This window comes from Rosa chinensis, chromosome 2 (assembly GCF_002994745.2).
Source record: "Rosa chinensis cultivar Old Blush chromosome 2, RchiOBHm-V2, whole genome shotgun sequence".
Taxonomy (NCBI): domain Eukaryota; kingdom Viridiplantae; phylum Streptophyta; class Magnoliopsida; order Rosales; family Rosaceae; genus Rosa; species Rosa chinensis.
This window is the reverse complement of record NC_037089.1, coordinates 59,958,846-60,029,596: the sequence shown is the minus strand read 5'-3', so window position 1 is coordinate 60,029,596 and position 70,751 is coordinate 59,958,846. Positions and strand designations below refer to the sequence as shown.

At 37.2% G+C, this 70,751-nt stretch overlaps 6 protein-coding genes and 2 long non-coding RNA genes across 10 annotated transcripts in view; 6 read left to right on the top strand and 2 right to left on the bottom strand.

Moving 5' to 3' along the window:
* The window catches only part of LOC112186122 (dentin sialophosphoprotein), a 9,968-nt gene extending 4,953 nt beyond the window's left edge, over positions 1-5,015 (top strand). For both annotated transcript variants that reach the window (XM_024324479.2, XM_024324478.2), the window contains exons 8-12: positions 811-2,973; positions 3,094-3,171; positions 3,307-3,412; positions 4,303-4,353; positions 4,457-5,015. In XM_024324479.2, the coding sequence (XP_024180247.1) occupies positions 811-2,973; positions 3,094-3,171; positions 3,307-3,412; positions 4,303-4,353; positions 4,457-4,507 (2,449 nt within the window). In that variant the 3' untranslated portion in view covers positions 4,508-5,015. The remainder of the gene's footprint in view (positions 1-810; positions 2,974-3,093; positions 3,172-3,306; positions 3,413-4,302; positions 4,354-4,456) is intronic.
* Positions 5,016-5,953: 938 nt separating this feature from the next.
* On the top strand, positions 5,954-14,267 carry LOC112186009 (NADP-specific glutamate dehydrogenase). Of its 2 annotated transcripts, none has more exons than XM_024324360.2 (16): positions 5,954-6,204; positions 6,994-7,589; positions 8,073-8,202; positions 8,313-8,514; positions 8,745-8,831; positions 8,917-8,976; positions 9,076-9,177; positions 10,188-10,259; positions 10,414-10,469; positions 10,824-10,909; positions 11,671-11,761; positions 11,864-12,021; positions 12,123-12,214; positions 12,828-12,908; positions 13,140-13,213; positions 13,744-14,267. In XM_024324360.2, the coding sequence occupies exons 2-16, from the start codon at positions 7,028-7,030 to the stop codon at positions 13,817-13,819; spliced, it is 1,929 nt and encodes a 642-aa protein (XP_024180128.1). In that variant the 5' UTR covers positions 5,954-6,204; positions 6,994-7,027; the 3' UTR covers positions 13,820-14,267. The 2 variants fall into 2 exon arrangements, with proteins under 2 accessions (XP_024180128.1, XP_024180129.1); XM_024324361.2 differs by having other exon boundaries at positions 5,955-6,204; positions 9,076-9,162.
* A 3,574-nt stretch (positions 14,268-17,841) lies between these two features.
* Positions 17,842-20,388, top strand: LOC112184661 (adenylate isopentenyltransferase-like). The gene is made up of 3 exons (XM_024322911.1): positions 17,842-18,033; positions 19,934-20,013; positions 20,148-20,388. The coding sequence occupies exons 1-3, from the start codon at positions 17,842-17,844 to the stop codon at positions 20,386-20,388; spliced, it is 513 nt and encodes a 170-aa protein (XP_024178679.1).
* Positions 20,389-22,972: 2,584 nt separating this feature from the next.
* LOC112186010 (transcription factor WER) lies at positions 22,973-24,492 on the top strand. The gene is made up of 3 exons (XM_024324362.2): positions 22,973-23,122; positions 23,299-23,428; positions 24,028-24,492. The coding sequence occupies exons 1-3, from the start codon at positions 22,984-22,986 to the stop codon at positions 24,452-24,454; spliced, it is 696 nt and encodes a 231-aa protein (XP_024180130.1). The 5' UTR covers positions 22,973-22,983; the 3' UTR covers positions 24,455-24,492.
* A 2,601-nt stretch (positions 24,493-27,093) lies between these two features.
* On the bottom strand, positions 27,094-28,129 carry LOC112186011. The gene is made up of 3 exons (XR_002930589.2): positions 27,915-28,129; positions 27,390-27,453; positions 27,094-27,212 (listed from the first exon to the last, which is right to left on the bottom strand). It is a non-coding gene; the product is annotated as an uncharacterized LOC112186011 (long non-coding RNA).
* A 17,744-nt stretch (positions 28,130-45,873) lies between these two features.
* LOC112184659 (NADP-specific glutamate dehydrogenase) lies at positions 45,874-52,438 on the top strand. The gene is made up of 14 exons (XM_024322909.2): positions 45,874-45,915; positions 46,026-46,227; positions 46,458-46,544; positions 46,631-46,690; positions 46,790-46,891; positions 47,889-47,960; positions 48,119-48,174; positions 48,529-48,614; positions 49,383-49,468; positions 49,953-50,217; positions 50,319-50,410; positions 51,024-51,104; positions 51,336-51,409; positions 51,940-52,438. The coding sequence occupies exons 2-14, from the start codon at positions 46,039-46,041 to the stop codon at positions 52,013-52,015; spliced, it is 1,326 nt and encodes a 441-aa protein (XP_024178677.2). The 5' UTR covers positions 45,874-45,915; positions 46,026-46,038; the 3' UTR covers positions 52,016-52,438.
* Positions 52,439-63,210: 10,772 nt separating this feature from the next.
* On the top strand, positions 63,211-64,501 carry LOC112190178 (transcription factor MYB114). Its single transcript, XM_024329598.2, has 3 exons — positions 63,211-63,358; positions 63,498-63,627; positions 64,025-64,501. Exons 1-3 carry the CDS (start codon positions 63,220-63,222, stop codon positions 64,440-64,442), a joined length of 687 nt encoding a protein of 228 aa, XP_024185366.1. The 5' UTR covers positions 63,211-63,219; the 3' UTR covers positions 64,443-64,501.
* Positions 64,502-67,187: 2,686 nt separating this feature from the next.
* On the bottom strand, positions 67,188-68,049 carry LOC112186320. Its single transcript, XR_002930736.2, has 3 exons — positions 67,981-68,049; positions 67,808-67,886; positions 67,188-67,366 (listed from the first exon to the last, which is right to left on the bottom strand). It is a non-coding gene; the product is annotated as an uncharacterized LOC112186320 (long non-coding RNA).
* Between the last annotated feature and the right edge of the window lie 2,702 nt (positions 68,050-70,751).

Here is a 70,751-nt window from a genome sequence, read left to right as displayed (position 1 = left end):
AGTTTTTCAAAGCAAAACTATTTTCAGTTTGCTAAACCAAAGCAACTGCATTTATGTAGTAACCCTTTGATATGTGTTTTCCACATGCCTGTTGGCATTTTCTACATTTAGAAAATAAACTGATACGAGGATACGAGGATATGGGCCAACTAAATAAAGTAGAAGAGAAGTGCCACTTGTCCATACAAGAAAAGCCATGTTGACAATCCAAAGTGAAAAGAGAACTCCAATTTCAAGAATCTAATAGTTACAACCCACATATTACCTCCCATTTATCCTTATCCCGTTCGATCAATACTCTATTTTTTGTTCATCTCTATTATTCTCCTGTGAGAGAATGACTGAGAACAATGTGACTTTGAGAAAAAAATCGTTCCACCACCAGCACTGGTATCTTAAACTGAAAGCCAATATAATTCCATCCTTGCATCATCTATTACCACAGCTTCAAAAACTTCTTGTATTTCTCAGAAAAGAAACTTCCTCTACTTTGTAGGTCTTAGTGGGTAAAACTGATGAGGAAGGTTATCATAAATGATGCTTTAGTTTGTATCTCATGTTCTTAGCTTTTAATTTGAACATTCCCGTAGGATTACCAGGTTATTCTCATTATATATGTTTATATATAATATATATTTTTTTTTGCAAAATGAATGCACAATATTAATAACCCTCTGCATGCACCAAGAGGATAGTTTGCTCACGCCCAATTATTTAGTAATAAAGGATCCAACTGGATTATTGTTTTTGCTTTATAGTTTATCATTGTGTCATGAATCAGTAATTGATGTATATGCTTGTATTGTCCAGTTCCCCAGAAGAGAACCTTCGCCAGACTCCTGCTAAGGATAACGTCTGTGATCAAAGGCCTGCTCAAATACCAGAGTTTAAGGAGAAGGTTTCTTCCAGTGAAATGGAGGAACAGGGCCAGGGACAATTGAATGCTACAGTTGGAGAAGAACCACAGGTATTCCAAAAAATTGATAACCAACAGCAGTCACCTGATCTTTTTGGTGAAAAAAGGGCCTCTGACAACAGTGAAGCCCAAATAGGTAGTTCTAGTTCTAGTGAAAGTGGAAGTGACAGTGACAGTGAAAGTGACAGCAGTGATTCCGGAAGTGACAGTGGAAGTCCTAGCAGAAGTAAAAGCCCAAAAGGAAGTGGGAGTGGGAGTAGCAGCGATAGTGAAAGTGATGTGTCTTCTAATAGCAAGGAGGTTTCTGATGAGGATGTGAACATTATGAGTGATGATGATAAAGAGCCCAAACATCAAACACAAGCCTCTGAAGCTGCTTTGCCCATTCCATGGGAGACTCCCGATGGCAGGCTTGTGCAGAGTGGGAATGATGACAAGCAAGATGATCTTGAATCTGATGCAATTGATATTGAAACTGTGGAACAGGATGCTGAATTGGCTGTTGTTAGTAGCTCCACTCCTAATAAATGTGATCAACCTGTTGATGAAAAAAAACCTTCTTCACCTGAGCATGTTGAGCATCATGACCGCCAGATTCTTGTAGACAGTTTGTTTGGAAAGACTGCAGACAAGGATGACTTCAGGTATGAGCAGTCTGATAGCTCTGAGAGGATGACTAAAGGTAAATCCAAAAGAGGTTTGGAGGTAAAGCACTCTGATGAAAAATCTGAACGCAGAAAAAGGTCAAAAACGGAAAACTCACCACAACCTCCTGCTTCTGTGGGTAAGGGTGTTCAATTTTCAGAGGATTATCATAATTTGTCTCCTGATAGACTCATTGAAGGCTCTTATAAGGGCCCTGTATCTCAAACGCTGAATAAAGCTGATAGGGATGGGAATACTGAGTTTGGCTCTCAAAAGGGCTACAATCAAGCAGTTTCTGGAAGATATAGCTCGGAGTCTAAACAATTAAGTCGGAAGTCTTATGATCATAGTGCACAAGCAAAGGCTCCTGATCAAGGTGAAAGACCTGATAGATATTCTGAGAGCTTGGGCCATGGTCTGCAGTACTCTGAAAAGAGCTCTCATGTGCACGAAGGCTTACCCCTGCGAAAAGATAATGTTCATAGTAGTAGTCAAAAGGATGGTTATGCTAATGAAAAGAAGGTTTCAAGAAATTCCAAGGAAGGTGGTGGCCGAGGCAAACAATCAGTGCCCTTGGACTCCCACTACCAGAAACATGGTGACGTGGCTGGCAAAATCAAGGAAGATAGACAGGTTTCAAGTATGTTCGTCAGTTCTTCGCCGAAGGAAAATAGGAATGGAGCTGACAGATCCCCAGTTGTTAATGGTAGAGGTAGTAAACTCCAAAGAGAGGTTTCAGAATTGGAGTTGGGCGAACTTCGTGAGGCCGTGCCCGAGGAAACAACAGTTAAGAAGCAATTTGAGAGAAAAAGTTCATTTAAGCAGTCAGAAAACAAACTGGGCACCAGGGATACCTGGGCTTCAGACTTCAGTAAATCAAAACCTGCAGGAAAGCCATCCTCACCAGATTTAAACTTGAAGTTTCCTAGTAATGCAGAAGGCTTAGTTAAAAAAAGGAACTACGAAGATCGTATTGAGGATTTAACGGGGTCTCAACAGAGAGCTCTGCAATCTCAGTCACTGCACCTTTCACGAGTAGATAATTCTGATGTGGGGCGCCCATTCAGCAGATCAGCAGATAACAGTAGTAAATCAACACAAAATGAAGTTGGGGGCAGACAAGGGATCAGTTTGGATGGCTATGGAGAAAGCAATAAGAAAGCACCTCCTAGGGCTTCTCAGCACCATGACTCTAAACGAGGGCCACTGTCCCACACCAATAAAGAAAGTAAAAGACTTGCATCTAGTACGATGATGGAACAGACTGATGTACGAAAGGATTCAATGTTGGCAGAGGGCACCGACAGTGATAGAAAAAGAAGGGATTCTTCTTCTGATGAAAATAGTTGTTCTTATACAAAGTATGAGAAGGATGAGCCTGAGCTCAAGGGACCAATAAAAGATTTCTCTCAGTAAGTCAACATATCAAAGCTTTTACACAGATTTCAATCAGTAGATCATTCTGGCGTTATATGTCTAACATAGTCTGACATCTGAATTACATTATATATTTTTTATTTTTCTTGTCTCAGGTACAAGGAGTATGTGCAAGAATATCATGATAAGTATGATAGCTACTGCTCGTTGAACAAGATCTTAGAGAGTTACAGGTATAGCTCAGATTCCTTTGAATTTATATAACAGAACATTGTTTTTATTTGGTGTTATTTATCTGATTAGTTGCTTCATGCAAATGTTGTTTAAGATCTGTGCATCTGAAAACAATTTATTTCTGCTCCATGTAGGAATGAGTTCCTAAAGCTAGGGAAGGACCTTGAATTTGCTTCGGGCACAGAGAGATATTATAACGTCTTGGACCAGCTGAAGGAGTCCTATCGTCAGTGTGGATCGGTATGCTTTGTTCTTAATTTTCTAAGTACCATTTGCTTTACTATGTTGAATTTTAATTCTTCAACTTTGAAGTAATTGAGCAAATCGTGTCACTGTTTTCTTGTCAGATGCATTGTTTCAATTGAACAACTAGTATTTTACTTATTAATGCTGTGACGTGTTTCTTGGCTCAATGTACCTTGCAGCCCGTACTGTTTGTTGACCATAATTCATGAACCCAGTAACCATAGAAAACATATCGTGAATTATTTTATGTTTGTTTATTTCTCCTGTTTGAGACAAATTGTGAATATAGAATATTCCTTTATAGCAAAGTTCTGTTTCAGTGCCTTCTATCTTGTTGGTTGTGGAAAATAAAAATGATGTCTACAGTATGAAAATGAAAAGTTTTACAGATCCATGGTCATATCTTATAACTTTTAACACCAGACATCTGTGAATTACAGACTGTAATCTATTTTGTAGATATCTCAAGGGTGCCAAGCCAATAATATATTATATTTCACATGGGTTTATCATGGGGTAATCCAATTACTTACACTGTACCTGTTTTAGCGATGACAACAATGCTAAAAAATGAACAATCTAGTCTTTGATTATGCATGAATTTTGATGACGTCCACACTTTATTTGATTTTCCTTTTTTTTATTTATTTATTTTAAATTCATAAATAAGTTGTTGTATTTGTGGGGTGTAGATATGTAGTGAGTTCTAGATGGTGTGCACTTAGCCACAGCCTATAGATATGACTTGCTAGTCAGGTGTTGTGGTGTATCTATAAATGTCTTCCAACTTAACATTTGTGATTGGGTATTCATCTTGTAATTAATAATTTAATACTATCTTGGTGCGCTTATCAGTCTGACTTAACTAATAATATTTCTTGCAGAGACATAAGAGGCTCAAAAAGATATTTGTGGTGCTTCATGAGGAACTGAAGGTGATTCATCTAAAATCTTTCAATCTCCATATTTGTGCATTCTTTTTTATTATTGTTATTTTGTTTGAACAACTCTCTTCATTTATATTCCGTCTCTCTGCAGCACCTTAAGCAAAGGATCAAAGAGTTTGCACTCCCATACACGAAGGACTGAAGAGAAGATCATACCAGAAGGGGAGATTTTCGGCCGCTGCAATACGATATATAAGCGCATTACCAAGTTGATTGCTAATAGAAATAAAGGCTTGCTTCCCAAGATTATTAGCCCCACCCAGTCTGCTTTTGTTGAAGGGAGGAAGATTAAAGATAAAATTGAAGCCTATTCTGTTGAGGAAATTAGATGGTGGACGCACCATCTTTTTCCTGAAGATAATACCCAGGTTGAGGTAGAGGTCATCCCCGTTATACCCCTAAATCTGTATACTTAACTTTGTGTATATCCCAATTTACTCAGATCAGGCTTTTTGTTTTTGATTTGCCTGACCTCCTTCGGCCTATCAGTGCTTTTAGGGCTCTCGATGTTTGCTTTTAAAATTTTGTGCATATTTGTATACCATACAGTGAGGAAGATGAAGAACTCAGATATATAATCAAACAAGATTGAAGTATTGGTAGGATGCAATTCAGATGTCTGCGTACGATGAAATCCATGGTGTTCCTGATGCCTTTTTGTTTTTTTCCAAACTTAATCGACATATAGCTGTAAATGAGATGTCAACGGTCTTTCCTTTTTTCTTGTTTTTTTTTTATTAGGGTGCCAATAAGAATATAGAAGAACTTGGTCCCTAATCCAATGTGAGAGAATTACCGATATAACAATTACATTCATGCCTCATGGCTTTCAAACTTACAATTCCAAGCGAAGAAGAAGAAGATAATAGAGGGGTGGTGGGGCATCTTCAGCGTTTTGGTGCAAATCGGCAATTAACACGCTCGTGGTTTGTCATTTTGATGAATCTTAAAGTCTTAAACTAGGTAGTAGGTTTTCCTAATCAATTGAGGTCTTAATTGTAAATCTTCTTTCGCCTCTAACGAGAATACATTGTGCTCCAAGAGTGAAAATTTTCATTTAATTATATATTACCCCGTTCCGCACATGTCAATTGGGTTTTATTTTATTATTTTTAAATTAAAAAAGTTACAGTAATTTTTCTCTTCATTTTGGGAAAAAGTTTTTCTTTTCATAGGAGGTATTGCAATGTTTTCATATTGACTATCTTATCCTTATATAAAAATAATTTTTTTTATTAATATCTATATTATGTGAGGGCATATATGGTAATTCAAAAATTTAACAATTCTCTCAAAAATTGACTTAATTATATAAGATTTTACCGCACAATTAACATTTTACTCTAGTGAATAAGAGGTTTAAGTATTATTTTCCTAGCTTTCTCGTCAAGAATAAGTTTTATACGATTCAGGTGGTTTTGTTGTCCTAAAAAGAACCAAGTGAAGTAGAGAAAATAGAAAGAAATAATTATCACATGGAGCGTGGTTTGAGAAAGTTTCACACTAAACTAAAATTAAGGCTTTCTTCTTTTTCTCTTGTTTTCATTTATTTATTACTGTTCCACCATTTATAATCTCACACACACACACACACACACCATTTCTCTTTTTTTCTCTGGCTCAACAATCTGATCGAACCCAACTCTCCACACGTTTGTTGATCTCACTCTCAGTCTCCTCACCAATAATTCCCACGACCCCTTTGGTTAAAACTTAAAAGTTTTGAGCTTGGAGAAGAACAAGAACCCAGTTTGGAACTGCAACTTGGACCCTTCAAGTTCGTGACTTTCTCTTCCACTCGCAAAGGAATTGAGGATCTTTTCCGTTTTTGACTTGTGGGTATGGTTCTTTATTGAGAATTAGCTTATGGGTGGTGTTGAATTTTGAGAAATGACTCCTGGGATGATGGAAATGAAATGTCCTGGCATTTCTGTATTGATTGTGTAGTGACTTGATTAATTGTGGCTGTGTGGTGTGTATTCTTGGTGTAATTTGATGATGAATTGTAGATGAGTGGGGTGTTTTTATCTTGGTTTAGAGAATTGTTGAGGATAATTGAGAAAACTGAGGTTGGTAATTGGATTTTGTTGTTCATGTCTTGGAGGTGGATAAGTGTTATCTTGGTTTTACTATCTTCTTGTGTTAGGCTTAGTGGAGTGTTTTGCTAGGTAGTGGAAATTGTAGGTTTTGAAATGCTTTAAAACTTATATTAGATGTTTTCAGCTAAGCTAACCACATGGGTTTTGCAATTTCATGTACACAGCCAGGCATGGTCTTCATATATGTGTTGCAAATTATCTTTGATTCTGGCTTGGTTTTGTTAGTGTCGAAGATTTGTATATACTTACACTCTCCTGTTGGTTCGGGACAATATAGGATAAGTGAAGAATATAAATACAAGACTTCCCTGTTATACATATCTTATGATATATAAAAGTAAACTGGGTGGCTACTTGTGTCATAAGGCTTGCTACTTAAAAGGTTTCACAATGATTGCAGTGTTCTAGATCCATAATTTTTTTTAGGTTTTCTCGCTCTCAGGAAATCAGTTTATCTTTCACTTTATTAATTTAATAAGATGTTTAATGAGTTAATAAGACTTGCCCTCTTGACAAATGTTTAATGCAGGGTTTAAGGTCTTGGTTAAGACCTGTCATGCTGAATGTTGCTTCCGGTCAGCGGATCAGTGATGAATACCATGATGGATGATATGAACTTGATCCAGCAAGCACAGAGACATCATTTAGTGGTTAGGGAGCTTGGAGAAGAAATTGATTTAGAAATTGGACCGGGGGATGATGATCCTTCATTTGCAAACACCCCCCTCATTGGTGGTCCAACACGAGAGCCTTCTGTTGAGGACAATGATGAGAGCAAAAATATGGTAATGATTTCTCAACTCCGCGGTCACGATCAAGATATGTCAAAGGCACAGCCGGCAAAAAGGAAGAAAAAGGTTGTGAAAAGATGGAGAGAGGAATGGGCTGATACCTACAAATGGGCTTATGTTGATGTCAAGGAAGGGACAGCTAGGATATTTTGCTCTATATGTAGAGAGTACGGTAGGAAGCATAGAAGAAATCCCTATGGAAATGAGGGTAGCCGAAATATGCAGATGAGTGCACTTGAGGAACACAATAATAGTTTGCTTCACAAAGAGGCACTGCGCCTTCAGTTGGCCTCCAAGGATAAGATTATTGTTGACAAACCCATTTATGTCAAAGGTTAGCAGATTCTGCTCTTTTTTTGGGCATCATTTGAAAGTTTTGAATATTCACTATATGCTCCAAAATTCTTCATTATTCTTTTTGCCGAGTGTTACTCTATTGTTACTTTTTCTTTTTTCTTTTTTTATATAGAGATTGTTTTCTCAAGGTTAAGTCTGTAGATGTCCTTTCGAAACTTCAAGCTAGTTGCTAACGATTGATTATTCTGATCTTTTATATTCTGCGAGTCTGTTAAGTTGTATGGGTGTGAAATTGTAAGAAAGCAGGACACTTAATAGTTCTAGTGAAATTATTAAAAGTTATGCATTATTTTCATGTTTGCTGCCTCAAAACTTGGATGAAAGACTCAAATTAGATGATTAACTTTAATATATTGTACTCTGCTCATGCTTTATGGCTTCCTCATCTTTCCAAGGTTGTTTAATTTTATTAATTGCTCAACCTTTTTTATTTATGTTTGGGATTACTCCTAAACTGTAGCTCTTATGTCAAAAACGGCTGGATCAATTGTTGAAGCTGCACTGAAAAGGGATCCTAATGAGGTTGAGTTCATACAATCGGTGCAGGAAGTAGTTCATGCTTTAGAAAGAGTGATCGCAAAAAATTCTCAGTGAGTTACCCTGGGGTGGAGTTTATGTTGACATCTAATTTAAAGAAAAAATAAACGTTTTCTTTTTAGGTTCATGTAAAATCTTATGAAGTACCTCTAAAATGTTTCAGTTATGTAAACATCATGGAGCGGTTGTTAGAGCCTGAGAGAATGATTGTATTCCGAGTTCCATGGGTGGATGATAGAGGTGAGACACATGTTAACCGAGGATTTCGGGTACAATTTAACCAGGCTTTGGGTCCGTGTAGGGGTGGTTTCAGATTTCATCCTTCTATGAGCTTGAGCGTTGCCAAGTTTCTTGCATTTGAACAGGTATTAGTTGTTTTTGGAATTGAACTTGTTTTCATAGTTTAGAGTCAAGTTTTGTCAAAATTTCTTTTCATTCCTCTCCTCTGTTGATTTGCATATATGAGTGATTGGTATTCATGACAATATCAAGCTAGATAATAAATACTACTGATGAGGTTAAGCACTTGACTTTGCATTGGAAGTGACCTGAGTCTTGCTACTGCTTTACAATGCTCTATTTCCCTTCTCTACAGACTTTAAGGAATGCTTTGTCACCGTACAAAATTGGAGGGGCAGCAGGTGGAAGTGATTTTGATCCAAAGGGAAAAAGTGATAATGAGGTTAGGTTTTCATTCTACTTTGTTATGGCCTTTATTTTTTTTTCACCTTACGGAGGTTCTGAATCATTTTCTTCTGAACTGGCAGGTGATGCGTTTTTGTCAAAGTTTTATGAATGAGATCTATCGCTATTTGGGTATTGACAAGGTAACTCGAGGAACATTCCATTCCAGTAAATATCCACTTCATTTTATATGGATTAATGCTTTATCCTACATGTCTGGTTTAATGCTGTACACACTTTAGGACCTTCCTTCAGAGGAGATGGGTGTTGGAACTCGGGAAATGGGATATCTTTTTGGACAATATAGACGTCTAGCTGGTCATTTTCAGGTACCAGAAACACTGGTAACAAGCTATCTCTAAATATATATTGTTTCTTGGCTTTATATGGAAATTAATTGATACCTGGATGCCATTTACAAAGTTGTTTTTCTGGTATTATGAAAAAAAAAAAAAAAAGAGGAGAGAAAGAGAAGAGAGGAGAGGAGGGAGAGAAAATTAGAAAAAGAGGAAAGAGACTAAGAGAGTGACAAAGAAGAAGAGGGGAGGAGTCGAAGGTTTGTTTTGTATTTGTAGTATTATTTCAAACTTCAAGTCAGCTAAACCAGTTAGGAACTTATGATGATATCTTCTTATGTAGGTAGTCCAAATACAATATTGAAAGTAAACTAGGTAAGAGAGGTTGCTTATTCATATGCATTTTCCTGTTCTAGGCTAGTATCAACTGCCAGCTGATGGCCGCCATCTTGTAAAATATATCTTTAGGTAAAGGCTTAAAGCAACCTAGGGTTTTGATTTGTTATATTATTTCAATCTAGGGTTTATGTAATTTTACTCTTACAACTCCCATATGAGTGCTGAGTGAGGATGCATTCTTGACATATCTCTGTTATAGGTAAATTCTTGGGGTTTGGAGGACCAGAGAGATGTTTTTTAATTTTTTTGGAAATGAGAAAGGATGTTCCTAGTTGTGAGGATTTGGCTCTCATTCCCCTTTTTTGAAAAGACTTTTCCTGGTAGTTTCAGCATCTAACTTTATGATAAGTCAATATTGGGATTTAAGTTGTCGAGTGTAGGGATTTAAAAAAAGAAAGAAACCGAAGAAGTTGAATCTGATTACTTTTGGTTGTACTTTTGATATCTGGGAACGTCTGAGAATATTCTAATATTCTTTTCTGTCCATATACCAAGTCTATTGTTCTTATCTATCCTCCATAGTAAAATTCTGCTTATATGTTTATCATGGGAAGAAAATTTATTTATTATTCTTTTATGCAAAAGTCAGATTTGTGCGTCTGTGTTTAACATATGAGCGATGTATGGAATGATGTCTCAATGTTTTCATATTTATGCAGGGAAGTTTTACGGGGCCAAGGATATTTTGGTCTGGCTCTAGCCTTCGCACTGAAGCTACTGGATATGGTCTGGTATAGCACAACTCTCCCTTGAACGTGTGTGGGTGTTGTTTCTTTTATCTTTTTTATTTTTGGGGGTAGGGATGAGGGCCTCTGTGGCAGAGTATGTTCCTTTCTGTGTGAGAATTTTATTTTTTCATCCTTGATGTCGTTCCATCCTCTGCAGGTTTTCTTTGCACAGCTCTTGCTTGCAGACCTGAATAAAGATTTTAAAGGAATAAGGTGCTTACTTGATTTTTTGAGCTTTTAAAATTATGATGGAACTCTAATTGTCAATAATATAGTATCACTAGGATAGCTTGGAACGCAACATGCAAGTTGCTTCCGTTTAGGTATCCTCATGGAGGCCCCAGTTCTTATTTTCAATATATCCCAAGTCTTCAAATGTTGCATACTCAATTTTGTGAAAAATTATAAAAGTATGCAGATCTGTGTATATTGTATATATATATACGGTCTATCTAGTGTACAAGAGGGACAAATAGAGAGCCTGTTGAAAATGTATAATCTGTTACCATTATGGTTGACTTTCAAATTTGTGATTTTGAACATAATTCTGTATGAGTTTTCTTTCAGATGTGTTGTAAGCGGCTGTGGAAAGATTGCATTGCATGTCCTGGAGAAGCTTATTGCGTATGGTGCTCTTCCTGTTACAGTTTCTGGTATGTTCTTAACTAGTAGTTGTTGGACCTCTTGAATTATGTCATAAGATGGAATAATTTAGTAAGATCCATACCAGATCACTTAATTGCCCACCAACAATTCTATTTTGATGATTATATATATAAAACATATATGATTATATATGTTATATTATGTTTATAGTATTTTTTTATAATTTTTTTAAAGAAAGATTTGAGAAAGTACAAGTAAAATGGATAAGCAGTCCCTGAAGCAGAAGACACAACAAAGCACCACAAAGCCCAGTAGGCCTTAAGGACAAGACACCCCACCCCCAATTAGGAATATATTATGCTCAGACGAATATTCGTACAATGTTTTGACAAAGAGAAGCAAGCAGTCTAACTCTATCTGCACTAAAATAGAAAGCCACAAAGTTTAACTTCTTACTTCAATATTCTTGATTATTGGTGGTTTTCAGCTTACACATGTTTGTGATAATTATTGTATCATCTCATTTTCTTTTCTCATTTTAATTTACGGGATATTTTTTCAATTTGAGCATCATCGATGAACCTTCACACTTGTAGTTTGTTTGTTTTTTGTTCCCCCCCCCCCCTTTCCTCTCACTTGCTTTCGTTCTTTCAAAGTTAGTACTTAGTATACAGGATAATATAGTACCTACTATTTCATTTTATATTCACTCTGTTCTGTTAGATTTCCTTGTATTTTGTGTCGAGGGTAAAAATTGCCGAATTATATTACACTCCGTAGCATTTAACAGTTCTTATGTCTTACACAGATTCAAAGGGTTATTTGGTGGATGAAGAAGGGTTTGATTATGACAAAATCGCACTTCTGAGAGAAATAAAAACTCAACAGAGAAGTTTGAGGTTTGTGCTTATGGACATCTGTTTTGAATCTGTTGACCAAATTGCTTTGTATAGGTGTGTAGTTACTTTCAGTTTGATTGTTTTTACATGTGGTATGTGCAGAGACTATTCGAAAACATATGCTCGAGCTAAGTATTATGATGAAGCGAAACCTTGGAATGAAAGGTGTGATGTCGCCTTTCCTTGTGCTACCCAGAATGAAATTGATCAGTCTGATGCCATGAATCTGGTCAATTCAGGTTGTCGTATACTAGTAGAAGGTAGTATTTACTGGTGATATGCGTATGTGCTGTTTATTTTCTTCTGCTTTCATATTGATAACCATTTATTATTGTTATCATTGTTCTCATTTTGTATCTAGGTTCAAATATGCCGTGTACACCAGAGGCTGTTGATGTTCTAAGAAAATCTAATGTTCTAATTGCTCCTGCAGTGGCTGCTGGTGCTGGTGGGGTAAGATTGCTATCTTTGCAATGCATGCATTTTAGATATGCTAAAATAATGATATTTTGAAATTGATAGTTCAAAATTTTCTCTGGTAGTCATGCTTTTATATGGTCCAGAGTTAAGCTTAATCAACCCAAGCTGGTTTACTTGCAAAACAATACTGAATTCAGCATCCCATGGGATCATTATTCAACGTCAACGGTTTTTATAGAATATAAATTTTCCATGAGAAGCTTGCCTTTATCTCAACATGCCAAGTTGTTGGCCTCTCACCCACTACCAGTTGGCTTTGGGTTGAAGCTCTAATTGAAACATATTATAGCCGGCTATTACTCGTGTTAGGTCCTGCGTGGACCTACTTTTCAGCAACATTCCATTTGAGAATATAAAAATCCCATATGGGTATTGGCCTTGAATCTATGATAATCCTTGACCTTTTGCATTTTTGGTTGGATGGACTAATTAACAAATAGAAGTTCTAAAAGGGGCACTGGGAAAATATAGGGGATAGTAGCTTGAATTAATTATATTAATACTCATCCATATATGGCTTCTAGTTATCTTTGCCTTTTTCCCCCTTTCAACTTGTGTGCTCTATCTGTTGTATGCTTTGTTGCAGGTAGTTGCTGGAGAATTTGAATTGAACCATGAGTGTAATTCAGTGAACTGGTCACCGCAGGACTTTGAGTCTAAGCTACAGGTGAGGCTTTATATTTTATGTTGCTAATATAACACCTTAACCGTAAGTAGTTTCAGTATGCCAAGCATTAATTTCCTTCCTCATATTTTGAGTAGAGGAACAACATTAATTTCCTTGCTAGTAAAGCTAAAATGTGAACCCCCTTCCAAGTATCAACTTAAAGTTTGCTTGAAGGTCTTCAGTTGGTTTACTTTTATGATTTCTGATTTCCATTTGTATCATAACTCTCAGGAAGCAATAAAACAAACTTACCAGAGATCCCTTAAAGCAGCGCTTGACTTTGGCTACTCCAAAGAAAGTCCTGAGTGAGTATTTTATGATAATGACAATGGCTTTTTCCCTTGTAATTAATGGTTGTGATCACTGTCTTACAATTTTAGTATGTACTGAAATATCGGCTGATATTTTGGTGTTTTCTCACTTCTGACACCAGAAAATCGTAGAGGTTATCCTTAACCTAGTTGCCGAGATTTTGGTGGTATACTACCGAGCCTTAGTTTTGCCAGTCAAATACTTGCTTGACCTTTGTTTTCAGTGTTGGGCTTCTTGCAACGAATTCAATAAATATTTCAGTATTATATTCTCCGTCATTCCTTGGTGTAGTATCCCTTTTATTTTCATGGTGAAAATTAGAAGAAACTGGTTGACGTAGTTTTGTCACAAGATACGGTTTTATGAACTGGAGATGTTTTAGTGCTGTGATTATGGAAAACAGGAAAAGCAATGATTTGTATCATCATATCTTGTTTGAGTACCTAGACAGATTAGTGGTTCACATTAAATTGCTCTAGAAAGATCAAATTCTCATATATCACGTCATTTATGTGTTTGACAGGTATTTGGTACATGGAGCAGTCATTTCTGCTTTTCTGACTCTTGCTCAAGCTATGACGGATCAGGGTTGTGTATAGAACTTGAGGATATTGTATACTTAATGGCATGCTCCTCAAGCTGATGTGTGTTATCGACAATGAATGGTTTTGGCAACATAGAGGTGGTTGGCAGCAAGCTGTAGATCTTTACCAGCAGATCCCTCATACTTTTTAAGTTTTTGAAGGTGGCATCTAAGATGGAGCATGTTCCTTTGTAACATATTTGTAATGTAATAGCTGTAACTCGGAAAGTTGGAAATAGTAATTGTGGAGAATAAATTATAATACGCAGAATGCAAGTAAAAATTGTGTTGTAGTTGAGGGGTAGGTTAGGAAGGGCCTCAAAAGCCATAGGAGGAAGGGTTTGTTATTTGACTCTTTGAACTTGGGTTCATTAATGATTACTTGTTATTTGTATTAATTACTGGATATTTGGATGGTGACTGAGATTGGAAGTACAAATATAATGATCTGTTGTAATTAGTAATACTTGAGCGTTGGTCGGACTACTTTTGGGAATAACTGATTAATCCCAAGGTGGTCTTCATTGAAGAGAGACATGGATATTTGCCTATTCCGTTGCAGCATCAAATCCTGTAGGAGCCAAACTCCATTCATTTATTTTGATAAGGAGCATTCTTCTGTTATTTAGGAGAGGAGCATGTATTCATATATTCAGGGGAGGAATATGAACGTGAATGTGTAGTATATATCAAGGAAAGAAATATTATTTCTAACAAAAGAAAACTATAGTACTTAACCAATTAACAAAACTCAGAGTAGTTTAGTTACAGCACGTTCGCACCAATGAGGTCTGTATTAGAGGTCGAAAGTTGCAGCCCCTCAGCTGGTTCTTTTTCCCACCTTGCTGGGAGAGTATTCAAGGCAGCAATTACGAAGGAATTTGTACTTCCCGTCCAAGCAAGAGGAGTACTCGATTATTTCATATTTAAATGTTATGACATCAAGACTCACTTTCTCAACACAACTTTACTGTTCTCAACACTTATGCAATTTTGATGACTGCTTTAGGAATTTGCAGAAGATAGTGATAGTTGAGGATTGGTTATGATCCAGTGTGTAATTAAGACGTTAGACGTGTGATACATTGTTAGGTGCTGGTTGGTCTGAAGAGATGTGGAAAGAGTTGCAGGCTTAATGAGGTATCGATCGTGGTTGAATTATATGTTCGATGCATGATATGTGTGTGTGTTTGTGTCCAGAGGGGAAACTCTTAGGCAACAGGTATTTACTACCGTTGGTACCTTTAGATGGTCATTGCTCTTTGAAGGCTTCCAACTCCCAGTCCTGGGATTTACTAGCTAGGCTTCCATTTCTGAAAGCATCGATCGGTCGTTTTTTGAATGTTATATATCCAACATGCCGTGTTACAGTAGTGCAGTACGACCGATTAGCGAGACGCCATTTAAGTCCATCGGCGTTTTTGTTCCACCTAACTAAAACTAATTAATGTTCAAGCTAGTTGTAGTTCTAGCACTGTTGGTTTCATAGAGGGTCAAGTCCCTCTCGCCCAGATGGCTAGATTTGATCATAAAAACAAGACCCTAACCCACCCTAGTGTATGAGGTGATGAGGAACGCCACAAATACGGCATAAGTAAAAACCTCTGGGGTTGAGCTAGCTATACAAATCCCTTGTGGGAGTTTGTAGGTCATGAGATAGAAGACCCCGATAGAGCTGCATGTATCTGTCGGAAACCAATGGATCTTGAGCAATTGCTTTAAACATCTGGTCTTCTCAGCTTGATTGTATAAATGTTAACTGCCTAGACAACCCCGAACGCAATCCTTTGCCTCATTTGAGTGATGGAGTGCCTAGCTAAGTAGAGCAAGGACGAGGGCGTCTTCATGGCCACATGCTCCAAACAGTTGTATGTTCTTTTCCATCCGCGTATCTCTACAGTTTCGAGCAAGTGGTTCTTTGAGGTTTACCTATCTCCAGGCTTTATGCATGGTTTCCAACGTTAACGGTCCCATCTCAACCGTGTGGCTCCACCCCAACCTTTTATTTTAACAGACGGACAACATTTATGAATGTTAATAATTGAGGAAATTGAGTTCTCAACTTTTGTGGCTTTGGATGTGGTTAGATCCACGTAGTCTTTGATTTATAGTTGTCTGAATTTGTCTCTTCTAATCGAAGTCTATGATTTCAATTCGAGTACTAAAAATTCAACTAAATCGATGATTTATGTCGTTTTGATAGATCATTTGGATTTGGTTCGATCCATCGTAGTCTTTGATTAATTTATGATTTTATGAATTCGTTTTTTCTTTTGTTAAGTTCTTTAAGTTTGTAATTAAAAGCACTAAAAATTTAAGTAGATTGATGATGTATGTCGTTTGGAGAGTTAAGAGATTCCGATAAACCAGAGATCAAGAAGACACGGAGTGCATTATACAAATGCAGGTAAGATTTTACATTTTTGACCACGTTGAGCATGAATTACTCCCAAGTCACAACATGAACAAAGAGGTAGACTGAGGGTTTTGCTTCACGTACATGTGTTCTGTTCCATTTGTGGGAGCACCATGTTTTTCTTCTTAAGCTAGCTAGCTAGCTAGGCCTAAGAGGCTTGCTCGTCGCATCGAAGCATGCTAATTAAAGCGTGCTATCGTTAGTGACAGCAGATTTAGTCCTTAATCATTTAGGTTATGTTTGTTTTACAGGATTATCATGCCCCTCCTTAATTTCTATAACAGTCCTGCACTCTTATAACTTGGCTTATGCTATAACAGTCTTGGAGTTGTGTTTGGTGATGCGTTGGACAAAGGCCTACAATCGAAATCCTTCATCCTTGCAAAAGCCTCCACTACCTTCTCGTGGTGACATAGGAGCTGCTGTACTGCCTTGTTTTATCAAAGAAACTCATCGATTGAAAAAAAAGAACCGATAAAATTTAATTTGGTAGAAATAATGATTTCATGACAATAGTATTACTTGGAGACCTGACCTTCGCAGCTGTAGCTTCTGGCAACCGAAACACCATTAACCACTAGACTCTCCCATCTCTATGCCGCAATCAGATTGTGGACGGGTACGAGCGGCGACAGTTAATGACGATGGTACTTGAAGAAGTCAATCGGCGACTGAGAACCTCGCACTGTTGAGGGCTCAATTTCAGGATCCTTGCTGTTAAGGTTTTCCATCACTCAGTCTGTGTGGGAGCTGTGTCTGGTTGGGTATGCGAGTAATGGCAACGACATAGGGGTGTGGGAATAAAGTAATAGATGGGGTAGGGTTGAGTTGCAGGTTGAGAATGATGAGAGAACGACCAACGAAAGGGAAGAGTAGATCGAGTGAGAGAGGCTTCCACAATCCCATGATTTTTGGTATCTTTGTGGTAGAAGGTGTATTGGGGTGTTTTTGGGACTGTGGAGTAAAAAAAGTCCTTGTTATTGGCAAACATAGGATTACTGGGATTAGACTAGATAAGGATGTCCAGTCCCATCCAATCCCTTGTAACAAACATGCCGTTGGGGTTTTGAGAAGGTTTGTTGGGCAAAGCTCACAATTATTTGTAAGGACCCATGCACCTTTTTTAGCATTATTGTACTAAGTTCTTTATTTTGACTTTTTTTTGAAATTCTAAGTTCCTTATTATTATGGGCCTAGAATTTTGTACATATGCAGACCTAGAATGATTGAAAATATTTAAGAGTCATTAACCCAAAGCATCAAAATAAGCCTAATTATCCGACTTACCCCACCAACAGATTTTATTCCCACTTACCCGATTTAATTTAAAATGGCAACTTTGCCCTCAACCTAAAAGCACCAAAATAAGCCAAATTATCCAACTTACCCCATCAACAGATTTTATTCCCACTTACCCGATTTAATGTAAAATGGCAACTTTGCCCTCAACCTAATTAATGAATTACATTCATGCCTCTCTCTCTCTCTCTCTCTCTCTCTCTCTCTCTCTCTCTCTCTCTCTCTCTCTCTCTCTCTCTCTCTCTCTCTCTCTCTCTCTCTCTCCCTCCCTCCCTCCCTCCCTCCCTCCCTCCCTCCCTCCTATCTCCACCTTTGGCGCGACGATGGCATCCATGCCTGAAGATGACATAGCCAAGATGGCGACATCACCCCCGCCGAGTTTTGACGAGTTACAGCTCAGGTGGTTTTCTAGCATTGTTTCCCTGAGCAAAGTACCGGTGCTTGTCGGCAGCTCCAACTTGTCCTCTCTCTCCCCCTCCCTCGGATCTCCGATCTCCACCTTTGGCATGACGATGGTGATTTGATACACATTTACGCAAGCATACGTATCATTGTCAAGATAGGGAAATATTATGCCCAAAGTTATCGTACCACGGGGATTAGTGGCTAACCCACAATCCTTAGGTAATCAGAAATAAAGACACTTAGCAAACAAAAGAAAAAGAAAATAAATAAAAATGCTACTCTAAGGCACCAAGTCTTAGCAATGCTCGGCTTTGGTTTGCACCGAAGCCTAATCAAAGCTATGAGCCTAGTGATGACTATTTACAATGAGTCGAAATTGTCACCAATAATTGTAATTTAAATTTCTAAAAACTAAAGTGCAAGAATTTAAATGGAAACTTTAACTAACAACTAAATTAAGTAAAGGAAAGACAACTAAAAAATTAATATAAATATGGGATTGGTAGTTAGGGATGATTCCTTACCCTAATTCAATGCTCTCAATGCTAATTTGGTTTACGTGCAATTTATTAAAGATGGTAGAAGCCGTACCCAAGGCTTTTCAAGGCTCAAGGGCCGAAATTCCCTTTCATGGTATTCCTACTCTAGTTCAAGGGCCGTAGGAACTCACTTGACATGAATTAGAGCTGGACAGCCAGTTCAAGGGTCACTAATTCACATCAAGAGACCTAAAGTTCGAGGAATTAGGCAACAAAGCTCACTATAATTGCGATCAAGCTAATCATGTAGTGAACCATGCTTGTACTTCCCACGAATATTAAATCGGGGTTCTAGGTCTAAATCTAAGGATGTCATCCCATAAATTTTAATCTAGACTTATTAAAACACATACCCAAGCGTTGACAATTCCTAAGCATGCATTCTAATCAATTACCACAAAACACAAGCATCCAATAATTAACAAATTCTATATATAAATTAAATTAAGCACCCATTACATCAAATTTGGATTAGGGCACACAACCCTAACCCCCAACAAAGAAATTACTCACAACCCATAATCATAGACATTAAAATTACAAAATTCGAAGATAAAAGAGTAGAGAAGTGCAGGAGAAAATAAGAATAGTCACAAATAGCTAAAAAGCTAGCATGACTAGTCTTGATTTACAACTCCCACAATTACCCAAGTCTTGAATCTTGTAAAGATTGAAGTCCTTTATGAATCCTTGAAGCTTTGGGTGAGATCTCCTTGAAATCCCAATATAAAATTAAGGCAAAGATGAAAAGAAGAAAAAGAAATGGAGGATGAGAAGAGAAGAAGAGGTGAGAAGGGAGAGATCTCCCAAAATTCGGCCAAAATGCCTAAGGTGTAGAAAAAAGGGTCTTAAGCTTGTGAAATGTGTTGCAAAGGTGCTTAAATACCCCATTGGGTTCAAGGGTCAAGATTGGACTTGTAAATCCAAGGGCTCAAAAACAAGTAGAAAATGAGTAAAATGAAAAGACTAAAATAACCTAATAAAAATGTAGAGAATTAGAAGATTAGAAAATATTTTGGGAAATATAAAGAAAACAGGAGGTAAAAGTGTAAGTGAGTGTGTGTCTAGTATGAACACAAATAAATATCTCATCCGCATATGTGATGTGTGTGAGGTGTGGTCCACTATTATTATTGTCATTACATCCATTTTGAATTTGAAATTTGAATACAAAGATGTAATATAAATGAGCTTGGGTCTTCACTTGTGCTTCTTTGGTCTTGGGCCTTGGACTTCATGCTATCCGGCCAAGTTGACTTGGTTGATCCGGTGGTCAACCAGTTGACTTTTAGTGCTTTTGTGGGAAACTTCAAATTGCTTCAATTTCGCACCATTTTTCATCGATTTTCGCAATTCTGCTTATTTCCTACACAATAAATAAAAATATATTAATTACATAATAATTGACTTGAGGATTAACTTATTCTAGTGTTCTAGATATACTTATACGCATGAAAATGCATATAATCAGATGGCATCCATGCCTGAAGATGACACAGCCAAGACGGCGACATCATCCCCGTCGAGTTTCGACGAGTTGCAGCTCAGGCGGTTTCTAGCATTGTTTCCCTGAGCAAAGTACCGGTGCTTGTCGGCGGCTCCAACTTGTGCATCCACGGGCTTGTAGTCGACCGGATCGAGTTAGATTGTGATGTGGTAACTGTAACGGTCTCGTTGGAGCTCAGGTACGAGTATTGCTTTCTCTGGGTCAACATGTCGTTGTCAGTGTTGACGGTGTACTTATCGCAGCGAGTGGAGGAAATGTTCGACTTGGGGATGTTTCTTGAGGTGGCCGAGTTCTACAAGGAAAACTCTGCAGGTCAAACCAAACTACGAAAGGAAATCGGAGTGGCGGAGTTCGGTCGGTATTTTAAAGAGTACCCGCTCCGGTGGCGGAAGAGGACGATGATCCTGTGCCCAAATTAGTTTTTTTTTTTTGGTAAAATGGGGGCACAAGGAAAGAAAAATGAAAAAAAAAATTTGTTCTATTGGGGGGCAATAAATATTTTGAATGGGTGTAATCTCCTCGTTTTTTTCCTTAATTAAAGTTTTATTTGTCTAATTTTAGAGAAAAAGTATATTGGGGGGCAATAAACCTCTCAATCCCAATATGAGATCTCCGACAACCTCTTTGTGGACTTCCATCGAGGTTTCATAAACTTTTATTGCCCCCCAATAAAGGTCTATATAGGGGTAATAAACCTTTTCGGCTACCTATGAGATCTCCGACGACCTCTTTGAGGACATTTGGTGAGATTTTCAGAGAAGTCCGGTGGGTGGTAGCCTGTGACTGGACTCTGACGAAGTCTCCTATGGCTTATCTATCTCTCTCTCTCTCTCTCTCTCTCTCTCTCTCTCTCTCTCTCTCTCTCTTTATATATATGTAACAAAGGGGTGAGGGCAAAATAGTCTAAAAAAAAAGCAAAAAAAAAAAAAACTTAATTGTAAAAGTAAATGGGAATTGGTCTACTCATTGCATTTGATAGTCCATTTATATAGGGAGATAATTACAATGGAGCTTGAAAAGTCTTCGCATTCTTATGTTTTTCACATGTCTCTCAAATTTGGCTTTAGGTAATGATTTGGTAAACAAATTTGCCACATTCTCCTCAGACCTTACTTGATTCACTTGAATCTTGGGGAGAGCCTGTTGTTTCTGATTGTAGAAAAACTTTGGTGATATGTATTTTGTATTATCACCCTTGATATAACATAGCTTCATTGTTCGATGCAAGTTGCATTATCTTCATAAATGCAAGTAGGCTCTTCAATGGTAGAACTCAAACCACTAGTCCCTCGAATATGTGTAATGATAGCTCTTAACCATATACACTCACGAACTGCCTCATGTAGAACAATGATCTCAGAGTGGTTCGAGAAGGTAGCCACAAGGGTTTGCTCGGTTGATCTCCAAGATATCGCCGTATTGCCAATGGTAAATACATAACCATTTTGGGAATGACCTTTATGTGGGTCAGAGAGGTACTTGGCATCAGCAAAACCAACCAAAACATTATTTGGGGTTTCATGTAGTGAGTGGCGTTTTCGCCATCAACATTTCCTTTGGGGATTGCAGTTCTATCTACGACCCCTCTTGTCTCTCTGTAGGGAAAGAACATTCCCAAGTCAATAGTTCCTTTTAGGTATCGGAAAATGTTCTTGATACCATTCCAGTGATGATGTATTGGCGCTGAGCTAAATCTAGGTAACAAGTTCACTGAGAATGCAATGTCTAGTCGAGTGCATTGGGCTAAGTATAATAATGCGCCTATTGCACTTAGATAAGGAGTTTCAACTCCCAACACCTCTTCATCATCTTCCTTTGGACAAAATGAATCTTTCTTTGTATCCAAATTTCGACTGATCATGGGAGTGCTAGCAGGATGCGCTTTTTCCATGTTAAATCACCTGAGCATCTTTTGGACATATCCTGACTGGTGGATTAGTATTCCATAAACTGGGATTCCAGTCTTAATCATGCACAGGGTTGAATGATGTAGTTTTCCCAATATACAACAACTCTTCGAGCTCTGTCGTGTAGGTAAGAAGCTTCATTGAACTTTAATCACCTGTCTAATCAAATCTCATAAATTTTTAATCACATGTGCACGCTGTCTAATGATATTTTAATTTTAAATGATAAAATTGCCGACAGAATCCTCGTGGGAGAAAGGACACCAAAAGGAGGCTGCGCCTTCAGGGAGGCTAGAAGGCAGTTCCTTTAACAGTTCGTCTTCTTTCTGATATCTAATTTTTTTGCGGCTGATATTTTTTTGGGGAGAAATTACTGTTGCATTGTCAAGATGACAAGATTGATTCCTGATTCCCTATAATATAATTGGACCCCATATCTTATCAACATGGCTGTATGATTGCACAATAATTAAACTATTAAACAGACATCGCTGTCCTCGGCAATTGTGTATTTTTGTTACCTCGTGCGCATTCCGGCATGAGTATCCAACGACCCAAGATAGAAACATATTATAATCGACATTTAATTTAATAAAACCTCTATGAGAAGTCTGCTTGACCTCTAATTAGTAGATACAACTCTGACTCTCTAGAGAGTAGAGACCAACTGATCCATAGAGAATAGTCACTAATTCAGATATATATATATATATATATAGAAAAATTCTACAATGTGTTAACGTATGACATGCATACAATTGTCTTAAAAGTGGTAACATGAGTCCTTAAAGTGGTAAATTTTCTTAGTTATCAGATGAGTCCTCAAAAGACTAATATTATTACTCAAAGTGGTAACATGAGTCAAGTAGTAAATTTTATTAATTTACCATATGAGTCCTGAAAATAATAATATTATTCCTCAAAGTGATAACACGAGTGCTTAGAGGGATAAAAATAATTGATGTATGAGAAATGTTAACATAACGTAGCTTTACCCGTATATATTGCTAGTAATCTATAACAAGCAAAAAAATTATACATGTGCTTATCGGGAAGGTCGGCTTTATAATATGATCGACCCACTACGCTTTCCCAACACACACACAGATGGGGGAAAGCAGTACGTGCTATGATAAGAACGAGGGACCGAAGAAAGGAGTCTGGGCTGCAAGTGAAGACCAGATTGTCAGAGACTACATCAAAAAACATGGTGTGGGAAAATGGGGCAAATTATCTAGGGAAACAGGTAATAATTCAAGTTTAATTTTTCGTTTTCATTCATATATATATATATATGGCTCGCTTATATATATGACTCGCTTATATATATATATATATGACTCGCTTATATATATATGACTCGCTTATTTCAATGACGACCCTCTTGTTCCATTTATGATAACTGCATGTAATTGTGTGCAGGTCTGAAGAGATGTGGGAAGAGTGTGAGGCTTAGGTGGCTGAATTATCTGAGGCCTGGTATCGTTAGAGGCAACATTACAGAAGATGAAGAAGAGCTCATCATCAGACTCCACAAACTCTTGGGCAACAGGTACTAATCCCTTATTTACTACACTATATAATACTATAGTATAGCTAATATTTATCAAAAAAATCTATATTATAGCTAATATTTATCAAAAAATTAGAATATATAGGAGATATTTTAACCTAGATAGCCATGCATGAATTTTTTGTATACAAGAAAACCTCTATTTGGGGCAAAAGGTTGAGGATGCCGCCCGAAATTATGGTTGCGAATTGTGGGTATGTATAGCGGTTTTGTGTGTACGAGGATTGTATGCACCGACAGTGCAGTGATTATTTTAAGCTCTAAAAAAATAACAGCCACTCATTCAATTCACTCCTTTATATATTTTAATATAAAAAAAATTATTTTAATTCATATTACAAGTACCCATGCACTGACGGTATATGGAATACACTCCCGTTTTGTGTGATGCAATTAGATCGAAAATGAATGAGACTGGCTTGAACTAAAGTAAACTTTGTCTATAACAATTTCCAAAAGAAAAATTCAGTATAGCTTTTTCGTTAAAATCCTACCTAATTAATTGTATACGAGGTAACTAATTAGTACGAACCTACATAATTCTTTATTAACTTTCGGCTACTTCACACTTGATGTAGATGGTCACTGATAGCCGGAAGGATACCAGGGCGAACTGATAATGAAATAAAAAACTACTGGAATTCCCGCTTAAAGAGGAAGCTACAACAACAAAACCACTTGGAAGTGCCGGAAGTGCCTAGAAATAAGGAGATCAGGGAGGACTTGTCATCCTCTGCTGCGGTTGCCGCCGCCGCTGAGAAGAACCCACATTTGACCGGAAACAATGTCAATGAAGACGAAGATTATCATCAGCATCATGATGTTGACTTTGCAGTTGGAATTGAGTTTGAAGCAACTGATAATAATAACGGCACTGGTGATGATGAACATCTGAGGAATGACCTTTGGTGGAACAACTTCATAATGGATCTGAATGATATCCAACTCGATGCATCTGAATTTCAACCCGACTTCCCCGAGATTAGGCTAGGGAATCTAAGGTGAACGTTATCGATGTTAGAGATTACAGCACCGATCATCATGCCAACTAATTAATTCCTTGATTTGACCTTGATTATTCTATTAAATAATTTCTAAATTATGCATGTATTTTATTTGAAGCTATTCATGACGAAATTGAATGCAAGTTTATTAATTATGTCCTTGTGAAGATGACTTAATAATTAACCCATGAAACCTGTTGATAGAAAGGCTCAAACACCTATATATGCTTTTGGTTAGAATTCACAAAATAAGCTGGTTCAGTTGAAAGAAAATCAAATTTTGCAAATTGGTAATAAAACATGCGTGCCCCTTGCCCCAGCGTAGCCCGAAATAAATCTCTACTGAAGCACTTGAAAGTTAAAAAAAAAATAAAATAAATAAACATAGAATATATTAAAATTTTAATAAAAAATAAAAAATTAGAAAGATCAATATATATATATATATATATATATATATTTTTTTTTAATTACATATTTTCTTAATCAAACATTCAACTACATGAAATCCTGTTTTTGTGTTGAGAAGCTAGAATGTCACTAATGTTATAAAAAGGAAGAAATAAAAAACAGGTTGACATATTGTGGCTAATACCAATAGCCGAACCTGGGATACGGCTCAAGTTCTTGAATACCTCCACCACTGCATCACAAAAGCTATGCATGTAACTATGACACCAGAAACATATATAAAAAAGATCTGACTGGGGCACGGGACCCACCGTGCCCCAACGTGGCTCCGCCTCTGCCTTGCCCGCAATATACTCATGTCCCTCTCACCCAGATATGGTCAAAAAACACCTACCCTAAACCACCCTATGTAGGGGTGAGAAACCCCACATATACATCAAGTAAAAACCGGTAGGATCGAGCTAGCTAAGAGCAAGTTCACCCGTTGGGTCACTAGGTCATGGTCACCAGGGCAGGAAACTATTCACTGCCACTGGATCTTTGCTTCCACCCGTTGGGTCAGGGTCACCAGTCAGTTACTGTTCATCAAATATTTTATTATTTTTTTAGTGTAAATAAGAAATGTATGATGTAAATAAATATTATTGATGAACATTTTGGAAATCCAACCAAAGAAAATTTTATGGATAGAAAAATGATATATCCACCGACGAGTCTTTTTTTAATAACTCCATTGACATTAAGTCTTATGTACACAACCGACAATTTGTTTTTAGGGTCTTTTCCCGTATACCCAAAAAGCTCCTGTATTTTTCCCAACTGCCCAAAACTTTTGTGTTACACTATTGTTGATAGAAAAAGACTAATAGGGATGGTTTTTTTGGGAAAAATGCCTTCTGTATCCTATGTTGACCCGTGGTTTTAACAATATTTTTCGAAAAAAAAACTTTGCCCTAGACGACAAAAATTCAAACAAGACTAGCCTTCAACATGCCCAAGTTTTTCACCTAACGGCCTCCTGCCTAACGGTTACTTTAACAGGCGGAATCACTGCTGCTTGGTCTAATTTTTGGTTCTAAGACTGATTTTTTCCAGGTGAAAAATACTATTAGAACTTTGGATTTCTATAGGATGCATTCATTTAGAAACATGAATGACAACGATGATTATGGAAATGTAATGACAACAACAACTATAATTATGGAAATGTGATGACAACAACAACTATATTGGTTGAAGAAGTGGGTGAGCAACCATCTGAATTCATTTATTCAAATATACATACATGCTGAACATTCAGAGCCTCATTCTCAGGTAAACAGCAAAAGGCTATTTAGCTATCCATAAGAATGAGAATAGATACTTACTTGTTATGAAAGCACACTACTTCACACTTAGACAGAAAGGGAAGCACACTGCTATACTAGTTGAGAGAAGACTCTTCTACTCAAATCTGTTTTTCGACTCTAAAACTGATCTTCTCAATTTTCGAATCTAGAACTGATATGGAAATTTTCGAATGAATTCTAAGGGAAGCTAAACCCCCTGATATAGGGAGCGGAGCTCAAATTACAATTGAAAACATAAAAATGTATAGGACAACTCCGTGACCTTTTAGCTTTTCTGAGTGCTCCTGATAATGGAGGTCGGCTGGGAAAAGCAGAAAAGTAATTGGTGAAACGTCTTTTTCTTGACTTTTTGCAAAAGCAAAAGTAGCTTTTAGAAAAGTCTAAAGGTCTACAGTTGCAAGTTTGGTGCTGATTCTTCACCTGTAGCTTCACATGTTTTCGTCTGTTTCAGAATTGTGGCACTACTACAGAAAATAGGTTTAAGGACGTTTGAAAAACGTCATAAAAAACTTTAGATGACACGCAAAAAAAATGTCATCTATCAAGGAGTCATAGTAAGTCATCTATTAGGACGTTGAAAAAACGTCCTTAAATATCTACAAGGACACTGGAAAAGTGTCATTGTTTCCATAAATAAACGTCATGTAATGTTTATAAGGACACTAGAAAAGTGTCCTTGTTTCTATAAATAAACGTCGTCTAATATTTATAAGGACACTAGAAAAGCGTCTTTATTACTTCAAAAAGCGTTATCAAATATCTATAAGGACACTAAAAAAACGTCCTTGTATCTTTTTCATGAAACAAAAAAAAAATAAAAATGCAAATTTACACCATTACTAACCAAACTTATATATAAACATCCAATATACAATATCCAATGAGCACATATTTATTTTCCCAAGTGCCCTAAACTATAAGTTACAATCTAATCTAACTACAACTTTACAAGTATTGCCACATCACATTCATTATGAGCATCCATGAGTTTGTCTTGAACTGCAATATCAATCAAATAGTAAGGAAGAATTATAACAAGCGCAAATATAAGCCTTACAAAAAAAAAAAGTGCAAATATAAGCCTTTTCATTGAAGTCTCAATTAAAATCAATATTCTCACTCTCAAATGGATTAGAGAAAACAAAAAACAAATTGAACACTAGTGAATTTAAGAACCTTTTCAATCCGAATAGATTTTGCTTCATGTAAATTTTATGGCAGGCATTTGAGAATGCCAAACCTGTGTTCGACAAAATCAATTCTTAACAAACAAATAAGTGATAACTTAACAAGATTATGATAATGAATGACATGATTATGAATAAAACATTCATCTATAGCCTTCATAATGAATGTTTTATTTATTCAAAACAAAAACTCAGTTTGGCAATCATTAAGTGAAGGACAAGTGATTATGGTGCGCCTGCATATATCACAAATACTAAATCTAAACAAAACATAAAGTTACATAAGTGACTAATTCTCAGCAAATGCTCAATCCAGTTTTATAACTTCAACCAATCCAATAATCTATCAAGTTCATTTATGTTTGGGACCTTCCTTGTCCTCAATTGCTTTCTCAATTAGGCAAAGGCTATTTCCACTTGAAACTTCATCTATAGAAATACATGCTAAAAGATGACTAACTTTAAAGTGGTAAGACCATATCACAGAATGAACAAAGGAAGACAAATGATTTACCTTTCTGTAGTAGTGTCAAGTTGAAAACAAATTTGAAGTTTCTTACTTATACTGGAATTGGAGAAACAGACTGAATACAGAAGTTAAAAATAGAGCGATCAGAGGCTGCAAAACAAAAGTTAAACAATTAGAATGAAATATACAAACTAGAAACTTAGATCTGAAATTGAGAAACAAACAAATATTGCTGCACCAAGTACAAGTTAGAAACTGAAATCCCAACTGAGAAACAAACCAGTATTGCTACACTAAGTACAAGCTAGAAACTGCAATCCTAATTGAGAAACAAACAAATATTGCTGCACCAAGTACAAGTTGGAAACTGAAATCCCAACTGAGAAACAAACCAGTATTGCTACACTAAGTACAAGCTAGAAACTGCAATCCTAATTGAGAAACAAACCAATATTGTTGCAGTACGTATAAGCTAGAAACTAGATAACAATTAAGAAATAAGGAAATTATACAATTATTTATCTTTGTTACCAAACTCAAACTAACTAGCCTTCATATATAATACTTAATTAAAATTTAAAAAACACACAATACAAGCATATAAACTACAGAAATAGGAGAATATCGTGCAAGCTGCCAATATTTTCAGAGGTGGGTAGAAATCCTTTGCTGGCTAATGGCAATATCCTTTTGCATACTTTTTGAACCATCGACACATATCATGGCCAGTGACCCTGATTATTCATTAAGTTTAAGACTTCAACGAGCAAAACTTAATCAATAAGCCATAACCTATGAAGAAAAATTAAAGCAAATAATTATTACCTTCACACTCTGTACGTAGTTCCTCTTTAAGATCTCGAGGTTTGTCTTCTTCATCCATTTTTCTCCTCCTGCACTGCTGAGCTTCTTCTTGTACACCTGATGCTAATCTTCTAAGACTACTCCCTTGATAGTCATAATTAGCACAGAGACGAGAAGGTCTATGTTGCCTATTGAGAAGAAGAACTGTCTGAACAGAACCACGCAGGAACCTAAAAATAAGAGAACACTCACTGGGAGACTACTGACGGCAAGAACCATATGAAAATGGTAACACATTGAATGAGAGTAATACATCCTTGTCCAAGCCAATTATCTTTCACAAGCCTTAGAAAATTAGATTAGAAGGTAAGAAACAATAATCCATAGGTTATGAAATTTAGAAGCAAAGCAAAAGTTTCTCAGCCAGTTTTAAATCTGAAATTTTAATGCATAAACAAATAGGATATGCATCTGTCACTTATATTTTATGCCCATCTAGAGTGTAGACCACCTTCAAATTGGGGATCCTCTGGTCAAAAGCAACTTCCTTTCCCTCATAATTTTTAACAAGAACTTGCCTTTCAACACTTTCCTGGAAAAGAAAAAATGGTTGAGCAATCATGTGAAGTTAGGAAGATCAACAATATCAAATGACAAATCATGTAGAAACTGGTGAACTTACCATATCTACAAGGACAATTACCACAATATGATTTTCAGAATGGAGAAGAGAGAGTAGTTGGGTGCCTTGTCTGTGGAAGCATGTGAGGTGGAATATTCAACCTACACCACAACCAACACCAATTCATGTATCCAAAATAGATCAGTAGATTCAGTAGTCAGTACCCAACTACCCATTAACCAAAATAGTGAAATACCAATTCAAACTTCCAATCGTATCTCTCACTCTATCGATTTCAATGGAAATTGTCAGAAAATGAATTAAAGGTAGAATCTTTACAACGAAATTAGTTTCCTGTGTGCAGAAGATCATCATGGTTTCAAAGGATATCAAGCAATGACATGGTTTTGGGATGATTTTAGCAGACACAAGATTCATTGCGGCTGAAGTTTAGAAATTAGAACTTACCGTTTAGAGGCAGAGGCGCGGACCAGAGGGAGTCTAGGTAGAGACACGGTGGAGGCTTGGAACAAAGGCGCGGTGCAGCTGCGGTGGCCTGGGGGGAGAGCGAAGACCGAAGACGAGCGAAGAGCTGCGGTGGCTTGAGTCTGTTTGTTTTGGGGATCGAGGGAGTCTGAGGTAGAGACACAGTGGAGGTTTGGAACAGAGGCGCGGTGCAGCTGCGGTGGCTTGGGGGGAGAGCGAAGAGCGAAGAGCGAAGACGAGCGAAGAGCTGCGGTGGCTTGGGTCTGTTTTTTTGGGGATCGAGGGAGTCTGAGGTAGAGACACGGTGGAGGCTTGGAATAGAGGCGCGGTGCAGCTGCGGTGGCTTGGGGGGAGAGCGAAGAGCTGTGGTGGCTTGGGTCTGTTTGTTTTGGGGATCGAATGAATTAATCTGCTCTGATACCTGGGTTTGAGTAAATGAACAGGGTGAATTCTAAAGTGAATTTGGCGAGATTCCATGGTGGGAAATTGAAACTCAGAGAGGGAAATTTTGGAGAACTCGGGAAAGTGAAAATTTAGGGTTTTCTCTTTCAATTTTGCTGCAGAGTGCTGTGATTTGGGAGACTGATATATATACTTCTATATTATTGTTCTCTATGTTTGGGTTTCAGCGAATCGAACCTAGGACCTTACCAAACTTAGAGGTGCCCTAGTTTAGCTGAGTGGGTGGCCATGCTCCCCCTCCGTGTTTTCAGAAAAACTAAAACGTTCTAAGAATAATACAAGGACGCATTTTAAAAATGATGTCATTGTATCCAAAATCCATGTGTCCCCAATTTAGTTTTCTGTAGTAGTGTGGCCAAGGACAAAGGAGTTGTTGTCTGCCTGGGCCATACGAGCAGTTGTTGCATTGTCTTCGACATCTGTATCAACATACATTTTATAGTGGTTGTCTGTTTCAAGTCTTTCTACCCACTATAAGCATGTCAGTGTCGAATCTATCTCTTTTCCGGTAAGAGATAGGAACAAGTCACTGCTGACTACGTTAGGATGATCGTAAGCAGTGATAATAGTTTTCTCTCGTGCTGCCAAGAAGGTATTATTGATATCTTCAGAGATGATCTTCTTGATATATTCTACAGTCACAGCTTTCATCCATGGCATGCTTGAGTTTGGTTGGCCATTGTAACCAACACAGGCAGGCTGAAGATATTTCCTTTGAATAATTCTCACATAATGATATGGAGAAATATACTCAACCTCACCGTTTGTCTTCTGTATCCATTCTGGAGGAGTGGATCTGAACTTCAGACGAAGCATACAGTCATTTTTTCTAATGTTTTTGACTGTGTTGACAATGATAGGTGGCAGTCCTTTAAGATCATCATTTGTTTTAGTCAACAGATTATGGACAAAACCATTTTCAACAAGCCAAAGCTTGTGTTCTTGAGGATGTTCACTCTGAACATTGACTAAGTATCTTCCAACATATGGTTCTGCAATGATAAAGAGAGTTGGAGGGACTCGGTCTTCAGAATTATGACTTCCTGTCAGACTATGAAATTCATGCCAGTCTGATTCATTAAGTGCCATGATAGGGACCCTAGCACTTTCTGGGTTTTCAAGGAAGTGAATTTTTTCTTTTCTTACAGCACTCTGCTGTGTATGAGGTTCTTCAAACTGTGGTCTCCCATTTTCATAGAGTTCTTCAGCTGAGGCAAAGAGAGCTGGGAACATCAGACCACTGCTTCTTTCTTGAAAAGCAAAAATGAGGTTATCTAAGATTGCTTTCTGGTGATAAGCTAGTCTCCTGCCAGTTCTGAAGACAGGAGTATCGAACGTTTGAAGTTCATAATTAAAAACATTTATTACTCCAGTTGGAGTAGGTTTGCTTTTTGGCAAAGCAACAGCCTTCAACGGTCTTGATGAGCCTTTACCGGCTGCCGTTTGAGACGGGCTAGCCAATCCTTTACCCTGAGATTGATCAGTTGTGGCTAGTCCTTTTGGACTTAGCAGAAACCTTTTGAGGATTTTTTCTTTGGTTTCTCTGGGATCCTCTTCAGGCTCATGTTCTTTCCCAGTTCTTCTGCTTCTGGGATTACGACCTTCGTCATCATCTCTTTGGCTAAACATTGCCATTTCTCAGGTCAATGCATCTGGAAGATAATTCTTGTTTCCTGCAATTAATTCAACATTATAATCATATTGGTTAAGAAATAATTGCCAGTTTGCTAGTCTTCCTCTATCGGCAGCTTTATCAAGTTTGAAAATTTTGAAATTCTTTACTCTGGCACAATCGGTGCGAACAGTAAAAGGTTTTCCAAGAAAAGCTGGAGAGTTTAAAATTGTTTTTTTTGACAGCCAAAATTTCTTTTTCCCCTGTGGGATAATTTAGTTATGCAGGGCTGAATTTGCCACTACAAAATTTGCAGATCTTTTCAATGTTAGTTCCTGGCGTTTTTGCCAGAACCATACCGGACCAATAATTATCACTCGCATCTCTTTGGAGGATAATTTCATCATTCTCTTCTGGTTGTTGAAGAGGAGGGAGGTTTTTGCAGAGATTTTTTTATCTGCTTCACAATTTTTTCATCATCTTCTGTGAAGTTCCATTTTCTTTTGGAACTTGTCTTTGGGGATAACATTGCTGTTAACCCTAAGATTTTGGGAATGAAATCTCTCCCATAATTTATGACACCAAGGAATCTCTCTAGACTCTTAGCATCAGGAATTCTATCTGGGAATTTCCAGATCTTCTCGAGGATATGAGGTTGAAGTTTTATCACTCCATTTTTTATATTTATTCCTAGGAAATCAACTTCACCGAGGATAAAGAAGATTTTCTTTTCACCTAAGATGATTCCATGCTGAACTATCAGTTTTACTACCTCGTGGAGGTGTTTCATGTGTTCTTCTCTGTTTTTGGAGAAGACCAGGATGTCATCTATGTAGACGACGCATAACTCTGCGACATGCTTGAAGATGTTGTCCATATTTCTTTGGAAGATTGAGGGAGCTTGCTTTAGACCAAAAGGCATTACCAACCATCCGTAATGACCTTGTGGTGTTCCGAATGCAGTGAGAGGCACACTCTCAGGATGCATCTTGACTTGCCAGAAACCCGACTTTGCATCGAATTTTGAAAAGACTTTAGCTCATCTGAGCTGGTTGATCAGTACTCTTACTTGAGCAATTTGATAACCGTCTTTGACAGTCTTTTTGTTGACATCTCTGTAGTCAATCACCATTCTAGCTTTTCCTCTGAGGTTTTCTGCATGATTTCTCACGTAGAATGCTGGAGCATGATGAGGGCTAGTGGAAGGTTGAATTAATCTCTTGTTCAGGAGATCTTCAATATCTCTTCTGAATCTTTTTTGTCTTCCTCTTTGTATTGAGGAATGGCCTTGACATGACAGATGGCATTCATGTCATGTAATCTTAATTCACAGACCACTGGGTCTTTTTCCCAAAACTTCTGAGGGTCTACATCGATATTCTGTTCGAGTAGTTTCTTGATTTTATCAAGAGTGGGAATTTTCTGAGACTCAAACTTATTCTGAAAGTGCTTGAGGTTATGCTCATGGATGAAACTAGTTTCCTCGTCTTCACTAGTTTCTTCTTCTTCTTCTTCAGAAGATTCTTCAACAAGTAATTCTTCTTGTTGCTTGATTTAGAGTATAGGCTCGAATTTCGGTTTGTAGGGGGTAAGATCACCACTATTCTGTTGCGATCTCTGATACTGAGTAGTAAAACCAGGACCTACTACACTTTTTGCTTGTGTAAGTCGGTCTGCCCAGAACACCCGTTCTCCTTTCTTGAAGCCTATCGCTTCATCCTGAATAAATCTCTTTTGGAGAATAAAATCATTTCCCAACAAGAAATCTGAGCCTTGGCCTTCAGATTGCCAGACATTGTGGATGATAAATGTTCCTCCACCAATGGTGATATGAACATTTTTTGCTACCTTATTCATGGTGAGGTGACTTCCGTCAAATGTTATACCAGTAGCTGTTCTTTTCCTATCTTCTTTCCAGAGTTCTTCTGGAATTGCAAATCTCTTTGCCACAGTAAATCCTGATCCATTATCTACAAAGGCATGTAGATGATATTTTTTATGATCATGGAATTTTAGTCCAATCTCTATGTAGTTGCTGTATCTACTAGTAGAGACGACTTTCGATTGTTGAAGCTCATTTTCCTGAGCTTGTTCCGTAGGAATGAATGGTTTGCATTCTTTTGGAACAATTTCTGGTGGTTCAACCAGTTCAATATCATCAGCCATTTTTTCTTCATCGATGTTTTCTTCCTTTATTTTTGAGGAAGATGGTTCCATAATTTCTTGGAACAAAGCTTCTACCGTTTTCTCCTTTTGTTCAGAGAAATATTCTTCATATTCTTGTTCTACCAATTGGCTGACAAGGCCATTTTTGGTTTTTCTTCGTGCTTCAGCTATGAAGCATTCTTTGTGATAAGTTTTTTTTGACTCTTCACAAAACATAGGGAGACCATTCTTTTCATGACATAGGCAATAGTCACATACGAATGTATCAGGGTTTACCTGATAAGAAGACATTAATGATTCAGTCTTAGTTTCTTCCCAGTTTTTGATTCTTAAGACATTCATTTGTCTGGATTCGAAATACTCTACTTCAGAATATGTCTCAGACTCAGATGAATTTTCTTGTTCAGGCAAGGCAAAATAAACTGACTTGTCGTCATCTTCATCATCAGAATAGGCTATTTCATAGCCTTTCATGTTTGCAGACTCTACTATATGCTCATATTCTTCAAAGATAGCTTTAGTACATCTTTTACCCTTTTCCGGGCATTCATTGGCATAGTGCCCTTCAGGTTTGCATAACCAACATCTGCAAGCTTTCTTGCTTGGTTGTTTATATTGATGAGTATTCTTCCTTTTCTTAAAGAATTTCGTTTTAGGATCTTCATCCTGCTGTTTTTTATAATTGGAACTTTTCTTGAATTTCCAATCCTTTTTCTGATTACTCTTTGTGAATTTTTTAGAGTAATATTTTTCTTTCTTTTTTCTGTGGAATTTGGATTCATGACATCCCCAGTTGGTTGGCATATCCAGTATTCCATAACAGAAATTCTCAACTCGTTTGAGATGTTCCTTGGCCATCTTAGCTCTAAGATTGGCTTTGCATTGCTCTTTTAGTAATTGCCGGATTCTGTCGGCAATCCCTCCAACTGAAAATCTTTCAATTGGTTTTTCAGCTATGTTTTCTCTCACAGCTGTTCTCCATGGTTCAGGGAGTTTCCTGTGCAACAGGTTGACTAGATCAGTGTTTTCTAGTTCACCAATCGTACAGTAATATTCTTGAAATTCATTCAAGTATTGTTCAAAATATCTCATGTCATAGATTTTGAGAGTATAGATATTTGATTTGGCCGTTTCTTTAGCCTTTTCACTCAAATTTGACAGATCTCCACAGAACTGATCGTACAGGGGTACTGCAAAATCATACGGAGATTTCGAAGTTTTGATTTCTTCTAGCCATTCTTTTCCTCTGGCTGTTTCTTTGAAAGAGAAGTAATACTTTTTTGCTACTCCAGTAAGAGTAGTTTCAAAGTACATCTGAAGATCAGGGGCTTCAAATTTTCCAAGGGTAAGAGCAGAGGCCATCATTAGGCTATCTACCCATTGGTCAACAGTTTTTCTCCTGTCTAGAGCTTTGTCCAGATCTAGCCAAATTCCGTAGTTGGAAATTGGTACTCTGGGTATCTTGTCCTCTGGGACAAACCTTTGAGAATTTCTTGCTCAATTTCTGCCCGTAGGGGCCTTATGTACAGGGAGTTTAAGTTTTCCTTTTTCTCTAATGATGGAAGTTTTGGAGCTCTCTCCTTCTTCCATTTCAATATCCTGGTAGGGAAGGAGTTTTCTTTCCTTTCCTAGATTGAATTTTTTCATTTCTTCGATTAGTTTTTCTAATCGTTCAGGACTTTCACAATTCTCAGCTTCTTCATAAAGATCATAGAGCTTTTGTGCTCTAAGCATGTTTACTGGTCTGTTTAGATCAGTTTCTAGTTCTTCTTAAGTGATAGACTCTAAAGGATCTACAGAGTTTTTTGTACCACTAACACTAGCTTCTTCTCTAGAGCTGTAACTTCTTCTGAGAAGATTTTTATTTATCCTGATATTTTCAGGACAGACATCACTTTTCCTGTGATTGTCAAACTTTAGACTGATTTCTCCAGTCTTTCTATTTTCATAAATTTTAGTTTTTGCACTTTCTGCTGGTAGCTTCGGACCAGATAATTTCCATTCAATTGGGAAAGTTACTTCATTCCAAGCAACCTTGTGAATCTGTTGTGAATGGTTCTTCTGACTGGTGAGGAATCCAGTAGTTAGACCGGGAATGCTTGATATTCGTGTCTTTGGCTCTACTGTGGTGCTCATCAGTTTGTAGTATATTCTGTATACTATCGCCAATTCTTGCATATCCTTTTTCATTGATATGTCATCTGTCTTGATTCTCAGTTAGAGACAGTGGGCTGCATCCTTCAAGCTGGTTGAGAAATTTGGGAAGCAGTTGAAATAAGCTACTTGATTGCACAGAGACGCCTCAAGTGTTCCCAGCAGACTAGCTTGAAAATCTGTTAGTCTATTGTCTTGTAGGACACATAGAACTGAATAGTTTATGCCTTCTCGGGCAATAAGTTTTATGCCAACTTGGACTGCTCCAATGTGCATAAATTGATATTTTTTGGCTCTTGCTCTGGCAACTTCTTCAGGAGTGACTAGCAGAAGATCTGTTTCTCCTGTTGTAGATGGGGTTGTGAATTCAAGCAATTTGAAGTGATGGCTATCCATCAGGTCAAACGTTCCCCGTTTGTAGATTTGTTTGAAATCTAGCTTTGGAATTGAAGCGTTTTTTACCTCATGCTCGATTTCATTATATTCAAATTCTTCAGCATTTAGGAGTTGTACTCCTTTCTTTTTCCCGAAGATGCTTATCATTTTAACATCTCGAGTTTCTTTCGGATTTTCATACCGAATACTAGTAGAACTAGTTGATGGATCCAGAAAAATCATATTTGGAACATGATTCTTGTCTGGTTTTTCTAATGGTTTGAATCCATTAGCTTTCTTTTTTACTGTAGGCACTTTCTTGTCCTTCAGTATATTTTTCATAGAATCCAGCGTTTTTTGCTGTTCATTGATTTTTCTACTAACACTTGTTAGCTTTTCTTCTTCCATTTTTGAAAGTTCCTTGATATAATCCAGTTTGTTTTCCAATTTTTCTAATTGGTGGATTATAGTAGGTATTTTTGCTAGATGATTTTGACATCTAATCCAGCGTTTTTTGCTGTTCATTGATTTTTCTACTAACACTTGTTAGCTTTTCTTCTTCCGTTTTTGAAAGTTCCTTGTTATAATCCAGTTTGTTTTCCAATTTTTCTAATTGGTGGATTATAGTAGGTATTTTTGCTAGATGATTTTGACATCTAGTCAATTCTTGCTGCAGGTTTTGATATTTTTCATCAGAGGATTTTAATAGAGAATTTAGTTTCTCTATTATTAAATCAGATATTGTCCCCATTGGGGATTCCCCTGCTAAGCTCTTTACAAGCTCTGAAACCAGTGATTTGCGGATCTAACCAATGCTCAAATGATGCACTAAAAGCAAGCGCATAATTTAACCCTAAAATGTCATCGTTAGTATATGGTAAATAGACATCGTTCTAATCCGGGGATTGAGGGTACACCTGTAATTGCAAAAACAAATTAATAAAAGTAAAAAGTATTATTTACAAAAATAAAAGAATAAAAATATATACAAATTAACATAAAAACGGGGTTTAGAATTAAAATTAAAAATTAAAATAAATAAAATAAAGAAAATGTAAAAACATATATACATGGGTGGAGCGTAAGTAACAAAGATCAAAACCACAATCATATGCAAGAAATCCAATCACAATTCCTATAGTTGATTTTCTATGTCATGAGAAAGAAGTTGACCATGTGAACGTTAGAAAGCAAACGATTTCCCATATTTTACTTTCCTTGAATAATTGATCTAAGTGAAAGCATCTAAATCAATCCTATTGAACATGCAATCATAGTCTAGAAAGCTAGCTAATCAAGAACACATTCAACGCATTAAGAACAAAGAAAGGATGTCAACCAAAGTGCACAACCTAGTTATGAATAAGTTCACCTATTTGCAATCCTCCTTAATTGATTTTGACTTTTGTCCAAAGCCTTTACTACTTAAATCTAGCTCCAATTACATGCATATATCCTAAGTTGGCCACCAAAGAACATAAACATATAAAAGTTTTCTGTAAAGCAAATTCAATTGAACAAACTCACATAAGCAACTTAGAATCACAATCATAGAATTCGAAAACTTTATTTAAACATAGAATTGGGCTTAAACTTTGCCCTTATCGTCATGTTAAAAAGAATTCATAACTCTACGAATCAAACAAAGGAAACAAAAGAAAGTATGAAATACACCGTGAAAGATGGATGACATGGCCTTGAGACGAAAAACTCGAAGATCCTTGAAAGCAAGCAACCTTCTAGGGACGACCCAAGGGTGGATGGCGGCTAGGATATTGATGTATTGCATGACTTCTTCTCCTCCTTGCTTGAGACGCAGTGCTTCTGAAGACTAGAGAATGGAGAGAATTTTTCTAATGTTTATTTTCTAATGGAGAGAGGTGTGTCTTGTGGTGTAGCATAAGGGGGTTTATATTCATGAATTTAATTTCTAAGGAATTTTCTGGTTGCACCACACAGCTCCAACCAACGAATTAATGCCACGTCAGCTCTGCCATGTCACTCAACTAATCAAAAAGCTCCAAAATAAATCCATAATCTTTCCAAATATATTATTGCTGATTTTCCCAAGATTTAATATGATTTTATTCACCATTTTCGGCCAAATATCTAGGCATGAACCTAGACAATGTATTCGGACTCATTTTGGACATTTTCTCCCTTAAATCTCTCCATGGCTCTATCCTTAATGTCCTCCCCTTGATTTTCTCTTGATTTTCACATTAAAATTGCAGATTTTATTCTCTAATTTCAGCCAACATATCTTAAGGGAATTGAGGAACGAATTTGGACTTGTTTTGAACCTTTTCTTCCTTGAAATTCTCCCTTGATATTTTCAACGTAATCTCCTTGATTTCCCATGCAAAAATCAGATTTAATCTCCCAAAATATCTCCCACGTCATCATGTGGTCTCCTAATGCCTTCAGGTTTCCTAGCCTCATCAGGATTCCTGGGTTGACTAGGATTCCTAGTCGGACCAGGAAAACTCCATTTCTTCATTTCAGCTCCATTTATTCCACGGTACCTAGAAAATAGAAACTTTTATTAAAATTACTAAAAATAGAAACTTTCTAAAGATGTAAACTTTCCTAAACAAGAATGATTTATTTAAGGAAATAACTAAGTAATTATGAGAAAATAACATTTAAAATGTAGCATTAAAATGCTCATATCATCAAATAATCAAGAGGTTTTTGTTCCTCTTCTAGAACATATAAGAGATTATCAATATCTTGTTTTACTTTGTAGATTCTGGTTTGAAGTCTATAGATGATAACCCAGTAGTTGGGAGACTCTCTATTAAGACTTTCTCTATAGGCCTTCAATTTTCTCAATTTTTCTCTCTCTTTTTGCAATTCTTTGCTAGTATTTTTGCAGATAGCGATCAACTCAAGTCTGTCAACAATCGAAATTATGAATAGTAATACGTACTGTTTACCTTTGAATTTAGAGGATGACTGTTAACTCTGCATATATATTCAAATAAAACTCTGATGGGTCCACCACGTTTCTAAAACTTTTGTTATGTAAACAAGGATATTGACAGCATACCAAACAAATAGACAGCACACCATAAAAAAAAACAACAAAGAAGGGTACTACTGGTAGAGGTTTTGATAAGATGGGTAGATAGGAAGAAAAGAGAGAAAAAAATTGTGTGAAGAGGAAGGAAATAAAGACTTTGGGGTGTATGAGAAGTATTCTCATGGATTTGGGGTGTATGAGCATTAACCCTTGTTTTTAAAAGAGTGAAAATCTACCGACACTTTTATCCGCATGAAAAATTTCAATAAATAGACATGATCTTTACACTACATCATTTTTGTGTGAGAGGTAAAATAGGAGGTGAGGTATTTATACTTTTCCCTAAAAATTTTTTCTGCCCCTTTTTTTTAATCTGCAAACCTAGTTCATAGGTTCATAATTCCATAATTGTAAACTATCATCCCATAATTAAACAAAACAACAGTCCAGATATGTGGACCTTACATTCAAATTCCAAAGGAGACCAATGGCTACTTGCCACGTCGGCCCCCCCACATGCCGCTACATGACAAAAACCTGCACTTCACGCACATCTCGGTTTCTCGGCATTACGCTCGAAGCGTGTGAACCACATGCATTTGTCCTAGCGCGTCTGTCCTCTTCGACCACGTTGGAGCCCTGGGTCACGCCCTCAGTCACCCTGCTGCCCGAGCTCGTGTCCTGGGCCACATACTGTTCGCTTGCCCAAGCCTGGTGGAAGCTTCAATAGTTAGATTTTGGTGACTTTGGTCACTTTTTGACGTGGTGCCCGGGCATAATCAAGCCCGGTGAACTTGCTCTAATAGCAGCTATTAATAGGCTAAAAGACCTTAAATTAAAAAAAAAAAAAAAAACATGCCCATATTGAAAACGGGTAAATGAGTTTACCCGTTTAGAAATGGGTTGGGTAACTACTCATACCTGCAAATTATTTGATGGGTATTACCCACAAACTATTATTAGGTGGGTATTACCTAATGGGTATGAATGTCAACTCTATAATATATAGCTATGCAATTTCCTTGTGGGTTTTCCAGGTCAAAACAAAGAAATCAACGAAGTCGTTCTATTCCACCCGGCTCTCGATCAAAAGATCGAAGACCCCAACTGATCGAGTAGCTTTAAAAATCTGGTTTTCTCATCAGCTCGATTATATAAAAATGTTAACTAGCTAGACAACCCCGAAGGCCCGAACACAATCCTTTGCCTCGATCGTTTGAGTGAGATCGGATCTGAGTGGCAAGGAAGACGTCCGCCTCTCTGCTGCCACATGCAGTAATAGGTACTATTCCATCCGCGTACGGTTTCTAACAAGTGGTTGTCGCTGCTTCAGTACCATCTCCTCCCTGCTGCATGTATGTATGATTACGCGTATGTTTCCAACGTGACTCTCATCTCAACTCAGAGGCCGGCCTCAGGCCCCTCCCCCTGTGAAATTGCGACAGTTCCAGAATAATTGGACCAGTACCGTGACTCCACTGGTCCACTCCAACTGAAGGTTTATTTTAAAACTAGCAATGCATATTTATATCTTGAGAGGGACATTGATGTTCAGACCCAAAAAATAAAGAGAGGTAGAAAATAATTGAGTTGCTAGGATTCAAAACTTGTTTACGCTAATTAGACAATCACTTAAATTAGACTAATTTCTCTATAGATTTTTTTTTTGGTACAATGACGACAACTCATTGTTTTCTCTACAAAATTGAATGTATAAGTGCATGGGTATATACTCAGAGCTTCAAGCCAATGCGATATATCATGAAAGATATGAACCTAAACAGAATAATTCCAAAAGTTGTGCTAACAACCTTGAAAGTTGAAACCCTGATATGGAAACGCAAAAAAAAAAAAAAACTAATTTCACACAATTCCCCACTGTACCCCTAAACAAAAACCACTTAAATCCACAAAACCCCACTAATATTCTCCAAAACCCAACACAAATCCACATGAAATTCCAGTATAAGATCCAAATTTGTGCCCTAAGAAAAAAACAAAGGCTTACATTACTTCCTTTCCAGACTTGGTAGACGCGCTTTGCCGTGGTTAGAGAGAGAGTAGCTAGGCAGGAACAGAGTTGAAGATTTGAAACTTTTGGGCGTTGATCGCATTACACCCACAACAAAAACCCAAAGAATCAAAAACGGAAACCCAGCACCTCCACTCTCCCAAATTGAAATTCCACATTGGCTGGTTCTGATGGAATTTTAAAATTAATTGAAGGTACACACACACACTTACGGGTATTTGGCCCAAAATATTGTCTAGGCTTGAGCCCATATAGCCTCTACTTCCCTCCGCCCCTGGTTGGATCGATCACTTTTGCATGTATGGTTGGATGTGGTTGGATCATCGTAGTCTTTTGACTTGTGGTTGGAAGCTAGATGCTTAAAAGATGGAAAATTCTGTAATACATACCCGTATGTCATACACACATTTATAAATGTGACAACAAATTTATTGTTAGAGTGGTAAAGTTGAGTCATATTTTGTGTAATCTTAGTTTTATTAAAAGTAATTACACCACCTATGACTTTGTTACATGTTTTTAACAAATTCGTTGTCAATGTTGTAATTATTGTTTAATTATATGTAAATAGTGTAAATGAATATGGTAATTTTGTTCTCAATATTGTAATTTTGATTCATATAAGTTGTAATTTTTATTCAAATAAATGTAAAATGAGTGTATGATAAACATCACAGTACCATAACTTGTCCCCTTAAAGATTGTATGAATTTGAATTTTGTTTTACTCTACCACCTTTAGGTTTGCATCAAGGTCTATGATGATTAAAATTAAAAAATTCAAGTAGCTAACTAGTTATTTAACCATGTCTTTTTGAGAGATAGAGCGAGGCGGGGTTTTGGTAAACCGGTGATCGTGATCGTGATCGAGAAGACTTGGAGTGCATCATACCACAAATATATGCATGATTTTACATTTTCAACGCTGAGCATTACTCTCAAGTTCCAACATGAACAAATAGCTATAGGTAGACTACTTTAGTAGTCAGGGGTTTTGCTTCATGTGTGTCCGATCCCGTCATATTTCTGGGAGCATTATTTTTCTTCTTTTTAAGCTAGCTAGCTAGGCCTCAGAGATTAATCAGACTAGCTTGTCACGGAGAAGCTATAGACTTTGCTAAAACGTGTCCGATACTTTGATCTGATGAAGAAGGCCAGAAGCCTCATGGAAGAAAGAAACGGAAGGAGCTATTTCTCCTCGAGGTGGTTCCTCGTCTTTTGCCTTTTGTCCTTTTCGATCTCTGATTTTCTTTACATGCACCTATTATTTTTCAACTTAATTGCTTTTTGGTAATGCCCCAACCACTATGAGTCATTCTAGTCGTCGAATACCTCGAACGACACAGAGGAAGAGTAATATTCATAACTACCACCGATGTCGTAACCAATGATTTAAAAGGCGAGCTTGAGGCTTAAAAGGCGTGAGGCGTCCATGAAAATGAGGATGTTTTGCTGCTAAGGAGACGAGGCGCCAAAAGCCTAGCGAAGGCGCCAAAGGCGCGGCTGAAGGGGATTAAAGGGAATGCCCATAATTTTTTATTTATTTTTTAATAGTTGAATGTGATCTGAAAATGTATCTGTTAATCAAGGGCTCGTGTTATGAAGTGGAATGATAGATTGATAGTTTGACCCTCCCTTTCAACAAGGGATTGTTACAATCTGGAATACAGAATTAGTTATTAGCGTTTGCATTTGAATTTATTTCTCAATGTCTGCTATAAAACCTGGCCTCTATTTCTGTTAGGAAACTTGCTTTTTCAAATCTATTATGTTGTGATCAGTTTTGAATGTCTACATTGATATAAGTTTTGATTGTCGATAAGACTTTGTTCTGTTTTTCTTGATTTTTTTTTTCCCTACAAGTATATACATTCATGAATCCGATGAGATACAGTCCATCCTAAACACACTGTTCGTACAAGTACTTGGAAAACATATACAATGAACCTTGCAGCTTCAAGTCATTGCATGTTTTGGTTACAAACCAGGCAAGGATGCCTTTTTTCCTCTCAGATTTTCTTTCAAGGTGCCCAACTACTACTTTCATAGTCAACACTCAAGAATTTCAAGCCTAAGATTTACATTATTGAAGCTGATTCTAGAAATCAGAACTACAAATTTTCAAGATGGTGACAGTTATCACATATGACGTCTATGCACAATTGTTGACAGGGTTTGAAGTCAGCACTTAGTGTTCCTTGTCATTAAGCACCACTCTGGGATGAGAATTGAGGGGCTCGGCCAAGGGGTATTAGGAAATCCATCATAATCTCATACTCTTCTACACTTATTATGAATTGTTAAGCACTTGTATTGTTAAGTTTTGAATTACTGGCTCTCTCGCATTCTATTTTGTTTAAGCTATTGAATTGGATATTCGAATAGCATTGTGGAATGCCACTGATGCAGTACACCAGCAAGATGAAAACGTATTGTATTTTTGATAAGTGTGCCGGATATATTTTTGTTAAGCATTTGTTCTGTTAATTGTTAAACACTTTTTCTAGATATAATTAAGTTCCGTTAAGCAAGTGTTGTTCTGTCTGTATAGATTGATAGAAGTTTTGAAATAGTGTAGTGCAGGCACAATGAGTTTTAGTACTATTTTTTTTTTGTTAAAAAGAGAATCAAAGGGTTTCACTCCTGCCCTCACGGTGACTCGAACCCATGACTTCGTACATAGGTAGTGGGTGCTCTAACCAATGAGTTTTAGTACTAGTGGGACAACAACTTGGAGTTGGACTAATAATGTTTTTTTGGTTTTTTTTTTTTTTGATACTAAAGGACTATAATTAAATTTGGAAGCCTCTAGGGCATCCACAATTTACAGTGTCAAACAATATAGCTCTTGAGGCCTCCGGAGGAACCCTATTGGTCCAAGTAGAAGTCATTACATCACGACGCCCCAAATTTGCTATAGCATCTGCTACAAAATTTGCTTCCCTATAAATGTGTTTGAAGCTCACCGACCTAAAGCAAGTAGTTAAAGCGTGAATATCATTAAGAATTTTCAGCAGCCTCTAGGGGGTTGAATGCATTTGTTGACTGCGTCAATGACTAACTTAGAGTCTCCTTCAACTTCAATTGTGGTGTACCTTTGTTCTCGAGCACAAAGTAGTCCATCTCTCAAAGCAATGGTCTCCATTACCGGTATAGTAGTGGAACCACCATTTTTAGTAGCTACAATCAAGGGGTTGCCGTGGTTGTCTCGGATTATGAAACCACCCGCTACAGAAGTTCTAGTCACAGATCCATCAAAGTTTAACTTAACACACTGGGCAGGCGGAAGAGTCCACTTAATAGTGGTTGGTTGGGTTTGAGTTAAATCCCTTCCAGCACACCCGTTAGGATTGGAAATGCTATGAAGAACAGCAGCGGAAGCCGCCACCATAGATCGTGGGTTTACATGGATATTTATGAAGATTGTGTCATTTCTTGCTTTCCATATTTGCCAGCAAATATCAGAGGAAGCAGAAAACACAAGGTCATGAAAGACCTTTAAATAACCATCATTCCAATTCAGGTAGGAGGACAAACCTGCCAGTCGCCAGACTTCCGTAGCAAAGCTGCAGTATGTGAAGAGTTGATCTGTTGTTTCATTGTCAGTATTACATAAAGGGCAAGAGTTATCCAGTACTACACCGAACCTGGTCAGTCTATCTCTTGTTTTGAGTCTGCCTCTAATGAGAAGCCAAGCAAACATTTTAATTTTAGGTGGAGCATTGAGTTTCCACATCTTTGTTAATAGGGTTATTTAATTGGCTATGTTTTGCTGGAGCCAAGTGGCTGATTTAATGGTGAAGAGCTCATTTGAGGAAGGTCCCCAAACAAACTCATCTTCCTATTCAGAAGTAGGAATAGGGACTCCTGCTATTTGGTTTACAATATGATGCTCAAGTAGTTGAGAAAGCTTACCTCTGTTCCAGGTGTTTTTTTAGTTACTCCTGGTGTTTTATATATAGGACTAATAATTACATAAATACAGCTCATTTATCGTTTATACATAAGGCTTACGCCTTACGCCTCAAGGCAAACAGCCTCTCGAAAACTCCTCGGCTACGCGTCAGCCTTTTAAAACATTGGTCGTAACCATAAACGAAACCATAGAGTTGCCGTCCACCCTAAACCCTAAACGGACGTCCAGAATATTATCTGGTTTACTAATTGGGGAGGAGTAAGGGAGGGCAATCTTGGTGTGTGATATAATGTCTCGAACGCACTAATTTGAGTAATTTTTTCAGCACGTAGGATATCTAGTGACGCGGGAAGTAGTTCATGCTTTAGAAAGAGTGATCGCAAAAAATTCTCAGTGAGTTACCCTGGGGTGGAGTTTATGTTGACATCTAATTTAAAGAAAAAATAAACGTTTTCTTTTTAGGTTCATGTAAAATCTTATGAAGTACCTCTAAACTGTTTCAGTTATGTAAACATCATGGAGCGGTTGTTAGAGCCTGAGAGAATGATTGTAGTCCGAGTTCCATGGGTGGATGATAGAGGTGAGACACATGTTAACCGAGGATTTCGGGTACAATTTAACCAGGCTTTGGGTCCCTGTAGGGGTGGTTTCAGATTTCATCCTTCTATGAGCTTGAGCGTTGCCAAGTTTCTTGCATTTGAACAGGTATTAGTTGTTTTTGGAGTTGAACTTGTTTTCATAGTTTAGAGTCAAGTTTTTTCAAAATTTCTTTTCATTCCTCTCCTCTGTTGATTTGCATATATGAGTGATTGGTATTCATGACAATATCAAGCTAGATAATAAATACTACTGATGAGGTTAAGCACTTGACTTCGCATTGGAAGTGACCTGAGTCTTGCGACTGCTTTACAATGCTCTATTTCCCTTCTCTACAGACTTTAAGGAATGCTTTGTCACCGTACAAAATTGGAGGGGCAGCAGGTGGAAGTGATTTTGATCCAAAGGGAAAAAGTGATAATGAGGTTAGGTTTTCATTCTACTATGTTATGGCCTTTATTTTTTTTTTCACCTTACAGAGGTTCTGAATCATTTTCTTCTGAACTGGCAGGTGATGCGTTTTTGTCAAAGTTTTATGCATGAGATCTATCGCTATTTGGGTATTGACAAGGTAACTCGAGGAAGATTCCATTCCAGTAAATATCCACTTCATTTTATATGGATTAATGCTTTATCCTACATGTCTGGTTTAATGCTGTACACACTTTAGGACCTTCCTTCAGAGGAGATGGGTGTTGGAACTCGGGAAATGGGATATCTTTTCGGACAATATAGACGTCTAGCTGGTCATTTTCAGGTACCAGAGACACTGGTAACAAGCTATCTCTAAATATATATTGTTTCTTGGCTTTATATGGAAATTAATTGATACCTGGATGCCATTTACAAAGTTGTTTTTCTGGTATTATGGAAAAAAAAAAAAAAGAGGAGAGAAAGAGAAGAGAGGAGAGGAGGTAGAGAAAATTAGAAAAAGAGGAAAGAGACTAAGAGAGTGACAAAGAAGAAGAGGGGAGGAGTCTAAGGTTTGTTTTGTATTTGTAGTATTATTTCAAACTTCAAGTCAGCTAAACAATGATGATATCTTCTTATGTAGGTAGTCCAAATACAATATTGAAAGTAAACTAGGTAAGAGAGGTTGCTTATTCATATGCATTTTCCTGTTCTAGGCTAGTATCAACTGCCAGCTAATGGCCGCCATCTTGTAAAATATATCTTTAGGTAAAGGCTTAAAGCAACCTAGGGTTTTGATTTGTTATATTATTTCAATCTAGGGTTTATGTAATTTTACTCTTACAACTCCCATATGAGTGCTGAGTGAGGATGCATTCTTGACATATCTCTGTTATAGGTAAATTCTTGGGGTTTGGAGGACCAGACAGATGTTTTTTAATTTTTTTGGAAATGAGAAAGGATGTTCCTAGTTGTGAGGATTTGGCTCTCATTCCCCTTTTTTGAAAAGACTTTTCCTGGTAGTTTCAGCATCTAACTTTATGATAAGTCAATATTGGGATTTAAGTTGTCGAGTGTAGGGATTTAAAAAAAGAAAGAAACCGAAGAAGTTGAATCTGATTACTTTTGTTTGTACTTTTGATATCTGGGAACGTCTGAGAATCTTCTAATATTCTTTTCTGTCCATATACCAAGTCTATTGTTCTTATCTATCCTCCATAGTAAAATTCTGCTTATATGTTTATCATGGGAAGAAAATTTATTTATTATTCTTTTATGCAAAAGTCAGATTTGTGCGTCTGTGTTTAACATATGAGCGATGTATGGAATGATGTCTTAATGTTTTCATATTTATGCAGGGAAGTTTTACGGGGCCAAGGATATTTTGGTCTGGCTCTAGCCTTCGCACTGAAGCTACTGGATATAGTCTGGTATAGCACAACTCTCCCTTGAACGTGTGTGGGTGTTGTTTCTTTTATCTTTTTTATTTTTGGGGGTAGGGATGAGGGCCTCTGTGGCAGAGTATGTTCCTTTCTGTGTGAGAATTGTATTTTTTCATCCTTACTTGATGTCGTTCCATCCTCTGCAGGTTTTCTTTGCACAGCTCTTGCTTGCAGACCTGAATAAAGATTTTAAAGGAATAAGGTGCTTACTTGATTTTTTGAGCTTTTAAAATTATGATGGAACTCTAATTGTCAATAATATAGTATCACTAGGATAGCTTGGAACGCAACATGCAAGTTGCTTCCGTTTAGGTATCCTGATGGAGGCCCCAGTTCTTATTTTCAATATATCCCAAGTCTTCAAATGTTGCATACTCAATTTTGTGAAAAATTATAAAAGTATGCAGATCTGTGTATATTGTATATATATATACGGTCTATCTAGTGTACAAGAGGGACAACTAGAGAGCCTGTTGAAAATGTATAATCTGTTACCATTATGGTTGACTTTCAAATTTGTGATTTTGAACATAATTCTGTATGAGTTTTCTTTCAGATGTGTTGTAAGCGGCTGTGGAAAGATTGCATTGCATGTCCTGGAGAAGCTTATTGCGTATGGTGCTCTTCCTGTTACAGTTTCTGGTATGTTCTTAACTAGTAGTTGTTGGACCTCTTGAATTATGTCATAAGATGGAATAATTTAGTAAGATCCATACCAGATCACTTAATTGCCCACCAACAATTCTATTTTGATGATTATATATATAAAACATATATGATTATATATGTTATATTATGTTTATAGTATTTTTTTTATAATTTTTTTAAAGAAAGATTTGAGAAAGTACAAGTAAAATGGATAAGCAGTCCCTGAAGCAGAAGACACAACAAAGCACCACAAAGCCCAGTAGGCCTTAAGGACAAGACACCCCACCCCCAATTAGGAATATATTATGCTCAGACGAATATTCGTACAATGTTTTGACAAAGAGAAGCAAGCAGTCTAACTCTATCTGCACTAAAATAGAAAGCCACAAAGTTTAACTTCTTACTTCAATATTCTTGATTATTGGTGGTTTTCAGCTTACACATGTTTGTGATAATTATTGAATCATCTTATTTTCTTTTCTCATTTTAATTTACGGGATATTTTTTCCATTTGAGCATCATCGATGAACCTTCACACTTGTAGTTTGTTTGTTTTTTTGTTCCCCCCCCCCCCCCCCCCTTCCTCTCACTTGCTTTCGTTCTTTCAAAGTTAGTACTTAGTATACAGGATAATATAGTACCTACTATTTCATTTTATATTCACTCTGTTCTGTTAGATTTCCTTGTATTTTGTGTCGAGGGTAAAAATTGCCGAATTATATTACACTCCGTAGCATTTAACAGTTCTTATGTCTTACACAGATTCAAAGGGTTATTTGGTGGATGAAGAAGGGTTTGATTATGACAAAATCGCACTTCTGAGAGAAATAAAAACTCAACAGAGAAGTTTGATGACGCAGTCGGATTGATAACTAGGTCTACCAGCAATAAACCTAAGCAAAAGATTCTGGAGTCCACCAGAGATAAAAGAGAAAATCTCTATTTTTATTGATTAAAAAGATGAAAGATCCATTCTGCAGCCGCTTGCGGCTGCATAAATAAGAGAAAAGTACCCTAGGGCGACTAACAACGAAACCCTAAGGCCCATGGATAAAAACGAAAACAATCCAAAAATAACTCAGAAAACCAAAAACGGGTAAAATAGAAAAATGCCGTTTTTAGGCCCTAAACGATCCCAGAAGCCCGAAAAATGCTACAACTCATGGCAAAGCGATGAGTCTTGTTTCTGGCGCGATTCCCTTTCCGGAAAGGTAAGGTGCGTCCCAATCAGACACCGAACTGCCATTTCCTGTCTACTAGTCACTTTTCGTTTTCCTCCTTTAGCACGATCTAACTGTTGCTCAAATTGGGCCGCCATCCTCTCTGCATCATTTGAGGTTTGTGCTTATGGACATCTGTTTTGAATCTGTTGACCAAATTGCTTTGTATAGGTGTGTAGTTACTTTCAGTTTGATTGTTTTTACATGTGGTATGTGCAGAGACTATTCGAAAACATATGCTCGAGCTAAGTATTACGATGAAGCGAAACCTTGGAATGAAAGGTGTGATGTCGCGTTTCCTTGTGCTACCCAGAATGAAATTGATCAGTCTGATGCCATGAATCTGGTCAATTCAGGTTGTCGTATACTAGTAGAAGGTAGTATTTAATGGTGATATGCGTATGTGCTGTTTATTTTCTTCTGCTTTCATATTGATAACCATTTATTATTGTTATCATTGTTCTCATTTTGTATCTAGGTTCAAATATGCCGTGTACACCAGAGGCTGTTGATGTTCTAAGAAAATCTAATGTTCTAATTGCTCCTGCAGTGGCTGCTGGTGCTGGTGGGGTAAGATTGCTATCTTTGCAATGCATGCATTTTAGATATGCTAAAATAATGATATTTTGAAATTGATAGTTCAAAATTTTCTCTGGTAGTCATGCTTTTATATGGTCCAGAGTTAAGCTTAATCAACCCAAGCTGGTTTACTTGCAAAACAATACTGAATTCAGCATCCCATGGGATCATTATTCAACGTCAACGGTTTTTATAGAATATAAATTTTCCATGAGAAGCTTGCCTTTATCTCAACATGCCAAGTTGTTGGCCTCTCACCCACTACCAGTTGCCTTTGGGTTGAAGCTCTAATTGAAACATATTATAGCCGGTTATTACTCGTGTTAGGTCCTGCGTGGACCTACTTTTCAGCAACATTCCATTTGAGAATATAAAAATCCCATATGGGTATTGGCCTTGAATCTATGATAATCCTTGACCTTTTGCATTTTTGGTTGGATGGACTAATTAACAAATAGAAGTTCTAAAAGGGGCACTGGGAAAATATAGGGGATAGTAGCTTGAATTAATTACATTAATACTCATCCATATATGGCTTCTAGTTATCTTTGCCTTTTTCCCCCTTTCAACTTGTGTGCTCTATCTGTTGTATGCTTTGTTGCAGGTAGTTGCTGGAGAATTTGAATTGAACCATGAGTGTAATTCAGTGAACTGGTCACCGCAGGACTTTGAGTCTAAGCTACAGGTGAGGCTTTATATTTTATGTTGCTAATATAACACCTTAACCGTAAGTAGTTTCAGTATGCCAAGCATTAATTTCCTTCCTCATATTTTGAGTAGAGGAACAACATTAATTTCCTTGCTAGTAAAGCTAAAATGTGAACCCCCTTCCAAGTATCAACTTAAAGTTTGCTTGAAGGTCTTCAGTTGGTTTACTTTTATGATTTCTGATTTCCATTTGTATCATAACTCTCAGGAAGCAATAAAACAAACTTACCAGAGATCCCTTAAAGCAGCGCTTGACTTTGGCTACTCCAAAGAAAGTCCTGAGTGAGTATTTTATGATAATGACAATGGCTTTTTCCCTTGTAATTAATGGTTGTGATCACTGTCTTACAATTTTAGTATGTACTGAAATATCGGCTGATATTTTGGTGTTTTCTCACTTCTGACACCAGAAAATCGTAGAGGTTATCCTTAACCTAGTTGCCGAGATTTTGGTGGTATACTACCGAGCCTTAGTTTTGCCAGTCAAATACTTGCTTGACCTTTGTTTTCAGTGTTGGGCTTCTTGCAACGAATTCAATAAATATTTCAGTATCATATTCTCCATCATTCCTTGGTGTAGTTTCCCTTTTATTTTCATGGTGAAACTTAGAAGAAACTGGTTGACGTAGTTTTGTCACAAGATACTGTTTTATGAACTGGAGATGTTTTAGTGCTGTGATTATGGAAAACAGGAAAAGCAATGATTTGTATCATCATATCTTGTTTGAGTACCTAGACAGATTAGTGGTTCACATTAAATTGCTCTAGAAAGATCAAATTCTCATATATCACGTCATTTATGTGTTTGACAGGTATTTGGTACATGGAGCAGTCATTTCTGCTTTTCTGACTCTTGCTCAAGCTATGACGGATCAGGGTTGTGTATAGAACTTGAGGATATTGTATACTTATTGGCATGCTCCTCAAGCTGATGTGTGTTATCGACAATGAATGGTTTTGGCAACATAGAGGTGGTTGGCAGCAAGCTGTAGATCTTTACCAGCAGATCCCTCATACTTTTTAACTTTTTGAAGGTGGCATCTAAGATGGAGCATGTTCCTTTGTAACATATTTGTAATGTAATAGCTGTAACTCGGAAAGTTGGAAATAGTAATTGTGGAGAATAAATTATAATACGCAGAATGCAAGTAAAAATTGTGTTGTAGTTGAGGGGTAGGTTAGGAAGGGCCTCAAAAGCCATAGGAAGAAGGGTTTGTTATTTGACTCTTTGAACTTAGGTTCATTAATGATTACTTGTTATTTGTATTAATTACTGGATATTTGGATGGTGACTGAGATTGGAAGTACAAATATAACGATCAGTTGTAATTAGTAATACTTGAGCGTTGGTCGGACTACTTTTGGGAATAACTGATTAATCCCAAGGTGGTCTCCATTGAAGAGAGACATGGATATTTGCCTATTCCGTTGCAGCATCAAATCCTGTAGGAGCCAAACTCCATTCATTTATTTTGATAAGGAGCATTCTTCTGTTATTTAGGAGAGGAGCATGTATTCATATATTCAGGGGAGGAATATGAACATGAATGTGTAGTATATATCAAGGAAAGAAATATTATTTCTAACAAAAGAAAACTATAGTACTTAACCAATTAACAAAACTCAAGAGTAGTTTAGTTACAGCACGTTCGCACCAATGAGGTCTGTATTAGAGGTCGAAAGTTGCAGCCCCTCAGCTGGTTCTTTTTCCCACCTTGCTGGGAGAGTATTCAAGGCAGCAATTACGAAGGAATTTGTACTTCCCGTCCAAGCAAGAGGAGTACTCGATTATTTCATATTTAAATGTTATGACATCAAGACTCACTTTCTCAACACAACTTTACTCTTCTCAACACTTATGCAATTTTGATGACTGCTTTAGGAATTTGCAGAAGATAGTGATAGTTGAGGATTGGTTATGATCCAGTGTGTAATTAAGACGTTAGACGTGTGATACATTGTTAGGTGCTGGTTGGTCTGAAGAGATGTGGAAAGAGTTGCAGGCTTAATGAGGTATCGATCGTGGTTGAATTATATGCTCGATGCATGATATGTGTGTGTGTTTGTGTCAAGAGGGGAAACTCTTAGGCAACAGGTATTTACTACCGTTGGTACCTTTAGATGGTCATTGCTCTTTGAAGGCTTCCAACTCCCAGTCCTGGGATTTACTAGCTAGGCTTCCATTTCTGAAATCATCGATCGGTCGTTTTTTGAATGTTATATATCCAACATGCCGTGTTACAGTAGTGCAGTACGACCGATTAGCGAGACGCCATTTAAGTCCATCGGCGTTTTTGTTCCACCTAACTAAAACTAATTAATGTTCATTCATCAAATTGAACGTTTTAGGCGTGCTTAATATCTTGAACTGGACTTAGTTTGTTAAGTCTGTTGTAGTTCTAGCACTGTTGGTTTCATAGAGGGTCAAGTCCCTCTCGCCCAGATGGCTAGATTTGATCATAAAAACAAGACCCTAACCCACCCTAGTGTATGAGGTGAGGAACGCCACATATGCGGCATAAGTAAAAACCTCTGGGGTTGAGCTAGCTATACAAATCCCTTGTGGGAGTTTGTAGGTCAGGAGATAGAAGACCCCGATAGAGCTTCATGTATCTGTCGGAAACCAATGGATCTTGAGCAATTGCTTTAAACTTCTGGTCTTCTCAGCTTGATTGTATAAATGTTAACTGCCTAGACAACCCCGAACGCAATCCTTTGCCTCATTTGAGTGATGGAGTGCCTAGCTAAGTAGAGCAAGGACGAGGGCGTCTTCATGGCCACATGCTCCAAACAGTTGTATGTTCTTTTCCATCCGCGTATCTCTATAGTTTCGAGCAAGTGGTTCTTTGAGGTTTACGTATCTCCAGGCTTTATGCATGGTTTCCAACGTTAACGGTCCCATCTCAACCGTGTGACTCCACCCCAACTTTTTATTTTAACAGACGGACAATATTTATGAATATTAATAATTGAGGAAATTGAGTTCTCAACTTTTGTGGCTTTGGATATGGTTAGATCCGCGTAGTCTTTGATTTATAGTTGTCTGAATTTGTCTCTTCTAATCGAAGTCTATGATTTCAATTCGAGTACTAAAAATTCAACTAGATCGATGATTTATGTCTTTTTGATAGATCATTTGGATTTGGTTAGATCCATCGTAGTCTTTGATTAATTTATGATTTTATGAATTCGTTTTTTCTTTTGTTAAGTTCTTTAAGTTTGTAATTAATCATAAAGCACTAAAAATTTAAGTAGATTGATGATGTATGTCGTTTGGAGAGTTAAGAGATTCCGATAAACCAGAGATCAAGAAGACACGGAGTGCATTATACAAATGCAGGCAAGATTTTACATTTTTGACCACGTTGAGCATGAATTTCTCCCATGTCACAACATGAACAAAGAGGTAGACTGAGGGTTTTGCTTCACGTACATGTGTTCTGTTCCATTTGTGGGAGCACCATGTTTTTCTTCTTAAGCTAGCTAGGCCTAAGAGGCTTGCTCGTCGCATCGAAGCATGCTAATTAAAGCGTGCTATCGTTAGTGACAGCAGATTTAGTCCTTAATCATTTAGGTTATGTTTGTTTTACAGGATTATCATGCCCCTCCTTAATTTCTGTAACAGTCCTGCACTCTTATGCCTTGGCTTATGCTATAACAGTCTTGGACTTGTGTTTGGTGATGCGTTGGACAAAGGCGTACAATAGAAATCCTTCATCCTTGCAAAAGTCTCCACTGCCTTCTCGTGGTGACATAGGAGCTGCTGTACTGCCTTGTTTTATCAAAGAAACTCATCGATTGAAAAAAAAAGAACCGATAAAATTTAATTTGGTAGAAATAATGATTTCATGACAATAGTATTACTTGGAGACCTGGCCTTCGCAACTGTAGCTTCTGGCAACCGAAACGCCATTAACCACTAGACTCTCCCATCTCTATGCCTCAATTAGATTGTGGACGGGTGACGATGGTACTTGAAGAAGTCAATCGGCGACTGAGAACCTCGCACTGTTGAGGGCTCAATTTCAGGATCCTTGCTGTTAAGGTTTTCCATCACTCAGTCTGCGTGGGAGCTGTGTCTGATTGGGTATGCGAGTAATGGCAACGACATAGGGTGCGGGAATAAAGTAATAGATGGGGCGGGGTTGAATTGTAGGTTGAGAATGATGAGAGAACGACCAACGAAAGGGAAGAGTAGATCGAGTGAGAGAGGCTTCCACAATCCCATGATTTTTGGTATCTTTGTGGTAGAAGGTGTTGGGGTGTTTTTGGGACTGTGGAGTCTCATTAAAAAAAGTCCTTGCTACTGCCAAACATAGGATTACTGGGAGTAGACTAGATAAGGATGTCCAGTCTCATCCAATCCCTTGTAACAAACATTCCCTTGGGGTTTTGAGAAGGTTTGCTGGGCAAAGCTCACAATTATTTGTAAGGACCCGTGCACCTTTTTTTAGCATTACCGTACTAAGTTCTTTATTATTATTATTTTTTTGAAATTCTAAGTTCCTTATTATTATGAGCCCAGAATTTTGTAAATATGCAGACCTAGAATGATTGAAAATATTTAAGAGTCATTGAGTCACCCCTGCCGAGTTTCGATGAGTTGCAGCTCAGGCGGTTTCTAGCATTGTTTCCCTGAGCAAAGTAAACAGCTTCAACTCGCCCTCTCTTTCCCCCCTCCCTCCGATCTCTGATCTCCACCTTTGGCACGACGATGGTGATTTGATACACATTTACGCAAGCATACGCAAGCATACCCAAAGTTATCGTACCACGGGGATTAGTGGCTAACCCACAATCCTTAGGTAATCGGAAATAAAGACACTTAGCAAACAAAAGAAAAAGAAAAAGAAAATAAATAAAAATGCTACTCTAAGGCACCAAGTCTTAGCAATGCTCGGCTTTGGTTTGCACCGAAGCCTAACCAAAGCTATGAGCCTAGTGATGACTATTTACAATGAGTCGAAATTGTCACCAATAATTGTAATTTAAATTTCTAAAAACTAAAGTGCAAGAATTTAAATGGAAACTTTAACTAACAACTAAATTAAGTAAAGGAAAGAAAACTAAAAAATGAATATAAATATGGGATTGGTAGTTAGGGAAGATTCCTAACCCTAATTCAATGCTCTTGATGCTAATTTGATTTACGTGCAGTTTATTAAAGATGGTAGAAGCCGTACCCAAGGCTTTTCAAGGCTCAAGGGCCGAAATTCCCATTCATGGTATTCCTACTCAGGTTCAAGGGCAGTAGGAATACCATGATTGCGATCAAGGGTCACTAATTCACATCAAGAGGCCTAAAGTTCGAGGAATTAGGCAACCAAGCTCACCATAATTGCGATCAAGCTAATCATGTAGTGAACCATGCTTGTACTTCCCACGAATATTAAATCGGGGTTCTAGGTCTAAATCTAAGGATGCCATCCCCTAAATTTTAATCTAGACTTATTAAAACACATACCCAAGCGTTGACAATTTCTAAGCATGCATTCTAATCAATTATCACAAAACACAAGCATTCAATAATTAACAAATTCCATATATAAATTAAATTAATCATCCATTACATCAAATTTGGATTAGGGCACACAACCCTTACCCCCAACAAATAAATTACTCATAACCCATAATCATAGACATTAAAATTACAAAATTCGAAGATAAAAGAGTAGAGAAGTGTAGGAGAAAATAAGAATAGTCACAAATAGCTAAAAAACTAGCATGACTAGTCTTGATTTACAACTCCCACAATTACCCAAGTCTTGAATCTTGTAAAGATTGAAAAGAAGAAAAAGAAATGGAGGAGGGAGAAGAGAAGAAGAGGTGAGAAGGGAGAGATCTCCCAAAATTCGGCCAAAAGGCCTAAGGTGTAGAAAAAAGGGTCTTAAGCTTGTGAAATGTGTGTGCAAAGGTGCTTAAATACCCCATTGGGTTCAAGGGTCAAGATTGGACTTGTAAATCCAAAGGCTCAAAAACAAGTAGAAAATGAGTAAAATGAAAAGACTAAAATAACCTAATAAAAATGTAGAGAATTAGAAGATTAGAAAATATTTTGGGAAATATAAAGAAAACCGGAGGTAAAAGTGTAAGTGGGTGTGTGTCTAGTGTAAACACAAATAAATATCTCATCCACATGTGTGATGTGTGTGAGGTGTGGTCCACTATTATTATTGTCATTACATCCATTTTGAATTTGAAATTTGAATACAAAGATGTAATTTATGGGTCTTCACTTGTGCTTCTTTGGTCTTGGGCCTTGGACTTCATGCTATCGGGCCAAGTTGACTTGGTTGATCCGGTGGTCAACCAGTTGACTTTTAGTCCTTTTGTGGGAAACTTCAAATTGCTTCAATTTCGCACCATTTTTCATCGATTTTCGCAATTCCGCTTATTTCCTACACAATAAATAAAAATATATTAATTACATAATAATTGACTTGAGGATTAACTTATTCTAGTGTTTTAGATATAATACGCATGAAAATGCGTATAATCAGATGGCATCCATGCCTGAAGATGACACAGCCAAGATGGCGACATCACCCCCGTCGAGTTTCGATGAGTTGCAGCTCAGGCGGTTTCTAGCATTGTTTCCCTGAGCAAAGTATCGGTGCTTGTCGGCGGCTCCAACTAGTGCATCCAGGGGCTTGTAGTCGACCGGCTCAAGTCAGATTGTGATGTGGCAACTGTAACGGTCTCGTCAGAGCTCAGGTACGAGTATTGCTTTCTCTGGGCCAACATGTCGTTGTTAGTATTGACGGTGTACTTATCGCAGCGAGTGGAGGAAATGTTCGACTTGGGGATGTTTCTTGAGGTGGCCGAGTTCTACGAGGAAAACTCTGCGGGTCAAACCAAACTAAGAAAGGCAATCGGAGTGGCGGAGTTCAGTCAGTATTTTAAAGAGTACCCGCCTCCGGTGGCGGAAGAGGACGATGATCCTGTGCCCTATGCATTTTCTGGGTGCCCAAATTAGTTTTTTTTTTTTGGTAAAATGGGGGCACAAGGAAAGAAAAATGCAAAAAAAAAAAATTTGTTCTATTGGGGGGCAATAAATATTTTGAATGGGTGTAATCTCCTCATTTTTTTTCCTTAATTAAAGTTTTATTTGTCTAATTTTAGAGAAATTAGTTCTCATTCCGACGGCCAAAAAGTATATTGGGGGGCAATAAACCTCTCAATCCCCATATGGGATCTCCGACAACCTCTTTGTGGACTTCCGTCGAGGTTTCATAAACTTTTATTACCCGCCAATAAAGGTATATTGGGGGGCAATAAAGGTCTATATGGGGGCAATAAACATTTCCAGCGACCTATGAGATCTCCGACGACCTCTTTGGATACATCTGGTGAGATTTTCAGAGAAGTCCGGTGGGTGGTAGCCTGTGACTGGACTCTGACGAAGTCTCCCATGGCTTCTCTCTCTCTCTCTCTTTATGTATATGTAACAAAGGGGTGAGGGCAAAATAGTCTAAAAAAAAAAAAACTTAATTGTAAAAGTAAATGGGAATTGGTCTAGTCATTGCATTTGATAGTCCATTTATATAGGGAGATAATTACAATGGAAATATCAATTACAATAATGACAGTAAATGTTGATTGAGCTGTAATCGCTAATTCCTTAATTCCCTCTTCGTCAAGGGAGCTTGGAAAGTCTTCGCATTCCTATGTTTTTCACATGTCTCTCAAATGTGGTCTTAGGTAATGATTTGGTAAACAAATCTGCCACATTCTCCTCAGACCTTACTTGATTCACTTGAATCTTGGGGAGAGCCTATTGTTTCTGATTGTAGAAAAGCTTTGGTGATATGTATTTTGTATTATATAACATAGCTTCATCTGTTCGGTGCAACCTGCATTATCTTCATAAATGCAAGTAGGCTCTTCAGTGGTAGAACTCCAACCACTAGTCCCTCGAATATGTGTAATGATAGCTCTTAACCATATAAACTTAAGAATTGCCTCATGTAGAGCAATGATCTCAGAGTGGTTCAAGAAAGTAGCCGCATGGGTTTGCTTGGTTCATCTCCAAGATATTGCCGTGTTGCCAATGGTAAATACATAACCAGTTTGGGAATGACCTTTATGTGGGTCAGAGAGGTACTTGACATCAGCAAAACCAACCAAAACATTATTTGGGGTTTCAGTGTAGTGAGTAGCGCTTTCGCCATCAACATTTCCTTTGAGGATTGCAGTTCTATGTACGACCTCTCTTGTCTCTCTGTAGGGAAAGAACATTCCCAAGTCAATAGTTCCTTTTAGGTATCGGAAAATGTTCTTGATACCATTCCAGTGATGTTGTGTTTGCGCTGAGCTAAATCTAGCTAACAAGTTCACTGAGAATGCAATGTCTAGTCGAGTGTATTGGGCTAAGTATAATAATGCACCTATTGCACTTAGATAAGGAGTTTCAACTCCCAACACCTCTTCATCATCTTTCTTTGGACGAAATGGATCTTTCTTTGCATCCAAACTTCGACCGATCATGGGAGTGATAGCATGATGCGCTTTTTCCATGTTAAATCGCCTGAGGATCTTTTGGACATACCCTGACTGGTGGATTAGTATTCCATAAACTCGGATTCCAGTCTTTGATCATGCACAGGGTTGAATGACGTAGTTTTCCCAATATACAACAACTCTTCGGGCTCCGTCGTGTAGGTAAGAAGCTTTATTGAACTTTAATCACCTGTCTAATCAAATCTCAGAAATTTTTAATCACATGTGCATGCTGTGTAATGATAATTTAATTTTAAATGATAAAATTTCCGATAGAATCCTCGTTGGAGAAAGGACGTCAAAAGGAGGCTACTCCTTCAGGGAGGCTAGAAGGCGGTTCCTTTAACCGTTCGTCTTCTTTCTGATATCTGATTTTTTTGCGGCTGTTATTTTTTTGGGGAGAAATTACCGTTGCATTGTCAAGGAGACAAGATTGATTCCTGATTCCATTGGACCCCATATCTGATAAACCTGGCTGTATGATTGCACAACAATTAAACTATTAAACAGACATGGCAACTGTGCATTTTTGTTACCTCGGGCGCATTCCGGCATGAGTATCCAACGACCCAAGATAGAAACATACAATTAATATTATAATCGACATTTAATTTAATAAAACCTCTGTGAGAAGTCTGCTTGACCTCTAATTAGTAGATACAACTGTGGCTCTCTAGAGACCAACTGATCCATAGAGAATAGTCACTAATTCAGATATATATATATATATATATATATATATATATAAATTTTACAATGTGTTAACGTATGACATGCATACAATTGCCTTAAAAGTTGTAAAATGAGTCATCAAAATAGTAAGATTAGTCCTTAAAGTAGTAACATGAGTCCTTAAAGTGGTAAATTTTCTTAGTTACCACATGAGTTCTCAAAATAATAATATTAGTCCTCAAAGTGGTAACATTAGTCCTTAGTAAATTTTCTTAAGGGGGTGTATTGTATTTGAATTTGTACAGACTTTTTTAAATGACAGACTTTTTAAAAAGTCCACAGACTCTTTAAAAAATTGATAGACTGTTATGGATTTCTTAAAACCATTGATTTTAGCAACAGACTTTTATTGATTCATGAAAATCTATATACTTTATTATGAATGACTTCTACAGATTTCCTAGCATGTACAAAATATAAAAACAAAAAACAGAAAAACAAAACAGTACAGCCCAAACACAAAACAAGATAATAACTCTGTTGCCTCTGAAAATCACCTCGGCCTACACAGCCGAGGGATCAAGGAACAAATGTCCTTCTCAATGAATAGATGCGGAGCGTGCCAGCACACGGCCAGAAGGCCAAGTGTGCAACTATAGGTGTGGTGAATGTAGATCTGACTTGTCAAGCAATTGTTAGCCGAGGAAGGAACTTATTCTCGGCTGCGATTCGATGCCTCTAGATTAAGGACTTGGTGGCTGAAGGTCGGGTGAGTTAGGTGTAGTCGTGAGAGTATGAGTAAATATAAGAGTAATAGCTACTATGAATAACACGATCAAACAAGTAAAGCGTAAAGACAATAAGGAGCAAATATAAGATAATAACAAAGAAACTGAAATCTGGAATGGCTAAAAATTATCAACTATTGTTTGAAAGAAAACAAAGAGAACAATTCAAAATCGATACTAGGCTACAAGAAAGGTAAAGTAACTGAGATTGTAACTAGCAGAGCAAATAAACTAAGGAAACAAACGGAAATTCTACCTAAGCAAAAGGTAACACGAAATAAGAAAAGCTTGATGGCTTGAGTTTCTGGAGTTGTGTGTGTGTGTTTTCTGTCGATGCTTCTATTTATATCGGCTGCTTTATGACTTGAACTGATCTCTTGACTCTTTGAAGTTGAGTGGAATTCGGCCTCTTCTTGCCTCAGTGACTCTATCTTGATTCGGCTTCAATACTTATCGTCGGCTGACTTGACGCTGGACTCTATCCGGATTGGCTTTGATGGACGTCATCAACGGCTGCAATTAATCTTGAAGTAGGCTATCTTGGATTGAATTCTCCTTATCGGCTGACATGAATTTCAAGTCGACTGAAATACTACTTGATCAAATTTCATCTTTATCGCTTATTGGCCTCTCTGACAATCGGCCATTATCCTTCTAAGTTGAGTTCGGATTGGAAACCAATTAGAGTATTGGCCAATGTGCTTTTAGACAATAAACCAATGACTACGGGCCGGCCGATAACCAAAGGCCAAACTTTCGAAACCCTCTATCGGCCTATTTTTTATGTGACTCGTCTTAGATCAGATGAATTGTCCAATTATTCATCGGCCAACATTTTTGGCAATCGGCCCAATTATTTGTTGAGTGGCAAACTGTAACTAGAAATCATTCAATAACTATGCACATTAGCTACGTCCGAGTGGCCATGCAAATGTGGGTACAAACAAACTCGTTATCTCTTCAATGCTCAAGTATCTTCTAATAGAAATTGACTCAAATGAATGATCGTTAGTCTGTCTAGCGAGTTTATTCTCATTCCTAATCTTCCAACAACATAAATATGCAATATAGATCACTTGATGTTTATGGTTAATTATTCTCATCAATTTTGTTTTCACCAATTAACATATATTGTAGCAAATATTGGTCAATGTCTTGATATATAATCAATCAATTGAAATTCAATTGTTCAACCTTTCTTTGAACCATAATATAAATTTAAATTAATGAGAATAATTAATTAATAAGATAAAATTTAGTATGCCATAACAACACTATTCAAGGTCTTAGGGGTAGACCACAATATTTGAGTTTTAGGATTTCATAAATCATTTTTATTGCTATTAGGGTTTGAAGTATCACAATTGAAAAAAAAAAAAACAAAACAAAACAAAAATCACATTCAAGAACTACAATGAACATGTTGGGTATCAAAAAACGTTGATATCATAAAAGATTTGGGAAAAAACAAAAAATTAAGAAAGAGAGATGATGAAGGACCAATTTCTTGTGCGTAGAGAGAATAACTTTGATAGACCTTTTTTTTTTTTTTTAAGAGGAAATTTTGATAGACTTTTTCAAATCTTTGGTGTAGAGGAAAATTATTGAAGTTTGGTATGTATAGTTAACACTACAAAGTCCATGATTATCCATGATTTTCTAATTCCATAAGTATGAATGATATTTTGAATACCTCTGTACTTTTATTCATTTTTAAAAGTCCGAATTGAATACCCCTAGATTTTTGTGGAATTCATGAAGTCTTTAAAAATCCTAATTGAATACCTCAAGACTTTCATAGACTGTTAAAAGTCTATATTGAATACACCCAGACTTTTAAATTCCATAGATTTCTTTAAAAGTTCCACTAATTCCATATACAATACACCCCCCTTAGTTTACCATATGAGTCCTGAAAATAGTAATATTAGTCCTCAAAGTGATAACATGAGTCCTTAGAGAGATAAAAATAGTTGATGTATGAAAAATGTTAACCTAGCATAGCTTTACCCATATATATATTGCTAGTAATCTATAATAAGCAAAAAAAAACTATACATGTGCTTATCGTGATTCGTGAAGGTCGGCTTTATAATATGATCGACCCACTACGCTCTCCCAACACACACACAAATGGGGGAAAGCAGTACGTGCTATGATAAGAACGAGGGACCGAAGAAAGGAGCCTGGGCTGCAAGTGAAGACCAGATTGTCATAGACTACGTCAAAAAACATGGTGTAGGAAAATGGGGCAAATTATCTAGGGAAACAGGTAATAATTCAAGTTTAGTTTTTCGTTTTCATATATATATATATATATATATATATATATATGACTCGCTTATATAAAAGATTATTTCAATGACGACCCTCTTGTTCCATTTATGATAACTGCATGTAATTGTGTGCAGGTCTGAAGAGATGTGGGAAGAGTGTGAGGCTTAGGTGGCTGAATTATCTGAGGCCTGGTATCGTTAGAGGCAACATTACAGAAGATGAAGAAGAGCTCATCATCAGACTCCACAAACTCTTGGGCAACAGGTACTAATCCCTTATTTACTTCACTATATAATAATATAGTATAGCTAATATTTATCAAAAAATTAAAATATATAAGAGATATTTTAACCCTGATAGCCATGCATGAATTTTTTGTATACAAGAAAACCTCTATTTGGGGCAAAAGGTTGAGGATGCCGCCCGAAATTATGGTTGCGAATTGTGGGTACGTATAGCGGTTTTGTGTGATGCAATTAGATCGAAAATGAATGAGTCTGGCTTGAACTAAAGTAAACTTTGTCTATAACAATTTCCAAAAGAAAAATTCAGTATAGCTTTTTCGTTAAAATCCTACCTAATTAATTGTATACGAGGTAACTAATTAGTACGGACCTACATAATTCTTTATTAACTTTCGGCTACTTCACACTTGATGTAGATGGTCACTGATAGCCGGAAGGATACCAGGGCGAACTGATAATGAAATAAAAAACTACTGGAATTCCTGCTTAAAGAGGAAGCTACAACAACAAAACCACTTGGCAGTGCCTAGAAATGAGGAGATCAGGGAGGACTTGTCATCCTCTGCTGCGGTTGCCGCCGCCGCTGAGAAGAACCCACATTTGACCGGAAACAATGTCAATGAAGACGAAGATTATCATCAGCATCATGATGTTGACTTTGGAGTTGGAATTGAGTTTGAAGCAATTGATAATAATAACGGCACTGGTGATGATGAACATCTGAGGGATGACCTTTGGTGGAACAACTTCATAATGGATCTGAATGATATCCAACTCGATGCATCTGAATTCCAACCCGACTTCCCCGAGATTAGGCTAGGGAATCTATGGTGAACGTTATCGATGTTAGAGATTACAGCACCGATCATCATGCCAACTAATTAATTCCTTGATTCGACCTTGATTATTCTATTAAATAATTTCTTAATTATGCATGTATTTTATTTGAAGCTATTCATGACGAAATTGAATGCAAGTTTATTAATTATGTCCTCGTGAAAATGACTTAATAATCTACCCATGAAACCTGTTGATAGAAAGGCTCAAACACCTATGCTTTTGGTTAGACTTCACAAAATAAGCTGGTTCAGTTGAAAGAAAATCAAATTTTGCAAATTGGTAATAAAACATGCGTGCCCCTTGCCCCATCGGAGCCCGAAATTAATCTCTATTTGGGGCATTTGAAAGTTAAAAAAAAAAAAAAAACTTAAAATATATTAAACTTTTAATAAAAATAAAAAATTAGAAAGATCAATATATATATATATATATATATATATATATTAATTACATATTTTCTTAATCAAACATTTTACTACATGAAATCCTGTTTTTGTGTTGAGAAGCTAGAATGGCACTAATGTTATAAAAAGGAAGAAATAAAAACAGGTTAACATATTGTGGCTGGTACCAACAGCTGAATCGGGGATAAGGCTCAAGTTCTTGAATACCTCCACCACTGCATCACAAAAGCTATTCATGTAACTATGACACCAGAAACATATATAAAGAAGATCTGACTGGGGCACGAGACCCACCGTGCCCCAACGTGGCTCCGCCTCTGCCTTGCCCGCCATATACTCAGGTCCCTCTCACCCAGATATGGTCAAAAAACGCCTACCCTCAACCACCCTATGTAGGGGTGAGAAACCCCACATATACATCAAGTAAAAACCAGTAGGATCGAGCTAGTTAATAGCAGCTATTAATAGGCTAAAGGCCTTAAATTTAAAAAAAAAAAAAAAAAAAAAAAAAAAAAAAACATGCCCATATTGAAAACTGGTAAATGGGTTTACCCGTTTAGAAATTGGTAGGTAAATACTCATACCCGCAAATTATTTGATGGATATTACTCACAAACTATTATTAGGTGGGTATTACCCAATGGGTATGAATGCCAACTCTATAATATATAGCTATGCAATTTCCTTGTGGGTTTTCCAGGTCAAAACAAAGAAATCAACGAAGTCTTTCTATTCCACCCGGCTAGCTCGATCAGAAGATCGAAGACCCCAACTGATCGAGTAGCTTTAAAAATCTGGTTTTCTCATCAGCTCGATTATATAAATGTTAACTAGCTAGACAACCCCGAAGGCCCGAACACAATCCTTTGCCTCGTTTGAGTGAGTTCGGATCTGAGTGGCTGGGAAGACGTCCGCCTCTCTGCTGCCACATGCAGTACGTAATAGGTACTATTCCATCCGCGTACGGTTTCTAACAAGTGGTTGTCGCTGCTTCAGTACCATCTCCTCCCTGCTGCATGTATGTATGCTTACGCGTATGTTTCCAACGTGACTTTCATCTCAACTCAGAGGCCGGCCTCGGGCCCCCGCTCCCCCCCCCCCCCCCCCCCTGTGAAATTGCGACAGTTCCAGAATAATTGGACCAGTACCGTGACTCCACTGGTCCACTCCAGCTGAATGTTTATTTTAAAACTAGCAATGCATATTTATATCTTGAGAGGGACATTGATGTTCAGACCCAAAAAATAAAGAGAGGTAGAAAATAATTGAGTTGGATCCGGTGGCGGATCTAGGATTCAAAATTTGTCTAGGGTAATTAGACAATCACTTAAATTAGTCTAATTTATCTATAGATTTTTTTTTTGGTACAATGACGATAGCTCATAGTTTTCTCTACAAAATTGAATGTATAAGTGCATGGGTATATACTCAGAGCTTCAAGCCAATGCGATATATCATGAAAGATATGAACCTAAACAGAATAATTCCAAAAGTTGTGCTAACAACCTTGAAAGTTGAAACCCTGATATGGAAACGCAAAAAAAAAAAAAAAAAAAAAAAAAAAAAACTAATTTCACACAATTCCCCACCGTACCCCTAAACAAAAACCACTTAAATCCACAAAACCCCACTAATATTCTCCGAAACCCAACAAATCCACATGAAATTCCAGTATAAGATCCAAATTTGAGCCCTAAGAAAAAAAACAAAGGCTTACATTACTTCCTTTCCAGACTTGGTAGACGCGCTTTGCCGTGGTTAGAGAGAGAGTAGCTAGGCAGGAACAGAGTCGAAGATTTGAAACTTTTGGGCGTTCATCGCATTACACCCACAACAAAAACCCAAAGAATCAAAAACGGAAACCCACCATCTCCACTCTCCCAGATTGAAATTCCACATTAGCTGGTTCTGATGGAATTTTAAAATTAATTGAAGGTAGATATACACACACACTTACGGGTATTTGGCCCAAAATATTGTCTAGGCTTGAGCCCATATAGCCTAGGCCTCATCAACGGGCCGGGCCGGGCTTCATTGTAAATCAACGGATCCAAGCCCGTCCATATAAGGCGGGCCTTGCGGGCTTTTTCGGGCCGGGCCGGGTAGCCCACCTTTTTTCGGGCCGGGCCGGGCTTTTCTATAATGCATTTTATTGTGCAATATTTAGCCTCATCCACATCAACTAATTTTACTCAACCTCATTCAACTCATCTTGCTTCTAGTTCTAGATCATCTCAGGTCATTAAGGATGCTATTTTTTTCCTTTTAAAATTTTAAGGGGTTTGGAACCTAGCCGAACTAGGGGGCTCATCCCCACGCCCGTTTTAATGTACTAAAATAAAAAGACAAAATACAAAGTGTCCCAATTTACAAATTACAACTTAGAACGAAAGCAAATTATTAATACAATTTCTATGAATTTATCTAATTAAGCATATTGTCTTCCATTCAGACTTGGTATCATTGAGGTTCACACTTAGAATCTGCCTGCAGCCCTGCATAATTGGTACATCCCTGCAAAAAATTCTTGAAATGAGCCACTTATTTGTAATGCACGGAGTCACGGACTACACAGAATACCTAAAACTCCAGCTTTATTTCTACTTGGGCATAAAATTGAACAATGTAAGAGATCACAATCAAAACAAGAATCTAATTCATTATTATTATCAGGCACAGAGTAATTGACTGTAATTCTTTGTTATTATCAGGCACAGAGTAAAAACAAATTGCACAATCAACAACTTTATTGAACTTTATCATCTTATCACCTCAGAAAACAAAGGTCCAGTACTCTCAGACCAAAGACCAAAGACCAAAGACCAAAGACCACAGGTACCCGTTATCATCTTCACACATATAACTCCTTATAATCTTAACAACACATGTGAAACAAAACCACTGACCAAAAACATCAACAAAACCACTGACCAAAAACATCAACAAAACCAGTACCTGCTCGATTAACACCTCAGAAAACAAAGTTTTGATTTTTCTCAAACCAAGGCTGATCCTTTGTTTGCTCTTACTCATCCTGCAATGTAAGAGATCACAATCAAAACAAGCAAATAATTAATCGTACAACAACTACATAAAAATTAATATGTGGCAGATCAAAACTCCATTACAATCGAAAAAGACTTGGTCGAGACTGAGACAGAGTCGAAGGGCTGGACTGAGGCCGTGGTCGAGACTGAGACGGAGGCCGTGTGAGAGTGAGTCGAGACTGAGAGAATGGACTGAGGCCGTGATCGATCGGAGACTGAGGCCGTGGTCGAGACTAAGACGGAGGCCGTGTGAGAATGAGTCGATCTGAGAGAATGAGACAGAGCCCGTGGTCGATCTGAGAGAATGGACTGAGGCCGTGGTCGATCGGAGACTGAGGCCGTGGTCGAGACTGAGACGAAGGCCGTGTGAGAGTGAGTCGATCTGAGAGAATGAGACAGAGCCCGTGGTCGATCTGAGAGAATGGACTGAGGCCGTGGTCGATCGGAGACTGAGGCCGTGGTCGAGACTGAGACGGAGGCCTGGAGGCAATGGATGGAGGGTTGGAGACAGCGGCTGAGTGACCTGAGTCGAGAGAGAAAAGTCGTGAAAATGTGAAATAGCGATAGGGAGATAGGGTTTTGATTTTAGGTCAAATACGGCAATACGTTTACGCTGGTGTGAGAGTGAGACTGTGAGAGTGAGACAGGTGGTATCCATTTTCCAAATCCAACGGTAGAAAATTAGGATTGGAATCATTGGATTCCCTTTCCAAATCCAACGGTTATTTTTATATCATTCTAATTTCTAAAAACATATATATCATTTTTGTATTTTACATAATATCACACACACTCCAAAGAGCAACCCATATCAATTCAAATAAAATGGAAAAACCGACCGTTGGATGAGTTTATTACAATAAATTGTGCGTGTGGTTAAAAATTTAGTAAATTTCACCATAGTTTTGAACCCGATCTAATTGGTCAACCGTAGTCACTTATATGTTTTCTTGGTTGACCAATGGCGTGACAACCTCGAAACGTGCTTATTTTTTCACATCACGTTTGTATATATCCCATCTATGGATGTACTTGGACATAAGATACAAAAAAATAATTTTAATTACAAACACATTGACATATACCAATTTTACTCCTAAAGTTGTATGACATATACATTGCATTTAAATTGTTTAGGTTCATTCTAAAGCAACCATGAAGTGGAAAATGAATTCAGAAAAACCAACCGCTCGATTGAGAGATTGTAATGTTTTATGGTGGTTGTAGAAAATTCAGCTAATTTGGTTATCATTTAGAATTCGATCAACTAGGTCAAACTTAGTTACTCTTATAAACCTATATTTATATATCATACACTCCAAAGAGCAACCCATATCAATTCAAATAAAATGGAAAAACCGACCGTTGGATGAGTTTATTACAATAAATTATGCGTGTGGTTAAAAATTTAGTCAATTTCACCATAGTTTTGAACCCGATCTAATTGGTCAACCGTAGTCACTTATATGTTTTTTTGGTTGACCAATGGCGTGACAACCTCGAAACGTGCTTATTTTTTCACATTACGTTTGTATATATCCCATCTATGGATGTACTTGGACATAAGATACAAAAAAATAATTTTAATTACAAACACATTGACATATACCAATTTTACTCCTAAAGTTGTATGACATATACATTGCATTTAAATTGTTTAGGTTCATTCTAAAGCAACCATGAAGTGGAAAATGAATTCAGAAAAACCAACCGCTCGATTGAGAGATTGTAATGTTTTATGGTGGTTGTAGAAAATTCAGCTAATTTGGTTATCGTTTAGAATTCGATCAACTAAGTCAAACTTAGTTACTCTTATAAACCTATATTTATATATCATAAACTCCAAAGAGCAACCCATATCAATTCAAATAAAATGGAAAAACCGACCGTTGGATGAGTTTATTACAATAAATTATGCGTGTGGTTAAAAATTTAGTCAATTTCACCATAGTTTTGAACCCGATCTAATTGGTCAACTGATTACCGATATGTAGAATATATATATATATATATGCACATATTCTATATAGAATAATAGAAGTATAAGAACTTCCACACACACACACACACATATACATATATATATATATATATATATATATCTCTATATATATTATTATATTATATATATAAACACACACATATATAAATATATATACATATATATAAACACACACACACATATTGACATATATATATATATCTCTATATATATATTATATATATAAACACACACACACATATATAAATATATATATACATATATATAAACACACACACACACACACATATATATCTCTATATATATATTATATATATAAACACACACACATATATAAATATATATATACATATATATAAACACACACACACACATATATATATCTCTATATATATATTATATATATAAACACACACACACACACACATATATATATATATCTCTATATATATATCCTCTATATAAACACACACACACACACACATATATATATATATCTATATATATATTATATATATAAACACACACACATATATAAATATATATATACATATATATAAACACACACACACACACACATATATATATCTCTATATATATATTATATATATAAACACACACACACACACACACATATATATATATATATAAACACACACAAATATATATATCTATGTGTGTGTGTATATATTTATAAACACACACACACATAACTACAAATATATATATATATATATATATATATAATATTTTACGGGCTTTTACGGGCCGGGCCTACGGGCCGGGCCGGGTTTTTGCGGGCTTTAGGCGGGCCGGTCCTCGGCCCACCAAGGCGGGCTTTTACGGGTTT

Coding starts and splice junctions, on each gene's coding strand:
- LOC112186009 (XM_024324360.2), top strand. CDS start 7,028: ATGTTGCTTCCGGTCAGCGGATCAGTGATGAATACCATGATGGATGAT. Junction 11,762..11,863: donor ACTCAACAGAGAAGTTTGAG/GTTTGTGCTTAT, acceptor TGGTATGTGCAG/AGACTATTCGAAAACATATG. Junction 13,214..13,743: donor TACTCCAAAGAAAGTCCTGA/GTGAGTATTTTA, acceptor TGTGTTTGACAG/GTATTTGGTACATGGAGCAG.
- LOC112184661 (XM_024322911.1), top strand. CDS start 17,842: ATGGCATCCATGCCTGAAGATGACATAGCCAAGATGGCGACATCACCC. Junction 18,034..19,933: donor CCACCTTTGGCATGACGATG/GTGATTTGATAC, acceptor GCATATAATCAG/ATGGCATCCATGCCTGAAGA. Junction 20,014..20,147: donor GACGAGTTGCAGCTCAGGCG/GTTTCTAGCATT, acceptor GTTGGAGCTCAG/GTACGAGTATTGCTTTCTCT.
- LOC112186010 (XM_024324362.2), top strand. CDS start 22,984: ATGGGGGAAAGCAGTACGTGCTATGATAAGAACGAGGGACCGAAGAAA. Junction 23,123..23,298: donor CAAATTATCTAGGGAAACAG/GTAATAATTCAA, acceptor AATTGTGTGCAG/GTCTGAAGAGATGTGGGAAG. Junction 23,429..24,027: donor CACAAACTCTTGGGCAACAG/GTACTAATCCCT, acceptor CACTTGATGTAG/ATGGTCACTGATAGCCGGAA.
- LOC112184659 (XM_024322909.2), top strand. CDS start 46,039: ATGGAGCGGTTGTTAGAGCCTGAGAGAATGATTGTAGTCCGAGTTCCA. Junction 48,615..49,382: donor TCTTCCTGTTACAGTTTCTG/GTATGTTCTTAA, acceptor TGTCTTACACAG/ATTCAAAGGGTTATTTGGTG. Junction 50,218..50,318: donor TTGTCGTATACTAGTAGAAG/GTAGTATTTAAT, acceptor TTTTGTATCTAG/GTTCAAATATGCCGTGTACA.
- LOC112190178 (XM_024329598.2), top strand. CDS start 63,220: ATGGGGGAAAGCAGTACGTGCTATGATAAGAACGAGGGACCGAAGAAA. Junction 63,359..63,497: donor CAAATTATCTAGGGAAACAG/GTAATAATTCAA, acceptor AATTGTGTGCAG/GTCTGAAGAGATGTGGGAAG. Junction 63,628..64,024: donor CACAAACTCTTGGGCAACAG/GTACTAATCCCT, acceptor CACTTGATGTAG/ATGGTCACTGATAGCCGGAA.